Here is a 64,971-nt window from a genome sequence, read left to right as displayed (position 1 = left end):
GACCCAGAGCTCATAGGCTGCGTTTACACAAGCAGTCTAATTCTGATGATTTTTTCACAAATTGGTCTTTTGACCAATCAGATCTGCTCATTTGCCAATAATTGGTCAAAAGACCAGAATTGGGATAATAACAATATTATGGCAGTTACAAGACAGGTTAGTGTTTTTCATCATGAATCTTGTTCTGGAGGCAGCTCTGCAGGGTTATCACTAGATGTCACAGCCATAACCTTAACCTCAACCACACTGCTAACCCTAATGCACATTTTTACTTTTGCAGCTGAGCTGGCCTATCTAGTGGAAATCGCTCAGTTCTGCCTCCAGGACAAGACTCATCCCAACAAGAATCAACCTGCGGCTACAACTGTAATGTACCCTTTAGTATTGCTGTTGAGTGTCTTTTTCAAAATGAATTTTGAGTACAGGAAAATGTTTGACGTAAAAATTTCAATAGTATGTTTGAGAGTTCTTGATTAACAGTTAGACAAGTTAGTCTAGGAATGTCTTAGAGACCAGAGCAGAGACTCAAACGTGTCTCTAAAAAGCCCTCTGCTGTTTGCTGCTAGAGTAGTGATCTATAGCAATGGAGCACAATGGATGATAAGACCATAGACCTATCAACAACGCATGGCACAGCTAAAGAAATTACAGTGTGGTGTCTCTAGGACCCACCAATACATTTGCAGGACACTAATAATGATTCTTCACAGGGAATAAAGACCACTCTTCCTAAAGTATTGAACCTTGCTCAGTCCTCCATTGGCGGCAAAAGAAAGGTCCCCCTCCAAAGGGGTCTCTCTTTTTACAAATACTTCACATGTTCCCGCAGTCCAGTTAGACACAAAGCATGCTGTTTAATTTCCTTTTCAGCTGTTTTGAAGGTTTTCTTTTTAGTCCTGTCAGGAAAAATGTATGCTGCTCTTTCAAGCAAACAAATACCCATATATGTGTATGTTTGTATATATTGTAATATCTGTTAATTGTGTGTTTTTAAATGGTATTTTGTTATTTATGGGTAGATCAGCTTTAATACAGCAGATACATTGTGGGTTCTATCAATATTATTGATCGGTTGACTATGACTTTTCAAGTCACCCAGCAGTGCTATTTTTTAGAGATACAGTGGGGAGAACAAGTATTTGATACACTGCCGATTTTGCAGGTTTTCCCACTTACAAAGCATGTAGAGGTCTGTAATTTTTATCACAGGTACACTTCAACTGTGAGAGACGGAATCTAAAACAAAAATCCAGAAAATCACATTGTATGATTTTTAAGTAATTCATTTGCATTTTATTGCATGACATAAGTATTTGATACATCAGAAAAGCAGAACTCAATATTTGGTACAGAAACCTTTGTTTGCAATTACAGAGATCATACTTTTCCTGTAGTTCTTGACCAGGTTTGCACACACTGCAGCAGGGATTTTGGCCCACTCCTCAGGCCATTAGTGTACTACCACATATCTACAACACAAAGTCTGTGTGTGTATAGTGTGTATGTTATCATGCCTGCGCGTGTCTATTCACAGTCCCCGCTGTTCCATAAGGTGTATTTTAATCTGTTTTTTAAAGATATAATTTTACTGCTTGCATGAGTTACTTGATGTGGAATAAAGTTCCATGTAGTACTGTGCACCTCCCATAGTCTGTTCTGGATTTGGGGACTGAAGAGACCTTGTGTAGTATGTATGGGTGTCTCAGCTGTGTGCTAGTACTTTAAAACCTCTACAGGATCGGTGGGTCCCCCGCGGGACGGTTGAGCTAACGTAGGCTAATGTGATTAGCATGAGGTTGTAAGTAACAACAAAATTTCCCAGGACAAAGACATATCTGATATTGGCAAAAAGCTTCAACTATTGTTAATCTAGCTGCACTATCCAATTTACAGTAGCTATTGCAGTGAAAGAATACCATAATATTGTTTGAGGAGAGCGCACAGTTATGAACTTGAAAATGTATTAGCTCACAGATCACTGCACCTGTACATAGCCCATCTGTAAATAGCCCATCCAACTACCTTAGCTCCATATTGTTATTTATTATTGTTTTTTCTCCTTTGCACCCCAGTATCTCTACTTGCACATTCATCTTCTGCACATCTATTACTCCAGTGTTTAATTAATAACTTGTAATTATTTCGTCACTACTGCCTATTTATTGCTTTACCTCCCTAATCTTACCTCATTTGCACAGACTGTTTATAGATTTTTTTCTATTGTGTTATTGACTGTATGTTTGTTTATTCCATGTGTAACTCCGTGTTGTTGTTTGTGTCGCACTGCTTTGCTTTATCTTGACCAGGTCGCAGTTGTAAATGAGAACATGTTCTGAACTGGCCTACCTGGTTAAAGAAAGTTGAAAAAAAATTATGAACCAGTTAGGCACATTTGGGCAGTCTTGATACAACATTGATGCAATTGATGCAATGGTTCATTGGATCAGTCTAGAACTTTGCAAATACACTGCTGCCATCTAGTGGCCAAAATCAAAACTGCGCCTCGGCTGGATTAATACGGCATTCCATTTCAAAGATGATGGTACAAAAAAAATACAAAATAACATGTTTTTTCTTTGTATTATCTTTTACCAGATCTAATGTGTTATATTCTCCTACATGAATTTAACATTTCCACAAACTTGTTTCCTTTCAAATGGTATCAAGAATATGCATATACTTGCTTCATGTCCTGAGCTACAAGCAGTTAGATTTGGGTATGTCATTTTAGGCAAATATTGAAAAAAAGGGGTGGATCCTTATTAAACAGATAGCTCAGTGCATTCAACATGTCAATACTTCTCACACATACAAGTAGTGTTTAAGTCAATCTCTCTTCTACTTTGAGCCAGGAGAGATTGACATGCAAATTATTGTTAGCGCTCCATGTACATTTAATTAAGGGCCAGCAGTGCTGACCACATAACTGGACAGTGGTCCAGGTGTGACAAAACTATGGGCCGACCTCTCCCCATCTTATCCATTATTGCATCAATATGTTTTGACCATGAGTTTAAAATCCAGGGTTACTTCAAGCAGTTTTGTCTCTTCAACCTCAAAATGTCCACATTATTCATTACAAGATTTAATTGAGGTTTAGGGTGCAGCCCTTTCCTGCAGTAAAATGACTTGGTAGCCTCATGGATGGAACGTTATATTTTCTTCATTTCATAATTAATAAAGATGATTTTAAAAAACAGCAGAAAATCTGGTGTTTCTATGTCAAACAGTTTTGATATTTTTCAGTCTCTGTGATGTATATCAAGTCACGTCTACTACCGCTCCCCCTCTCCAGTGATCGACGTCACCGGTTTACTTATCACAGGCTCGGACTACGCACACCTGGTACTATCGTTACGAGCACCTGCGTCTCATCATGAGACACTCTTGGACTCCATCACTTCACTGATTACCTACCCTATGTTTGTCAAATCAAAATGTATTAGTCACATGCACCGATAGGTGTAGACCTTACAGTAAAATGCTTACTTACGAGCCCCTAACCAACTGCAGTTTTAAAAAATAAGTCAAAATAATAAGAGAAAGAACAAGAAATAAAAGTAACAAGTAATTAAAGAGCAACAGTAAAATAACAATGGCGAGGCTATACACAGGGGGGTACAGGTACAGAGTCAATGTGCGGGGGCACCGGTTAGTTGAGGTAATATGGACATGTAGGTGGAGTTATTAAAGTGACTATGCATAGATGATAACAACAGAGAGTAGCAGCGGTGTAAAGGAGGGGGGGTGCCAATACAAATGGTCTGGGTAGCCATTTGATTAGATGTTCAGGAGTCTTGTACTGGGCCGTATTGACTACCCTCTGTAGTGCCTTGCGGTTGGAGGCCGAGCATTTGCCATACCAGGCAGTGATGCTCTCGATGGTGCAGAAGTAGAACCTTTTGAGGATCTGAGGACCCATGCCAAATATGTTCAGTCTCATGAGGGGGAATAGGTTTTGTCGTGCCCTCTTCACGACTGTCTTGGTGTGCTTGGACCATGTTAGTTTGTTGGTGATGTGGACACCAAGGAACTTGAAGCTCTCAACCTGATCCACTACAGCCCCGTCAATGAGAATGGGGGCGTGCTCGGTCCTCTTTTTCCTGTAGTCCACAACCATCTCCTTTGTCTTGATCACGTTGAGGGAGAGGTTGTTGTCCTGGCACCACACGGCCAGGTCTCTTACCTCCTCCCTATAGGCTGTCTCGTCATTGTCGGTGATCAGGCCTACCACTTTTGTGTCATCTGCAAACTTAATGATGGTGTTGGAGTCGTGCCTGGCTGTGCAGTCATGAGTGAACAGGGAGTACAGGAGGGGACTGAGCACACCCCCTGAGGGGCCCCTGTGTTGAGGATCAGCATGGCGGATATGTTGTTATCTACTCTTACCACCTGGAGGCGGCCCGTCAGGAAGTCCAGGATCCAGTTGCAGAGGTGGGTGTTTAGTCCCAGGGTCCTTAGCTTATTGATGAGCTTTGAGGGCACTATGGTGTTGAACTCTGAGTTGTAGTCAATTAATAGCATTCTCACATAGGTGTTCCTTTTGTCCAGGTGGGAAAGGGAAGTGTGGAGTGCAATAGAGATTGCATAATCTGTGGATCTGTTGGCGCAGTATGCAAATTGGAGTGGGTCTAGGGTTTCTGGGATAATGGTGTTGATGTGAGCCATGACCAGCCTTTTAAAGCACTTCATGGCTACAGACATGAGTGCTACGGGTCAGTAGTAATTTAGGTAGGTTACCTTAGTGTTCTTAAGCACACGGACTATGGTGGTCTGCTTGAAACATGTTGGTATTACAGACTCGGACAGGGAGAGGTTGAAAATGTCAGTGAAGACACTTGCCAGTTGGTCCGTGCATGCTCGCAGTACACATCCTGGTAGTCCTTCTGGCCCTGGGCCTTGTGACTGTTGACCTGTTTAAAGGTCTTACTCTCATCGGATGGGGAGAGCATGATCACACAGTCTTCCAGAATTTGCATCGAAACGAGCATAGAAGTTATTAAGCTCGTCTTGTAGGCTTGTGTCACTCGGCAGCTCTCGGCTGTACTTCCTTTTATAGTCTGCAATAGTTTACGAGCCCTGCCACACCCAACAAGAGTCAGAGCCGGTGTAGGACGATTCGATCTTAGTCTTGTATTGACACTTTGCCTGTTTGATAGTTCGTCGGAGGGCATAGCGGGATTTCTTATGAGCTTCCGGGTTAGAGCCCCGCTACTTGAAAGCGGCAGCTCTAGCCTTAAGCTCAGTGCAGATGTTGCCTGTAATCTACGGCTTCTGGTTAGGGTATGTATGTCCAGTCACTGTGAGGACGACGTCATCGATGCACTTATTGATGAAGCCAATGACGGATGTGGTGTACTCCTCAATGCCATCGGAGGAATCCCAGAACATATTCCAGTCTGTTTTAGCAAAACAGTGCTGAAGCTTAGCATCTGCTTCACCTGACCACATTTTTTATTGATCGAGTCACTGGTGCTTCCTGCTTTAATTTTTGCTTGTAAGCAGGAATCAGGAAGATGTCGGAATACAGTTCATTCAGTGCGGTCTTAGTGCTAGCATCTGTCTGTGGTGGTATGAAAAATACATATTAAAACTCTCTAGATTGATAGTGTGTTCTACAGCTTATCATGAGATACTCAGGCGAGCAAAACCTTGAGACTTCCGTAGATAGTGTGCACCAGCTGTTATTTACAAAAATACATAGCCACCCCTTGTCTTACCAGACGCCACTGTTCTGTCCTGCCGATACAACATATAACCAGCCAGCTGTATGTTGATAATGTCTTTGTTCAGTTACGACTCCTTGAAGCATAAGATATTACAGTTTTGAATGTCCCGCTGGTAGTTTAATCTTCTGTGTTGGTCATTGATATTATTTTCCAAAAATTGCACGTTTGCTAGCAGAATGGAAGGAAATGGGGTTTTATTCGATCACCTACAAATTCTCAAAAGGCAGCCCGCCCTCTGGACCCTTTTTCTCTGCTTTCTCTTTACGCAAATGACGGTGATCTGGGCCTGTTCCTGGGAAGCAGTATATTATTCGTAATCGCAGTCCTAATGTCCAGAATTTATTTTCAGTCATAAGAGATGGTAGCAGCAACATTATGTACAAAATAAGTTTTAAAAAGTTGCAAACAACGCAAACAAACACTCCCTTATTTCCATTCCCCGGGCAGTTTCATATCGACGCTACTCTTGTTTTGTATTGTTCCAAGTTTATTGTATTATTTAAACTCAACCCCTGCACTTTCTTCTCGACTCACAGTGTCTCCGTTACAGTAATATTGGGATGTAAACTCAAAATTGAATACATTTCAACCCTATCTGAAATGTTACAGGTGTCTTTTTAAGCCCATAACCATGTGTGTGAGGTGTATACTTTAGAATTGGTTTAAGACTACCAAGAAACACTAGGTGACCCTGATTTTGCCACTGCAGTAAAAGGTTAGTGAATGATTTTTCCCAAGTACAATGCTTTTAGTTTTTGAAATATTTAGGATTGATATATTTCTTGCCACCCATTCTGAAACTGAATGCATTTTTTTGCTAAAGATTATCTATGTAGAAATCGCTTCACCATTTTCTGGTTGCTAAAATTCTAATAGTTTGCCTGTTTGTGACAAAACAAAGTTTAGTGTAGAGAATCATTGTACCATCTAAATTGCTGTGAAATATGCATTTTCTGCTGTTTGAAGCAAGTGTACAAAACCGAAAGTGAGACACAAACACAACTTAGGAACGAGAAGCATAGAAACAAACAGCGCACAGAAAAGATCTACCGCTTCTTAGACTTGCTTTCAATGAGAATGACAGATCTTTAACTCACATTGCTATATGAATTTGGTCGGGTCGCCCAAAAGGTTAACGCTGCAATATGTAAGTGTTTCCGTGATTTCACTTGCTGTGGTAGCTGACGTGTATAATGTTCAGTCATCAGCATACGTAGACACAAAGGCTTTACTCAGAGCCAGTGGCAGGTCATTAGTAAAGATTGAAGAAAGTAAGGGGCCTAGACAGCTGCCCTGGGAATGCCTGACTACCTGGAATATTTTGGAGAGGCTTCCATTAAATAACATTGTATGTCTTCTGTTAGACAGGTAACTCTTGATCCACAATATAGCAGGGGATGTAAAGCCACATGTTTTTCCAGCAGCAGATTATGATAGATATTGTCAAAATCTGCACTGAAGTTTAACAAAACAGATCCTAAAATAGTTTTATCAATTTCTCTCAGCCAATCATCAGTCATTTGTGTAAGCGCAGTACATGTTGAATGCCCTTCCCTATAAGTGTGCTAAAAATCTGTTGTTCATTTGTTTATTGTGAAATAGCATTGTATCTGGTCAAACACAATGTTTCCCAAAAGTTTGCTAAGGGTTGGTAACAGGCTGATTGGTCGACTGTTTGAGCCAGTAAAGGGTGCTTTGCCATTCTTGAGTAGCGAAATTACTTTTGCTTCCCTCCAGGCCTGAGTGCTCACACTTTCCTGTAGGCTTAGATGGAAGAGATGACAAATAGGAGTGGTAATATTGTCCACTATCATCCTCAGTAATTTTCCATCCAAGTTGTCAGACCCAGGTGGCTTGTCATTATTGAGAGACAACAATACATTTTTTCCACCTCTTCCACACTCACATTATGAAATTCAAAATTACAATGCATGTTTATTTTTTTAACCTTTATTTAACTAGGCAAGTCAGTTAAGAACAAATTCTTATTTTCGAGACGGCCTAGGAACAGTGGGTTAACTGCCTGTTCTGGGAAAGAACGACAGATTTTTAGTCCAACGCTCTCTAACCAATAGGCTACCCTGCCGCCCCATGTCACATAATTTGGTCAGTTATGCATGGATGTGTCGGTTCAGAATTTGTTGCTGGCATGTCATGCCTAAATTTGCTAATCTTGCCAATGAAAAAAGCATTAAAGTAGTTGGCAATATCAGTGAGTTTTGTGATGAAGGAGCCATCTGATACAATGTTCAGAGTTGTACTTTTTGCCAAATCATTTCATTTAAGGTGCTCCAAAGCTTTTTACTATCATTCATCTTTGTTTCATAGTACAGTTTCTTCTTCATTTTGTTCAGTTTAGTCACAAGATTTCTCAATTTATAGTACGTTTGCCAATCTGCTGTTCAGCCAGACTTATATCCCATTCCCTTTTCCTCATCCCTTTCAACCACACAACTTTGAAATTCCTCCTCAATCTCCAGGGATTTAACAGTTTTTACAGTTGTTTTCTTACTGGGTGAATGTTTATTAGTAACTGGAATAAACAATTTCATAAATGTGTTAAGTGCAGCATCTGGTTGCTCCTCATTACACACCACAGACCAGCAAATATTCTTTACATCTTCAACATAGGACGAACTACAAAACATATTCTATCAGCTCTTATACACTATAATAAGCACAGCCTTTGGAACTTTGGATTTCCTAGGTATGGCTACTATATTATGATCACTACATCCAATGGATTTGGATACGGTTTAAGAGGAGATTTCTGCAGCATTAGTAAACATGTGATCAATACGTGTGGATGATGTCATTCCTGTGCTGTTTGCAAATACCCTCGTAGGTTGACTGATAACCTGAACCAGGTTGCAGGCACAAGTTATAGATTGTCCCTTTTTTCAATTTTTGCCTAAAATGACAAACCCAAATATACCTGCCTGTAGCTCAGGCCCTGAAGCAAGGATATGCATATTCTTGATACCATTTAAAAGGAAACACTTTGAAGTTTGTGGAAATTTGAAAGGAATTTAGGACAATATAACACATTAGATCTGGTAGAAGATAGTACAAAGAAAAAAAACTAAATTTCTTTTGTATTTTTTTTGTACCATCATCTTTACAATGCAAGAGAAAGGCCATAATGGGTTATTCTAGCCCAGGCGCAATTTAGACATTGGCCACTAATGGCAGAACTGTATTTGAAATCTTGCACATCTATTCAAAATGTTGTATCAAGACTGCCCAAATGTGCCCAATTGGTTTATTCATACATTTTCAAGTTCATACTTGTGCACTCTCCTCAAACAATAGCATGGCATTCTTTCACTCTAATAGCTACTGTAAATTGGACAGTGCAGTTAGATTAACAAGAATTTAAGCGTTCTGCCCATATATGTCTATGTCCTGGGAATATTTTTTGTTTCTTACAACCTCATGCTGATCGCATTAGCCTATGTTAGCTCAACAGTCCTGCGGACAGGACACCGATCCTGAGGAAGTTTTTAATATTTTCTGGCTGACATAAATACTGACTGGATTTCAGTCAGTATTTATGTCAGCCAGAAAATATATGTCTCTGTTGATAGCACATATAGTGGCTTGCGAAAGTATTCACCCCCCTTGGCATTTTTCCTTTTTGTTGCCTTACAACCTGAAAATAAAATTCACTTTTTGGATGTTTGTCTCATTTAATTTACACCACATGCCTACCACTTTGAAGATGCAAAATATTGAGCGTGCATGACTATTCACCCCCGCAAAGTCAATACTTTGTAGAGCCACCTTTTGCAGCAATTACAGCTGCAAGTCTCTTGGGGTATGTCTCTATAAGCTTGGCACATCTAGCCACTGGGATTTTTGCCCATTCTTTAAGGCATAATTGCTCCAGCTCCTTCAAGTTGGATGGGTTCTGCTGGTGTACAGCAATCTTTAAGTCATACTACAGATTCTTAATTGGATTATGGTCTGGGCTTTGACTAGGCCATTCCAAGACATTTAAATGTTCCCCTTAAACCACTCGAGTGTTGCTTTAGCAGTAAGCTTAGGGACATTGTCCTGCTGGAAGGTGAACGTCCGTCCCAGTCTCAAATCTCTGGAAGACTGAAACAGGTTTCCCTCAAGAATTTCTGTATTTAGCACCATCCATCATTCCTTAAATTCTGACCAGTTTCCCAGTTCCTGCTGATGAGAAACATCCAAACAGCATGATGCTGCCACCACCATGCTTCACTGTGGGGATGGTGTTCTCGTGGTGATGGATGGTGTTGGGTTTGCGCCAGTGTTGTCCTTGACGACCAAAAAGCTACATTTTAGTCTCATCTGCCCAGAGTACCTTCTTCCATATGTTTGGTGTTACGCATGCCTCTGTGAAGAGGGAACGCAACACCCTGCTACAATTCAACTCCCCGTGAAGTGAAAGCGCTATGAACTGTAGGTGCGAGTAAGGATGACAAAAGGCAGAATGTGGTACCGTTTACAAGGAATGTATTCCTTCACACGGTAATATGGAGAAAAGGGGCTGGACGGAACCAAAGCAAAGAAAGTAAATATCAAAGCCCTCTCTCCTATCTTACCTGTCTAACCACTACTTACCTAATTTAGCACCACCTGGTGCCCTAACCAAAATACAAGGGGGTGGTCCGCCCAGGTCTTACCTAGTGTGCCTAGACAGTGAATATACTACGGGTATATGTATGCCCGCAGGCCTCTTGCCTAAGCACTCCCTAGGTGTCTTCCCCTTCCCCCTGGGAACAAATTAAACAGGAGAACAAACAATTTCTCAAACAAACTATGAAACAAAAGACATCCAATAAGCTCTATCTGAGCAACAAACTCACACAGAACATACCAACTGCTCCCAGCAACAACTAACACAGTACATACCAACGACCAACATGCTATAACCCTGAGCCATCAACCGCCTCTCTCAGCAATGATCTATATCACATTCAATCTCTCCCCTGAACAACAGAACACTGGCTTTTATAGCTTCAGAAGGCATTGGAAATTGGAGACAGCTGCGTCCTGACGAGGGATGGGGTCAGCTCTACAATTAATCGTGGAGTTGACCAATCAGCTGCTGGGGGATTTCAGGAAGCCATCTCCTGAAACACACAAACTACAACACAAGAGGTGGGGAACGTAACATTTGGAGAGTCTCCCACATGACTTTTGGCGAACACCAAACGTGTTTGCTTATTTTTTTTCTTCAAGCAATGGCTTTTTTCTGGCCACTCTTCCGTAAAGCCCAGCTCTGTGGAGTGTACGGCTTAAAGTGGTCCTATGGACAGATACTCCAATCTCAGCTGTGGAGCTTTGCAGCTCCTTCACTGTTATCTTTGTGTCTCTTTGTTGCCTCTCTGATTAATGCCCTCCATGTCTGGTCCGTGAGTTTTGGTGGGCGGATCTCACTTGGCAGGTTTGTTGTGGTGCCATATTCTTTCCATTTGTTTTATAATGGGTTTAATGGTGCTCCGTGGGATGTTTTAAAGATTCAGATATTTTTTTATAACCCAAACCTGATCTGTACTTCTCCACAACTTTGTCCCTGACCTGTTTGGAGAGCTCCTTGGTCTTCATGGTGCTGCTTGCATGGTGGTTCCCCTTTCTTAGTGGTGCTGCAGACTCTGGGGCCTTTCAGAACAGGTGTATATATATATACTGAGATCATGTGACACTTAGATGTCACATACAGTGGGGCAAAAAAGTATTTAGTCAGCCACCAATTGTGCAGTTCTTCCACTTAAAAAGATGAGAGGCCTGTCATTTTCATCATAGGTACACTTCAACTATGACAGACAAAATGAGGGAAAAAAAATCCAGAAAATCACATTGTAGGATTTTTTATTAATTTATTTGCAAATTATGGTGGAAAACAAGTATTTGGTCAATAACAAAAGTTTATCTAAATACTTTGTTATATACCCTTTGTTGGCAATGACAGAGGTCAAACATTTTCTGCAAGTCTTCACAAGGTTTTCACACACTGTTGCTGGTATTTTGGCCCATTCCTCCATGCAGATCTCCTCTAGAGCAGTGATGTTTTGGGGCTGTTGCAGGGCAACACAGACTTTCAACTCCCTCCAAAGATTTTCTATGGGGTTGAGATCTGGAGACTGGCTAGGCCACTCCAGGACCTTGAAATGCTTCTTACGAAGAAACTCCTTCGTTGCCCGGGCGGTGTGTTTGGGATCATTGTCATGCTGAAAGACCCAGCCACGTTTCATCCTCAATGCCCTTGCTGATGGAAGGAGGTTTTCACTCAAAATCTCACGATACATGGCCCCATTAATTCTTTCCTTTACACGGATCAGTCGTCCTGGTCCCTTTGCAGAAAAACAGCCCCAAAGCATGATGTTTCCACCCCCATGCTTCACAGTAGGTGCAGTGTTCTTTGGATGCAACTCAGCATTCTTTGTCCTCCAAACACGACGAGTTGAGTTTTTACCAAAAAGTTATATTTTGGTTTCATCTGACCATATGACATTCTCGAAATCTTCTTCTGGATCATCCAAATGCTCTCTAGCAAAATTCAGACGAGCCTGGACATGTACTGTCTTAAGCAGGGGGACACGTCTGGCACTGCAGGATTTGAGTCCCTGGCGGTGTAGTGTGTTACTGATGGTAGGCGTTTGTTACTTTGGTCCCAGCTCTCTGCAGGTCATTCACTAGGTCCCCCTGTGTGGTTCTGGGATTTTTGCTAACCGTTCTTGTGATCATTTTGACCCCACGGGTGAGATCTTGCGTGGAGCCCCAGATCGAGGGAGATTATCAGTGGTCTTGTATGTCTTCCATTTCCTAATAATTGCTCCCACAGTTGATTTCTTCAAACCAAGCTGCTTACCTATTGCAGATTCAGTCTTCCCAGCCTGGTGCAGGTCTACAATTTTGTTTCTGGTGTCCTTTGACAGCTCTTTGGTCTTGGCCATAGTGGAGTTTGGAGTGTGACTTTTTGAGGTTGTGGACAGGTGTCTTTTATACTGATAACAAGTTCAAGCAGGTGCCATTAATACAGGTAACAAGTGGAGGACAGAGGAGCCTCTTAAAGAAGAAATCTTGCTTGTTTGTAGGTGACCAAATACTTATTTTCCACCATAATTTGCATGTAAATTAATTAAAAATCCTTCAATGTGATTTTCTGGATTGTTTTTCCTTATTTTGTCTGTCATAGTTGAAGTGTACATATGATGAAAATTACAGGCCTCTCTCATCTTTTTAAGTGGGAGAACTTGCACAATTGGTGACTGACTAAATACTTTTTTGCCCCACTCTAGGTGGAATTTATTTAAATAATTATGTGAATTCTGAAGGTAATTGGTTTCACCGGATCTTATTTAGGGGCTTCATAGCAAAGGCGGTGAATACATATGCACGCACCACTTTTTCATTAAATATTTATTTTATTTCCCTTCACCAATTTGGACTATTTTGTGTATGTCCATTACATGAAATCCAAATAAAAATCCATTCAGATTACAGGTTGTAATGCAACAAAATAGGAAGAAAGCCCAGGGGGATGAATACTTTTGCAAGGCACTGTACCATATCATGCATTTCACACATATTATCCAGATACTCACTGTTAGCACTTGGTGGTCTATAGCAGCTTCGTCAAGAATGGCCTTTAGGTGTGGCAAGTGAACCTGTTGCTATATTACTTCAACAGCATTTGACAGAGGAAGACATGACAGTGATATTTATGTTTGAGCTGACAGTGCAGGGTGAGCTGCACTCAGTGGACTTCCTAGTAGGGCCAACTGCCCCAGTGCTATCAATGAAACTCAGGTTCATGGGCACATGATTACTGCACACTGTCACACCCTGATCTGTTTGACCTGTCTTTGTGCTTGTCTCTACCATTCAGAGGAGTTAGAGGGACATAAATTAGGTTACTTACATTGTGACTGCCAACGCCCCTAGGGCAATGTACATTTGCAGCAGCACTACGACAACTCAGCAACACAATGGTAGAGATTTACTGAGCAGGGCTTGGGTCACTGATAAGCCATTGTCTCATTGCAGCCTTGAAATGCAGGACAGGGTCCAGGAGTCAAGATGATTTTGATGTACTTTGCATTCCTGTAGAGCATCTTCTGTTTCTTAAAGGTGTCAAAGTTATCTATAAAAAAGTTAGGCCAACAAAGCTACTGTTAAAAGCAAGAAAATAATATACTGTATAATTGAATATTTTCCGCACCTGGTTGCAGGAAGAGAATAATAGAGAGTTGTTATAGCAGATCTGGGGAGAAGCAGAGGCACTTACTGAGATGGAACGTTGAGGCCCTGGGCCAGAAGGCAAAGCATCTGCTCTCCCAAGAGACTGTCATCAGCAGTTTGGGATAAAAGAATGGTGAGTTATGAACAAATGCATCTGTATGTCCTTTATATTCTGCCTAAGATTGCACTACTGTATTAATCCCTTTCAAAATTGCATGTGCATGCATTGATGTAACTACTTAGGTGTAAAAGGGTAAAGGTGTAAAAATGGGGGAAATTGACCCGCAATGATCTCAAAAAGACGACTTATACAGAGAGGCTTTGCATATTGCTCAGTCTTTTTATAGACCTGGGCCCTACTAGAAACCAAAAACCAGAGCGTATATTATGTAAACATCTTAAAGAGCGACTCCCCCTATAAAACAACTAATCCCTTAGAAAATGGCATCGATATGAGTCAGAAACATTTAAGATGAGGGAATACGTTATTTATAAGGATTGCCTGCTGCAGTTGTTTGAGAGATGTCCAGTTTGCAGCCAAACGTGCAACATAGAGAAGACCAGCAAGAAGACCCTCTGCATCACACAGACATGCCCTCGCTGTGAGCATTCCTATATATTGAGCAGGGAGGACACTTTAATCAGGTTGGCATTTAACCTAGTCAAAGGTCAAAAAAGTTTAGACTTTTGTCCCAATTCACCTTCATAAACTAGCCTGGAGGAACCAGCCTGATTTCTGCATTTACCATTATATTTCACTTCACATATCACGATATCTGAACTGAACTAGAAAGGTGAATACAGCGATCAGGTTGGTTCCACCATGCTAATCATAACCATCATTGATAATGTAATCAGTGCTCTGTGTGTGTGACCTACCAGTATCTTTGATGAGGGGCCAGGAGCTGATCTATGCTGTCCTGCCCATAAATGGGGCACTGACAAAGACCTTACCTTCAGCCTCACCTCTTGCCTGCTCACCAAGGTCGTCGATAGGGAGACCAGAATTAGGTAGGTTTAGTCTGACTTGTTCAAACTTAAACCTAGTATATGATTGTTTGTCAGATATCACCTATCCTAACTTCCATTGGTAATTGAACATTGACTGTGTATGTGTTCACAGATGCATCTATGGAGCCAGCATTTGGAGACTTGCAAGATGCTGTGATGAACTCCAGACTGACAGGCTTGATATTGATATCTCTAAATTTGTGAGCGACCTAGCACGTGGCATTCCAATTTTACCAGACAGAACTTTTACTTAAATTGTATTTTTTTATTATTGAATTCAATGGTGCCAGTCAATAAGGGGAGTGGGAAACCCTGTGTATTCTGCACCAGAATCAGGGAACTCCTGTTGTATACAGGACACTACACAGGAAGGTATGACCACTCTAACATGTTTGCCAGTGTAGCCCCATTACCACCAGACAAAATATTGATATGCACAGTATCTGTATCGGCTAGGAATGACAATGAAAGGTGAAAGGTGCACATTGTTACATTAGCAGAACACTGATGCTATGGTATTATGTAAAGGGTTGTTTATTCTATATGTGTCACGCCCTGACCTTAGAGAGCTTTTTATGTCTCTATTTTGGTTTGGTCAGGGTGTGATTTGGGTGGGCATTCTATGTTCATTTTTCTATATTTTGTATTTCTTTGTTTTGGCCGGGTGTGGTTCTCAATCAGGGACAGCTGTCTATCGTTGTCTCTGATTGGGAACCATACTTAGGTAGCCTTTTCCCACTGTTGTTTTCTGTTTTGTGTGGGCAACAGACAGAACTGTTTCGTTTTGTTCAACTTTGTTATTTTTGCTTTAGTGTTCAGATTTTAATAAACATCATGAACACATACCACGCTGCGCTTTGGTCCACTCTTTCTTCATTCAACAGCCGTTACAATAAGGATCTGTTACTACATTTGACATTTATCAAAACACTTAGTTTAGAATATCTAAATAAATTCAGCAATCTCATATTACTCTGTAGGCTACTGACCTATTCAAAGCTTCCTCCGGCATCTCACCATACATCTATCTGCCTGTAGCAATTGAACTCAATCTGCAGGAGGTTTATTTGTTGTGATTGAGTGCGGGAAAACAGCTGCGGGCAAAGTTCTGACAGATGGGTGTGTCTTGGTGGTGGCAAGGACACACCCAAGAAACACCCACATATCACCTCCAAGCCAACTCACGTTTGGTTTCTGTCATGGCCACGAGCATTTCTTGAGGAGCAAGCCAAAAACCAAGGCCAAATCAGCAGGTGCAGTTCCCCTTTAAACTTCTGTGTCTCAGTTTTCAACTGAAATCACGTCGGGGTAAGAATAGTGAAGTTTGTGCCTGGTAAGTTAATGAAGTGTTTGCTGGGGGAAAGATTACATCTGTGTCTCACTGTCATCCATAACAAAAATCTATTAAATGTTAAGATCATCAGGTGTAAAATGTGGCCACACTCAATTTCCATTAAACACGAGAAGGCATTACATTTAAAAATACCCAGCTTCCTCAGATCGAGACCAACATTATTCTAATAGTGGTTTGATGGGATCCTACCCAACATTAGCACACCACAATATAAGATACAAGGCCTTGGCTTTCAGACTAGGTCTCCCTTTAAAGATAATCATATTTCTTACTTGGCTGAACCCGCAAGAGGGCTCATGTAGATGGACCAGCCCCTAACTGTTTGCCATTGACCTAAGAAACAAGCCACGATTGCTGCTTAAAACAGAATCACTCAATGAAAATGCTAATGATTGGAAGTTGAAAAGAATCACTCATCGTCTCATGCTGTCTTGTGGTTTATTGGCACTGGTGATTGATATGCCTCTGAGAAAATGCATTTAGATCAAACAATAAAGGAAAGGCTTTTCCCCCTCTTTAAAAAGTATTGTGCTTTCTCAACATTAAAACGCCTTTTAAATTATACTCTTCGTTAATGTCAGTTGAGGAAATGATCATTAGATTATGAATAGCAGAGCCTGGTAAGGTGGCCGGCACATTCACAGCTCAAGACTGCAAACATGTCTGTGTCTGTCTCGGTGTCTGTCTCCATCTCTGTTTTCGTCTCCGAATCCGTATCTGTCTGTCTCCATGGGCAGATTCGATTATGCTAAGCCGCGGGGTACCGGCCTATGGCCCGTTACATCATCGGGCGAAAGCAGGGAGGGTGGAGCTCCCTTCTCAAATGGAACAGCAATCTGACATTTTGTCAACAAGGCAGTATGGTGCATTGTCCAGAAACATCTCTTTTCCATAAAATTAATGTTAAAATGTTCTAACTATATTTTACATTGGGAAGTCAGATAAAGCATTTTGCATGAGAAAACATTGAATCCTAATCGTACTTAATTGCATCACTTCTGTTTTGAGCGGACTTCACCTTGGGCACCTGTTTCACACACGGGAGGCAGCCCGGTTCCAAATCGAATGCAGTCAACTTTCAGCTGATGCAAACGTGCCTACACGGGTACCCGGGGCAGGGTTAATCGAACCCCCTCCATCTGTCTTGGGAAAGACAGAGAAATGAATGCCCATTCCTGTTGCAAAAACAAAACACACACCATGAGGTTGGGAAAAGTTGGGTGTGCCTGAATACACAGGTGACAATGAGTAAAGCACACAACCAAGACTAAAAAAAAACAAGTTCACAGAGCCCTCAGGCAAGTGGTGGTTGAAGATCCTACCCGTTTGGCTTCCCTTACTAAGGCAGCGTCTTGGCTTCTCCGGAAGTGTTAAAATAAGTTATCCTTCTGAGGAACCTACAAAGAGGGACCTAAAACACAATTAGTGGTTCTGCTGGCACGCTGTGGTTGTGTCCTTCCAACTGCACCACTGGTGTGGAACATTCATGCCACTGTGTTGATTAGAGAATGCCTTGCAGGTATGTTGATTATTAATGCTATACAGGTATGTTGAGTGACAAAGCGCTGTCCTTTGCCAGCATGGTGCTGTAGTGATTGGGGCTGTAGCTGTCCAGGTTGCTGAAATTGGGTTTCTTCACTGTGATGCAGTGAACAGAGCTGTCCATGGAACTAAACTAGAGCATCTTGATAATGCTGTAGTGAGTAGACCTGTCTATGGTGCTGAAACTGGAGCTGTTCAGTCACGGCTATACCCCTCACTGAGCTACACATGTGGAATAGCAATACATTTAATGGTGAGAAGATTTACAATCGTTAAAGTGTTTATTTCAGTGTAAAGATATCAAGCTTTCCTGCTATGAACTCTTTGTAGTAGGTTCGACATGTTGTATTGTTCTGAATGAACAACAATACTGGTATAATTAAGAATTTTGACACACTCCATGAAGTCTTTAAACAATGAGCCTTCAGGAGTAAATGTCAATGTCAGCATTAATATCATTTCCAAATGTCATGTGCGGTTTTTGGAACACCAAAACCTTTCAGAATTTTGGTCACTCACGACAGCAGTAGACATTCCTGCAGCTCACAATTGCATCACTGTATATGCACTGTTCACTTTAGACCCACGGGCATTACTGCCACCATCTCACGGAGAGGTTTTGAGATAGAGGTAACTGCCAAAATAATGGAAACACTTGAGTAAATGAGGGACACAAAGTATAATTAAAGCAGGTGCTTCCACACAGGTGTGGTTCCTGAGTTAATTAAGCAATTAACATCCCATAATGCTTAAGGGCATGTATAAAAATGTCCAGTTGCCCATTATTTTGGCTATCATGGCTAGAAGAAGAGATCTCAGTGACTTTGCAAGAGGGGTCTCATAGGCGCATAGGGGGTTTAAAATGTGTGTGTGTGTGTCTCAGTCACCAGATCTCAACCCAATTCAACACTTATGAGAAATTCTGCAGCGGCGCCTGAGACTGTTTACCACCCCCAAATTATGGAAGAGGGGTGTCACATCCCTCCAATAGAGTTCCAGACCCTTGTAAAATCTATGCCAAGATGCATTTAAGCTGTTCTGGCATTTTATGTTGGTGTTTCCTTTATTTTGGAAGTTACCTGTATGTCATAAAGATATAGTCATATAAGTCATATAGTCACAATAAAGAAAAATAATAGCCCCTCGGACACTAGAGAATTTACTAGCCTGGAGACTGAGCATTCAGATCTGCAGAAACTTAACGTGTGCTTGGTTGATGCCAGGACTTATTGTTTTTCAATGAGATCCTTGCATTTTTGCACTGCTTTGACAAAGTAGCTTAATCCAATGGAGCTTTGAAGCATATCGCTCGCTCCTAACGCTGTCAAAGACAAATCTCATTCATTCAATGTTAAAACAGCCCTGTTGTGGGCTGCATGCTGAAGATGTCTGAGGCTGGGAATGATTGTCTAACTCTGATTCTGCTCCAAGATATTTAAGTTGTCTCTGTTTGTTTCTCTGTTATCCTCTTCTTCACATCGTGTCTCCTCCATCCCCATCAGAGTGTTGATTATTACATAGCCTCGCAGCAGAGACGCTCATTCAAAGTGACATTATGCCCATAACCCCTGAGAGGAGTGTGTCACACTTTCTCCATGTTTTTATTCACTCCTTGGCCTCCATGGGAATGAACCTCACCTTTCCAATCAAGCCGAAAATGTTTTCACCACTTTTAGAGCAGTGTGATTTCAGGGCCGGGGGCGTGTTCTGTATACCAGTGATAAAGATTTGAAACAATGCAGTGGAGGAGTGGAGCTGGCTTTCAGTCATACCGTGGGTATAGAGGAGGGAGGACAGCCTCTCTCAGCCTTATTGTCTTCCACACATACTGATCAGGGCTGACTTACTCCTTGTAATGGCACTTACCTCTCCCTTATTTCCTATGGCAGCCATTAAACCATCACTTGACTGATGAACTTGACTATTTGAATATCCCTCTCCGCCGTCCAGTTTATGAACAGCCTAGGGTTAATGATCCTTCACCAGAAGGTTGATTTCAGCTCTCTTCTTTAAACTTCTTATTATTAATGAGTGGCGATTTGGTTATGAATATATATTATCTGCAGTCACCATGAAGAGGATCAAGCATATGAAATGTACAGGGCAATTAGATGGTAACAGAGTGATACTGAGACTTAGATTTTTCACAAAATAAATGCCAAACAAAAACCAATGATTACAAAGTTAAACAAAACAGCCAACTATGCAGATGCAAAGTTTGGTGACAAAATGACGGCACAACAACAGCACAAACCGGCACAGCACAACGTTGCATCTGCACCGTTCTTCAAGTAAATGTGTTTTGGTAAAATATTCAGTGGAAATTGTCAAAAGTAGCCCATGTGCATAGGGTTTTATGGTTTGTTTAACTTTTCAATCATTGTTTAACTTTTTTTAAACATACATTTTAAAGTGAAAATCTGAGTCTCAGCATCACTCTCTTTGCATGGACTTGCCCTACATGAAATGTAGCCTGGTTTGATTGCACCCACTTGCGTGTCATATTACCATGTTATGCTGTGGGGAGAAGTGCATCAAAAAATGTGTGTAAGATGTACTAGGTAAATATAATCTATGTAAGTGTCTATAGGTGTTCTTAAGTGGGTGTTCCTATGTGAGACCACCTGTGTTGATTTCCAATGGTAAGAGGCTGATAATCAGGACAGACCATAAGGTACCTTGCCGTTTCAGTGTGATACTGGGGCAATCTTGCTTTAAGACCTGATAGTCTTTACACTCAGGCAGGCTGTAGAGGAACAGTCATTACTTAGTGCTCGCTGAGGGGGACAGAGCTAGAACGTGTGCTCAGAGACTATCTGTCAATGGGAGGAGGACGCAGACGGACAGAGCGAGAGAGAAAGCGAAAGAGAGAAAGAGAGAGCGAGAGGGGAGATTCTACAGCAGTTAATTAAGGATCACTCTGTATGTGCCTGTAAACGCAAAGAGGCAAATCTATTCTGTGTCAGTGCCAGGGTCTCCTCGAGGGAATACAGTGATATTTCAAAGGAGGAAATGGCAAGGCTCTAAATCTGTTTCAGTCTCTGTGCTCATTGTTGGTTGTCCTCAGACAAGCCGTGAAGTGTCAGAGGAGTTTGGGAGTCTCGACACCTAAATCAAGGATAAAGTTGTGGGGGGATTCACATCAGCTTCGGGATGGATGGATTTAAAATAATGTGATAGAATAATTATTTACTCTACCAGGATTACCAGGATCTTTACTCAGGTAGGAGATTTACTGTATAAAGGAGGAGAGATGTTTAGTGTTTCGATGGAAGTATAAATAAAACTGTACCCAAGGGACTTTACATGAACAAATATGGAGACCGTTTCATAAAATCTGCATCACTTAGATTTAAGTGAGTTTGTACGTAGTTATGCATTAAGTAAATTCCTTAAAAGTACTGTGCTCTGTTTTTATGACATACATTTGCTTGCAATTTGTAGTAACATTACTTTTACAATATTTACTGTTTGCATAATCTTGTGGATTTCATGTTCCTCTTTTATTCCAAGGCCGATTTATTCCAAAGGTTACATCCAGTCTGTTGAAATACATCATGTTTGAACTATCAAATGTACTGACAGTTTTTGAAAATGTTCTGGGCCAATTATGTTATGTACAGTACTTTACTGTACATGAACACACATGAGAACATCGATAGTGCATTAGAAAGAAAATACATGTCATGTGTTTTGCAGACTATGCCACCTTTTTACAGACGTAAGGTCCTTTAAACAGGGAAAACAGAGCCTTTAATATCTAGGCTGAACTACGATAGGATCTTAATGTGATCACCCTGTTGTTTCTCCTGCAATGTAGGAAATGTAACACTTGTAATGTATTTAAGGTTTAAAAAGGCTTATGAAGTTTTTAATTTGGATTTAGACTTTTCAGTCAGTTGATTTTCACTTACGAAAAATGTATCAACCCCTACAAAAATGTTCATTAATTATAATCCACATAATAATTCAATTTCCTGTTACTGCAGGAAGGTTTTATTGCTGTAGCAAACTGGCTCAAATGAAGATCCTATATCTATACTGTAGGATATGTGGAATGAATAACAAAAGGCCAGCTACATTTTTTCTCTGAAGCACTATCATTGAAAGCCAATCCAAGGCGGAAGCACACTCTACTCAAATTTCACACAGACACAGTAGGCTACATTCAAAAAAATATCTAAAACCTAATCCAATACAAAATCTCATTACCTATTAAAGACACCTGCATAAAAGCAGATTTTACTTTGACATGCTCCCTGAAAGAAATTCACATTTTGTAATGTGTTGAACCAAAACACTGCTTGCAGGCAACACCTCTAGTTTGTTGATGTAAGGATATGTTGACAGTGGTAATTATTTAGATTATAACTGAGAAAAAAACAACACTGAAACTGAATCTAATAAAAAATCGTACTACATGACAAAGGCACCTGCCCAAAAGCTATTTTCTCTTTCACAAGCTTCACTAAAAATGAATAATTTTGTAATCTGTTGAATACAATCACAATGTAATGCTATCACCATGTTTGTTGATGTTAATATATTTTTACAGAGGCAATTATTTACAATATTGAACCATTCTCAACCCAACCCTAACCTTAACCTGGGATCTGTATGTGTCTTGAAGCCCCTTATCTAAACAGCTTTGTGAGAGACATTACATGATTGTTGATTCCCATTATGGTTCTATCACTTTCACAACCTTGTGACATCCAAAAGACACCCATAGAAAAGAGATGGCAGCTAACTGCCTGCGAACCAGGAGAGAAATCTTCTTTTTTATTTCTAATTTTGGTTTAAAGGCAGGCAAGAAGAGATAGTCAGGTTGAAGAGGGGGATTCAGCCTGTCAGGGGAAATCTCAGCTGCATGGAATAAGTCTCCAGGGACCATTCCACATTTTCTGCTGCGCTGTGGCTCAGGGACGAAATAGGGCAGGAATAAAAAGATCACAAACGAGCAGTTGATTATCACGCTGAATGATACACTGTTTATTATGAGGTTTATGTGGAAGTTCATTGGGTCAATGTGCCAGGACATGGTTTTGTGTGTTTCTGTGTGTGTGCGTGCGCGCGTGTGTGCTTTCATTTGGTCATGAGGGCATCTGTGCTTGCGTGTGTGTTTCTGTGTGTGACATGATGACCTTTGACTGTGCCCCCCCACCCCGCTATAGCAGATGTGTGCTGTCATGTCCTGGCTGCTTTGCCTGGTCCTCTGGGTCAGTGGGACAGCCATCCAGCTCTGCCAGGCCACCTTCTATGAGACCATACAGCTACAGCCGCACCATGTGACACGGCCTGGAAGGACTTCCATTCACATGATTGGTGAGTCATCAACAACACCCTCCTCCACTTCTACCTCTGCTTTGTTCCACTTTTGAGCTGTGTAAATGTAGGTCTAATGGAACATTGCAAAAGGTTTTGTCCCTTTTTATAGCCTTTGTATGGATAATTGCAGTACAGAGTAATGGTTATTTACTGGAACAAAACAAGATAGGGAGGAGGGCTTGGGCAATATACGTATATTCTATTTAGAACTTTGTGTGTTCTTTGTAAATAGTCACTGGAAAAAATGACCAACTTTCCCTAAACTCTTGCAGGTTAATGTATTTCGTCATGAATCTTGTTCTGGAGGCAGCTCTTGTAATGCCCGGAGTGTAGTGGAGGAAGAAGTCAGGCGCAGGAAACAGAGAATTCAGGGTAGCAATACTTTTAATTCACCACACAGGTGAAACCGACGCCAACCCAAACAAATGCCCCAAAACACGGGGAACTAAACAGTCCAGAAAATACACACATCCACGGACAACCGTGACCTACAGTCGTGCACAAAATGTACACAGAGAATAATCCCACACACCCAGTAGGCGGGCCGGCTGGATAATAAAGCCCCACCAATAAACCTAATTAAACACAGGTGTAACTAATAAACAGACAAGGAGGAAAAAAGGATCAGTGGCAGCTAGTAGGCCGGTGACGACGAGCGCCGAGCGCCACCCGAACAGGAAGGGGAGCCACCTTCGGTAGGAGTCGTGACAGCTCTGCAGAGTGGTCACTAGCTGGCATAGCCACTAAGTCATACAATCTGATTTTAACCCTAACCTTAACCCTAACCTTAACCACATTGGTAACCCTAATACCTAACCCTGACCTTAAATTAAGGCCAAAAAGTGAACTTCTGTTGTCATACATTCTTACAATTTAGCCAATTTTCACTGTGCAGCTGGCCCATCTTGCTGAAGTCGCTGCGTTCTGCCTCCAGGACAAGACATCCCAATAAACTTCAACCTGTTAACCACTTTAGAAAAGGTTATGGTGTGTGTGGTGTCACTGGGGGCTTCTTTTGACAAAGCCATTATTTTCTAATGGATGACAGGCTAATTAGCTAGGACTAATCACCCATTAGCTATCTAGCATGCACATTGCACTGTGTTACATTTGTCTTTTGTGTACAGAGGGTTTGCTTCAAAAGTCCAAACCAACGTGGCAAGACTGTGTGTTTATTCATTTTGAGCTACAGTTTGCAGGATCTGGCGGAAATATTTACTCTTGGGTCCACCTCAGCCCCAATAACTCTCATGCTGATATATGAGTTAATTTACCAACAAACGATTCTCCTCCTTTTGGTTCGGGTGATTACAATCTCTATGAAATTGTGCTGAATTGAAATTGGACCAGCGGTACTTTTGTTTTCAGGAAGCCTAAGTTATGGATATTGTGAATGGAAGTATACATAGGAGAGAATCATTCAAAAGCTGCATAGTGCATCTTGTCAAGGCTTTGCAAAGAGAGCTGTGCCAGTGCTTTTAACTGAGCGTGCAGCACTCCTCAGTGGCTGTTCTATTTCCAATGCCTTAGTAGTGGTAAAGCAGGTCAACTGCTTCTTGTATTCAACATTTGATGTCAGTGTCAGGACAGTAATTCTCGCTACACCACCTTTGTTTCATCGCTCAGTCACACGTGAGTATAATATAGTATGTGCTATCAAATGTGGACAAATACAGCCCAACCAAAACCCAGGGTATAATAACATGTGGACAAATGCAGCCCAACCAAATCCCAGGGTATAATAACATATGGACAAATGCAGCCCAACCAAATCCCAGGGTATAATAACATGTGGACAAATGCAGCCCAACCAAATCCCAGGGTATAATAACATGTGGACAAATGCAGCCCAACCAAATCCCAGGGTATAATAACATGTGGACAAATGCAGCCCAACCAAATCCCAGGGTATAATAACATGTGGACAAATGCAGCCCAACCAAATCCCAGGGTATAATAACATGTGGACAAATGCAGCCCAACCAAATCCCAGGGTATTATAACATGTGGACAAATGCAGCCCAACCAAATGCCAGGGCATTATAACATGTGGACAAATGCAGCCCAACCAAAACTCAGGGTATAATAACATGTGGACAAATGCAGCCCAACCAAATCCCAGGGTATAACAACATGTGGACAAATGCAGCCCAACCAAATCCCAGGGTATAATAACATGTGGACAAATGCAGCCCAACCAAATCCCAGGGCCTTATAACATGTGGACAAATGCAGCCAACCAAATCCCAGGGCCTTATAACATGTGGACAAATACAGCTCAAACATATTCCAGGGTATAATAACATGTGGATAAATACAGCCCAAACATATTCCAGGGTATAATAACTTCTGGACAAATGCAGCCCAATCAAAACCCAGGGTATAATAACATGTGGACAAATGCAGCCCAACCAAATCCCAGGGCATTATAACATGTGGACAAATGCAGCCAACCAAATCCCAGGGCCTTATAACATGTGGACAAATACAGCCCAAACATATTCCAGGGTATAATAACATGTGGACAAATACAGCCCAAACATATTCCAGGGTATAATAACTTCTGGACAAATCCAGCCCAACCAAAACCCAGGGTCTAATAACATCTGGACAAATGCAGCCCAACCAAAACCCAGGGTATAATAACATCTGGACAAATGCAGCCCAACCAAAACCCAGGGTATAATAACATGTGGACAAATGCAGCCCAACCAAAACCCAGGGTATAATAACATGTGGACAAATGCAGCCCAACCAAAACCCAGGGTATAATAACATCTGGACAAATGCAGCCCAACCAAACCCAGGGTATAATAACATGTGGACAAATGCAGCCCAACCAAATCCCAGGGTATAATAACATGTGGACAAATGCAGCCCAACCAAATCCCAGGGTAAAATAACATGTGGACAAATGCAGCCCAACCAAATCCCAGGGTGGACAAATGCAGCCCAACCAAATAACATGTGGACAAATGCAGCCCAACCAAATCCCAGGGTATAATAACATGTGGACAAATGCAGCCCAACCAAATCCCAGGGTATAATAACATGTGGACAAATGCAGCCCAACCAAATCCCAGGGCCTTATAACATGTGGACAAATGCAGCCCAACCAAAAATGCAGCCCAACCAAATCCCAGGGTATAATAACATGTGGACAAATGCAGCCCAACCAAATCCCAGGGTATAATAACATGTGGACAAATGCAGCCCAACCAAATCCCAGGGTATAATAACATGTGGACAAATGCAGCCCAACCAAAACCAGGGACATTATAACATGTGGACAAATGCAGCCCAACCAAATAATAACATGTGGACCAGGCATTATAACATGTGGACAAATGCAGCCCAACCAAATGCCAGGGCATTATAACATGTGGACAAATGCAGCCCAACCAAAACCCAGGGCATTATAACATGTGGACCAAATGCAGCCCAACCAAAACCCAGGGCATTATAACATGTGGACAAATGCAGCCCAACCAAAACCCAGGGCATTATAACATGTGGACAAATGCAGCCCAACCAAATGCCAGGGTATTATAACATGTGGACAAATGCAGCCCAACCAAAACCCAGGGTATAATAATAACATGTGGACAAATGCAGCCCAACCAAAACCCAGGGTATTATAACATGTGGACAAATGCAGCCCAAACAGCCCAACCAAAACCCAGGGTATAATAACATGTGGACAAATGCAGCCCAACCAAAACCCAGGGTATAATAACATGTGGACAAATGCAGCCCAACCAAATCCCAGGGTATAATAACATGTGGACAAATGCAGCCCAACCAAATCCCAGGGTATAATAACATCTGGACAAATGCAGCCCAACCAAATCCCAGGGTATAATAACATCTGGACAAATGTAGCCCAACCAAAACCCAGGGTATAATAACATGTGGACAAAAACAGCCCAACCAAATCCCAGGGCATTATAACATGTGGACAAATGCAGCCCAACCAAATCCCAGGGCCTTATAACATGTGGACAAATGCAGCCCAACCAAATGCCAGGGCATTATAAGATGTGGACAAATGCAGCCCAACCAAATGCCAGGGCATTATAACATGTGGACAAATACAGCCCAACCAAATGCCAGGGCATTATAACATGTGGACAAATGCAGCCCAACCAAATGCCAGGGCATTATAACATGTGGACAAATGCAGCCCAACTAAATACCAGGACATTGTAACATGTGGACAAATGCAGCCCAACCAATCCCAGGGTATTAGAAGATTCCATGTTTGTGTCCTGATGTCTACAGAGGCTATTGAGGCAGCAATAATGACAGGTTCAAAAAACACTGTCACAATATCGCCTCGAATGCACAATTTCAAAGGTTTTATACAGTACATCCTCCTACTGTATTTTCAGACTACTAAAAGTACCTTTTGTGTGTTAATTATTTGTTTTTCTTTGTTGAATGTAATGTCAGCACAACATACAGTAGACTAAATGCTTATTGGGTTCTGTTCTTTTCCATGTCAAATCTCCACTTTAGTGAGATTTATTTGGAGAAAGCTGTGAGCCTGATTGGAGTTACTGCTCTCTCGTGAGTCTTTGTTGTTTAGACGTCCCTGATCATAGGCTTTTCTGAAAAGATTGATTGCGCCGGTACTGAAAACAGCTAACTGGCCTAGCTGGTCCAATCATAAAGCAATGACGGAGGAGTGACCCAACATGGATGTCATGTTAGTACAGTGGCTTGCGAAGGTATTCATCCCCCCTGTTATTTTTCCTAATTTGTTGCCTTACAACCTGGAATTAAAATGCATTTTTTGGAGGTTTGTATCATTTGATTTACACAACATGCCTACCACTTTGAAGATGCAAAATATTTTTTCGTGTGAAACTAGCAAGAAATAAGACAAAAAAAACTGAAAACTTGAATGTGCATAACTATTCACCACCCCAAAGTCAATACTTTGTCGAGCTGTCTTTGGCAGCAATTACAGCTGCAAGTCTCTTGGGGTATGTCTCTATAAGCTTGGCACATCTAGCCACTGGGATTGTTGCCCATTCTTCAAGGCAAAACTGCTCCAGCTCCTTCAAGTTGGATGGGTTCCGCTGGTGTACAGCAATCTTTAAGTCATACCACAGATTCTTAATTGGATTACGGTCTGGGCTTTGATCAGGACATTCCAAGACATTTAAATGTTTCCCCTTAAACCACTCGAGTGTTGCTTTAGCAGTATGCTTAGGGTCATTGTCCTGCTGGAAGGTGAACCTCTGTCCCAGTCTCAAATCTCTGGAAGACTGAAACTGGTTTCACTCAAGAATTTTCCTGTATTTAGCACCATCCATCATTCCTTAAATTCTGACCAGTTTCCCAGTCCCTGCTGATGAAAAACATCCCCACAGCATGATGCTGCCACCACCATGCTTCACTGTGGGGATGGTGTTCTCGTGGTGATGTGTGGTGTTGGGTTTGCGCCAGTGTTTTTCTTGACGGCCAAAAAGCGAAATTGTAGTCTCATCTGACCAGAGTACCTTCTTCCATATGTTTGGGGATTCTCTCACATGCCTTTTGGCTAACACCAAACGTGTTTGCTTATTTTTTCTCTAATCAATGTTTTTTTCTGGCCACTCTTCTGTAAAGTCCAGCTCTGTGGAGTGTACTGCTTAAAACGGTCCTATGGACAGATACTCAAATCTCCGCTACAGAGCTTTGCAGCGCCTTCAGGATTATCTTTGGTCTCTTTGTTGCCTCTCTGATTAATGCCCTCCTTGCCTGGTCCATGAGTTTTGGTGGGTGGCCCTCTCTTGGCAGGTTTGTTGTGGTGCCATATTCTTTCGATTATTTTATGATGGATTTAATGGTGCTCCGTAGGATGTTCAAAGTTCCTGATATTTTTTTATAACCCAACCCTGATCTGTACTTCTCTACAACTTTGTCCCTGACCTGTTTGGAGAGCTCCTTGGTCTTCATGGTGCCGCTTGCTTGATGGTGCCCCTTGCTTAGTGGTGTTGCAGATTCTGGGGCCTTTCAGAACAGGGGGTGAATACATATGCACGCACCACTTTCAGCTTTTTATTTTTTTATGTATATTTTTAAACAAGTTTTTTTTTTTCATTTCACTTCACCAATTTTGACTATTTTGTGTATGTCCATTACATGCAATCCAAATAAAAATAAATGTAAATTACAGGTTGTAATGCAACAAAATAGGAAGAATGCCAAGGGGGATGAATACTTTTGCAAGGCACTGTAGCTCTAGTCCTTGAGAGTAAAAACTAAACAGAACGCCATTAAAAAAACTACACAGGGTGCCATTTAAAACTAATCACTGCACCATTTAAAACTATACAGAGCGCCATTTAAACCTACACAGAGCGCCATTTAAACCTACACAGAGTGTCATTTAAACCTACACAGAGCGCCATTTAAAACTAAACACGGCACCATTTAAACCTACACAGAGCGCCATTTAAACCTACACAGAGCGCCATTTAAAACTAAACACGGCACCATTTAAAACTACACAGAGCACCATTTAAAACTACACAGAGCGCCATTTAAACCTACACAGAACGCCATTTAAACCTACACAGAGCGCCATTTAAACCTACACAGAGCGCCATTTAAACCTACACAGAGTGCCATTTAAACCTACACAGAGCGCCATTTAAAACTAAACACGGCACCATTTAAAACTACACAGAGCACCATTTAAAACTTAACAGAGCGCCATTTAAAACTAAACAGAGCACCATTTAAACCTACACAGAGCGCCATTTAAAACTAAACAGGGCACCATTAAAAACTATACAGAAGCCATTTAAAACTACAGAGAGTGTTATTTAAAACTACACAAAACCCAATTTAATGCGATGGCCTTGTGCACAGATACACAATGCATAGACTTATTTTTCTACTGTATTATTGACTGTATGTTTGTTTTACTCCATGTGTAACTCTGTGTTGTTGTATGTGTCGAACTGCTTTGCTTTATCTTGGCCAGGTCGCAATTGTAAATGAGAACTTGTTCTCAACTTGCCTACCTGGTTAAATAAAGGTGAAATAAAAAAATAGTTTAAAAATAGATACACACATTAGATGGGACTAATATAGGACTGTAATGCTGAATGTTTCAGTTGTGTGTCTGTCCCATAAACATTTCTAAACAACAATGAAGGGGAACATGTTTTCTGAGCTCGAGATTCCCAGCTATCGAGTAATGGCCTTATGAAATCTCCTCTGAGACATCAGTGCTGCTGTTCTAGGAGCTTTGTGATGGTACAGCCCATAATTACATTCTCCCACTGAAGAATCAATCACTTGGGATGTTGGCATACAGCTGTAAAGACAATACACTCGACAAACACACATTTCCGACAAGGATTTGAGAGAGATTTCAAATTCAACCAAAAATATGAATAGTGGTTAGTTAATCTTGTAGAAAGCATACAATCGTTAATTTTCTGGATCAGGGGAAAGAGTAAAAACCTTGTTATTCCTGAATACCATAATTTGTCTTGTCCTCATGCCAGGATAAATGGGATGCCAGTATTATGAGAGCAGAATGGGATGCCTGGATTGACTGTGACATCAGGGCATTTCTTCTGCGTTGTGTGTTGTGTGGCTGTTGGATTGGTAGCAGTATTGGGGTTGACGGGTCATGAATTGGTGGCAGGAAGGACATTGGCTGTGGACCGTTGGGCCAATCATTGAAGCTGGTGACATGCCTTAAATTCTCAGTGACTGGTACTACCACAGGAAATTGAGATCACAAGGGGCTGGAGATCAGTTTTTTCCTTGCCAATGAAAAGTGTTGGGCTGTAGAGGCAAACAGGTTCTCTAAGCAGGATAAATGGTAGGCGTAGTGCAATGAAAGGTTTTAATATGCTGATTACGGCTAAATGCAACTCACATGGTCCAATATGAACATGAACAACGCTTTATTCCAAACAACAGACATTGATTTTGAAAGCCTTGAACAAAGGTAGGTCTATGTGTATAATTGCCTTGAGCCAATTTTAAATGTATTGCAAAAACAACACAAAGCATCCCAAGGGTTCCAGTGTCCCAGGCCCAGCACGCACTAACTCTAGCTGGAGGTAGGATTCCTGAATAGCTGATTATGTATGTCCAGTGAATCAGGAGGAGGTAGTGTACTCCTCTCCACCCTTCAGCTGTACTTATAGGATGCAGCAGCAGCCGGAGCTTCACTCGCAGATGTGCTGTGGGCTGTTTTACGCTCCTCTGGTGAAGACGGACAGTGCAGTTTGCCGAGCTACGGGTTGCATGATTCACAAGGTGCCTTATTTATTCCGTGCAATGAGCGTGAACAGCAGCAGGAACAGATTGTGGTTGTCGTGCATGCAAAAGGGGCGTCGGCTTTGTTTTTAGGGTCCTGAGTTGACATGCCACCATCCACCCCCAACAGGGATCACAGGAAACACACTAGAGCACTCAAACGTAAAGCACTCTTGCCACTGTTACAACGTTTTATTGTGTTTTTCTGATCACACATTATCTCTAGAACTCATACACTTTAACTCATACATAAGGCTTTGTCCCATGGTTTGAACTTACTTTACAAACTGAACCATATTGCTCAAAACAAACAAGCAATGCCACCTACAATTAATCTGTAGTGATATGGTTATATACAGTGCCTTGCGAAAGTATTCGGCCCCCTTGAACTTTGCGACCTTTTGCCACATTTCAGGCTTCAAACATAAAGATATAAAACTGTATTTTTTTGTGAAGAATCAACAACAAGTGGGACACAATCATGAAGTGGAATGACATTTATTGGATATTTCAAACTTTTTTAACAAATCAAAAACTGAAAAATTGGGCGTGCAAAATTATTCAGCCCCCTTAAGTTAATACTTTGTAGCGCCACCTTTTGCTGCGATTACAGCTGTAAGTCGCTTGGGGTATGTCTCTATCAGTTTTGCACATCGAGAGACTGACATTTTTTCCCATTCCTCCTTGCAAAACAGCTCGAGCTCAGTGAGGTTGGATGGAGAGCATTTGTGAACAGCAGTTTTCAGTTCTTTCCACAGATTCTCGATTGGATTCAGGTCTGGACTTTGACTTGGCCATTCTAACACCTGGATATGTTTATTTTTGCACCATTCCATTGTAGATTATGCTTTATGTTTTGGATCATTGTCTTGTTGGAAGACAAATCTCCGTCCCAGTCTCAGGTCTTTTGCAGACTCCATCAGGTTTTCTTCCAGAATGGTCCTGTATTTGGCTCCATCCATCTTCCCATCAATTTTAACCATCTTCCCTGTCCCTACTGAAGAAAAGCAGGCCCAAACCATGATGCTGCCACCACCATGTTTGACAGTGAGGATGATGTGTTCAGGGTGATGAGCTGTGTTGCTTTTACGCCAAACATAACGTTTTGCATTGTTGCCAAAAAGTTCAATTTTGGTTTCATCTGACCAGAGCACCTTCTTCCACATGTTTGGTGTGTCTCACAGGTGGCTTGTGGCAAACTTTAAACAACACTTTTTATGGATATCTTTAAGAAATGGCTTTCTTCTTGCCACTCTTCCATAAAGGCCAGATTTGTGCAATATACGACTGATTGTTGTCCGATGGACAGAGTCTCCCACCTCAGCTGTAGATCTCTGCAGTTCATCCAGAGTGATCATGGGCCTCTTGGCTGCATCTCTGATCAGTCTTCTCCTTGTATGAGCTGAAAGTTTAGAGGGACGGCCAGGTCTTGGTAGATTTGCAGTCGTCTGATACTCCTTCCATTTCAATATTATCACTTGCACAGTGCTCCTTGGGATGTTTAAAGCTTGGGAAATCTTTTTGTATCCAAATCCGGCTTTAAACTTCTTCACAACAGTATCTCGGACCTGCCTGGTGTGTTCCTTGTTCTTCATGATGCTCTCTGCGCTTTTAACGGACCTCTGAGACTATCACAGTGCAGGTGCATTTATACGGAGACTTGATTACACACAGGTGGATTGTATTTATCATCATTAGTCATTTAGGTCAACATTGGATCATTCAGAGATCCTCACTGAACTTCTGGAGAGAGTTTGCTGCACTGAAAGTAAAGGGGCTGAATAATTTTGCACGCCCAATTTTTCAGTTTTTGATTTGTTAAAAAAGTTTGAAATATCCAATAAATGTCATTCCACTTCATGATTGTGTCCCACTTGTTGTTGATTCTTCACAAAAAAATACAGTTTTATATCTTTATGTTTGAAGCCTGAAATGTGGCAAAAGGTCGCAAAGTTCAAGGGGGCCGAATACTTTCGCAAGGCACTGTAAAAGGTTATATAGTATTTAAGTGTATGAAAGGGGTGTGTTGACAGGGACTTTTAAATGCTTAATGCTATCTGTCAGACAGTCCATTTTCCCATGTGGTGTGTGTGCACTTAAGAGTAATGTATATAGAGAAGAGGGAAACATAATGCTATCTTAAAATAATCTGGAGTGATTGTATTGTAATTTTGTACTATCTTCAAATAGGAGGAAAGATTTGTTTTTAAATGGTAAGAATTCTATTGAGTGGTTGGCCTGAATCTCAGTTCCATCTGAAGGTGTCAACAGAGTCGCCTCTTCCTATAAGCAGACTAGGCGCTGCGTGTAGGGCCCCACACACTCTAGGGGGGCCCAACCCCCCACACACAAAAAAAGGAACTCAGTCAAGGTCTCAACTTACTGTTGAGAGTTAGAAAAGTAGAATACACGAGGTGCAATTTCGAAATTTGGTAGTGCATCAGCAGTTTTCCACTTGTTATGTCAGTCCCTCAATTAGCCCATGGCAGGTACATTTTGTGGGGATTGCTAGGTAATTGCTAGCCCCGGCCAAATCTCGCTTGGGGCCCCCAAAAGGCTAGAAGCGGCACTGGGTGTCCACAGAGAGACAACAAATAGGAATTAGGAGGACACAGAAGCCTGAGGTGGTCTCACTCATCAATTCCCTCTCACCTACACTATGACTGGCAGGGTTTGAACTCAGACAATACTGGATTGAACATTCGGCTGAATGTTTTTTTCCTAATTGCCCTGAAAAAACATCAACATCAGGTTTGTGTTCTCGACTCCCAGTATGTTCATTTGAATTCTCAGTGCAAATAAGTACTTAAATTGACAGACACCCAAACATTACACGCCAAATGATATAGAAATCAGACACACACGTCAATATATAATATATAGGTACACACAGTGGTTATACGTAGGCTATTCCATTTTAATGTTGCTTGCAAGCTACATGTTTTTCATTGTGTATCTTTCTGTAAAAGAGAGCGAGAGAAAAAAAAGGAGCAAAAACATTTCCCCATGCTCTCTAACAAAGGAGAGACATAGTACAGTGCTACTTCCTCGCCAGAAACAAACATGAAAAATTGATTTTCAGCGGTCGCAAACAAAGGTTGCATCCTTCTAGACAGTGACAGTTTAATAGCCTTATATAATGCCTCTTGCAGGCACATTCTTTTGACTTACATGTCACTCATCCTCTCCTCAGACCTCCTCTAAGGAGGCTTGGGTTCAAATACTATTTGAAATCTGTCATATACTTTGAGCGTTTGATTCAGTCTGCATGGAGCGCCAGGTGTTATAGGTTCGCTCTTTTGAGACTTTGCATTCCAACGGGAAAGGTTAATCAAGCACAGGTACAATATTTGAAAAAAGAAATCCAATATTATTTGAACCCAGGTCTGCCTCTGAGCCAGGAAGCCATGCCTTCACTAGGTCTCATCCCAGCCTACCTGCAGTGTCTATGGGAAGTGGCATGCAGCCTGAGCCTACTACATCTGGTGCCTGCCAAGCCCACTTTGTCCCAATATTCTCCATACATGCCAGTGTGACCCCAGGGGACCAACTCTCCATACAATTCCATTATGCAGTGGTGGAAAAAGTACTAAATTGTCATACTGGAGTAAAATTAAAGATATCTTCATAGAAAATGACTAAAGTCAATGAATCAATAAATCAATCAAATGTATTTATAAAGCCCTTTTTACATCAGCCGATGTCACAAAGTGCTATACAGAAACCCAGCCTAAAGAAGAAGAGAAAGAGAGAAAGAGAGAAGAGAGAAAAAGAGAGAATTAGAGGGAGCATACAGACACCAGATAAGACAGGAGAAATACTCCAGATATAACAGCCCCCCGACACATAAACTATTGCAGCATAAATACTGGAGGCTGAGAAAAGTGAAAGTCACCCAGTAAAATACTACTTGAGTAAAAGTATTTGGTTATAAATATACTTAAGTATCAAACATAAATCAAATTACTAAAATATACTTAAGTATCTAAAGTTAAAGTATGTGTTTAGTGATTAGTGAGTCTGTCAGATCAGAGGGAGTAGGGATGTGATAAGTGTGTGATTTGGACCATTTCCCTGTGCTGCTAAGCATTCAGAATGTAACAAGTACTTTTGGGTGTCAGGGACAATTTATGGAGTAAAAGTATATTAATTTCTGTAGTAATGTAGTGAAGTAAAAGTAAAGGTTGTCAAAAATATAAATAGTGAAGTAAAGCACAAAACTAAAAAAAACTACTTAAATAGTACTTCAAAGTATTTATACTTAAGGACTTTACACCACTGCCATTATGCTAAGGTGCCTTCTTAGACTAATTACTATAAAGTAGTATTTCCATGTCATCTGACACATTTTAATTAATTTGTATTACTTATGTAACCTTTATTGAACTAGGCAAGTCAGTTAAGAACAAATCATTTTTTCCAATGACAGCAGTATTTGCGGTAATTATTATTATTTTTAAACATTTTTTATTTCACCTTTATTTAACCAGGTAGACCAGTTGAAAACAACTTCTCCTTTACAATTGCGACTTGGCCAAGATAAAGCAAGCAGTGCAACACAAACAACAACACAGAGTTACACATGTAATAAACAAACATACAGTCAATAATACAATAGAAAAAGTCTATATACAGTGTGTGCAAATGAGGTAGGATAATGGAGGTAAAGCAATAAATAGGCCATAGTGGCGAAATAATTACAATATAGCAATTAAACACTGGAGTGATAGATGTGCAGAAGATGAGTGTGCAAGTACAGATACTGGGGTGCAAAGGAGCAAAATAAATAAAATAACAGTATGGGGATGAGGTAGTTGGATGGTCTTTTTACAGATGGGCTATGTACAGGTGCAGTGATCTGTGAGCTGCTCTGACAGATGGTGCTTAAAGCTAGTGAGGGAGATATGAGTCTCCAGCTTCAGTGATTTTTGCAGTTCGTTCCAGTCATTGGCAGTAGAGAACTGGAAGGAAAGGCGGCCGAAGGAGGGATTGGCTTTTGGGATGACCAGTGAAATATACCTGCTGGAGCGCGTGCTACGGGTGGGTGCTGTTATGGTGACCAGTGAGCTGAGATAAGGCGGGGCTTTACCTAGCAAAGACTTATAGATGACATGGAGCCAGTGGGTATGGTGACGAATATGAAGCGAGGGCCAGCCAACGAGAGCATACAGGTCGCAGTGGTGGGCATTGTGATAGACTGCATCCAATTTGCTGAGTAGAGTGTTGGAGGCTATTTTGTAAAAGACATCGCTGAAGTCAAGGATCTTTAGGATAGTCAGTTTTATGAGGGTATGTTTGGCAGCATGAGTGAAGGATGCTTTGATGCGAAATAGGAAGCCGATTCTAGATTTAATTTTGGATTGTAGATGCTTAATGTGAATCTGGAAGGAGAGTTTACAGTCCAACCAGACACCTAGGTATTTGTAGTTGTCCACATATTCTAAGTCAGAACCGTCCAGAGTAGTGATGCTGGACGGGCGGGCAGGTGTGGGCAGCAATTGGTTGAAGAGCATGCATTTAGTTTTACTTGCATTTAAGAGCAGTTGGAGGCCACGGAAGGAGAGTTGTATGACATTGAAGCTCTTCTAGAGGTTAGTTAACACAGTGTCCAAAGAAGGGCTAGAAGTGTACAGAATGGTGTCGTCTGTGTAGAGGTGGATCAGAGAATCACCAGCAGCAAGAGCGATATCATTGATGTATACAGAGAAAAGAGTCGGCCCGAGGATTGAACCCTGTGGCACCTCAATAGAGACTGCCAGAGCTCCGGACAACAGGCCATCCGATTTGACACACTGAACTCTGTCTGAGAAGTAGTTGGTAAACCAGGCGAGGCAGTCATTTGAGAAACCAAGGCTGTTGAGTCTGCCGATAAGAATGTGGCGATTGACAAAGTTGAAAGCCTTGGCCAGGTCGATGAATACAACTGCACAGTATTGTCTCTTATCGATGGCGGTTATGATATCGTTTAGGACCTCAGTGTGGCTGAGGTGCACCCATGACCAGCTCAGAAACCAGAGCGGAGAAGGTACAGTGGTATTCAAAATGGTCGGTGATCTGTTTGTTAACTTGGCTTTCGAAGACCTTAGAATGGCAGGGTAGGATAGATATAGGTCTGTAGTAGTTTGGGTCTAGAGTGTCTTCCCCTTTGAAGAGGGGGATGACCGCGGCAGCTTTCCAATCTTTGGGGATCTCAGACGATACAAAAGAGAGGTTGAACAGGCTAGTAATAGGGGTTGCAACAATTTTGGCGGATAATTTTAGAAAGAGAGGACCCAGATTATCTATGCTGGCTGATTTGTAAGGGTCCAGATTTTGCAGCTCTTTCAGAACATCAGCTGTCTGGATTTAGGTGAAGGAGAAATGGGGAGGCTTGGGCAAGTTGCTGTGGGGGGTACAGGGCTGTTGACCGGGGTAGGGGTATCCAGGTGGAAAGCATGGCCAGCCATAGAAAATGCTTATTGAAATTCTCAATTATCACGGATTTATCGGTGGTGACAGTGTTTCCTAGCCTCAGTGCAGTGGGCGGCTGGGAGGAGGTGCTAATATTCTCCATGGACTTTACAGTGTCCCATAACTTTTTGGAGTTTGTGCTACAGGATGCAAATTTCTTTTTGAAAAAGCTAGCCTTTGCTTTCCTAACTGCCTGTGTATATTGGTTCCTAACTTCCCTGAAAAGTTGCATATCGCGGGGGCTATTCGATGCTAATGCAGTACGTCACAGGATGTTTTTGTGCTGGTCAAGGGCAGTCAGGTCTGGAGTGAACCAAGGGCTATATCTGTTCCTGGTTCTAAATGTTTTTAATGGGGCATGCTCATTTAACATGGTGAGGAAAGCACTTTTAAAGAATAATGGGTTTCTGACAAGACATCGAGGTCTCTTTCAGGGGAGAACTAATGTGCCAGTTTTGGATTTTGGATCTGGGCCACATTTCGTCAGTTATTGTATGTGAGCAGTAATCATATTTGGATACAACACCTTGCACATGCCTGATTATGTTCAGCATTGGTGTGATATTGGATTTTACAACACTAAATACTACATGTTCTCTCTTGGACTCCATTGTTAATTCCATTCACGAGACCCACATGTACTTAGTGCTTGTAGATATTGGTTTATACAGCATGTTTATAGAAAACGTACATGCAGCAGCATTGTGCAATGGGCTATGGTTTTGTGTGTGCAAAATGAAGGAGGCCTAAAGCTTAATTAATTACACAGCACTGACTCTCCTCTGACTCTGCCAGCTGTTATCAGCCTTAGATACTCTGTATGAGGATCCTCATGCATTAATAACCATGCTACATCACTCCCACCAGGCTCAGTGGCTGCTGGCACAGGGGGTTCTCCAAGAACATACACACACACTTGCACACACACACATACACAATCACACACATACATTCACAAACACACACATAAATAGTGTAGAGTGGAGGGGAATTGTTTTGTTTTGCATGTTAGAGTCAAGGCCACCAGCCGCAGAGAATAGCAATCCATCAACACTGTGTCAAACAGCCCCCACATTCAATTTGATCATTTTCTGTTTCACTTTTCACAATTTCTTCTCCACAACATACTGTGTGAGGATGTCGGGCAGAAGAATACTGTTCATCTTAACCTTGGATAAGATCTGATTCTGAAACAGAGTAAAGTGATAATCCTTCCATTGAATTGATCATGCCTCAATGACTGATCCATTAGCCACAACATCCACATGACATGTCAACAACAACAATATGTTTTCAGCTATAGCAAATTCAGTACACAGTGGTTGATGTGATTGGATAAAAAGGAATGCAGCCCTTGCACCAACAAAAAAATCACAAAAAAACTTTACACGTGTGACCTTATATCAAACATATTTACATTTTCACAAGTCAGACGTGGTTTGCAGACACGTGTGAAGTTTCACATGTTATATAATTTTTTACGTTTTTCCCTTCACATGTGTTTCCCTCACTTCCAGCTACATCTAGTCTCCCATCCAGGGATTGACCAGGGCCAACCATGCACTCAGGCTCCTGAGTGGTGCAGCGGTCTAAGGCACTGCATCTCAGTGCTAGACGTGTCACTACAGACACCCTGGTTCGAATACAGGCTGTATCACAACCGTCCGTGATTGGAAGTCCCATAGGGTGGCGCACAATTGGCCCAGTGTGATCTGGGTTTGGCCGGTGTAGGCCATCATTGTAAATAACATTTTGTTCTTAACTGACATCCCTAGTTAAATAAAGGTTAAATTAAAAATAAATAAAATGGAGGCAATCCAGCAGAAGAACTGTAAACTCCTATGTTTCTCAGAGGCTGAACAAGAACATGGATAACATACATCTAGTTGTTTTTTCTATGCATTGGCAGGACAGAACGTCTGCGTTGGGTAAACTCAAAGGGGAGGTGTGTGTCTCTTGTTAACAACAGCTGTTGTGCGATCTCTGATATTAAGGAAGTCTCTGGTTTTTGCTCGCCTGAGTTAGAATACCTAATTTAAAATATATATATATATATATATATATATATATATATATAAATATATATACCCATGACTGTGTGGCCATGCACGTCTCCAACTTAATCATCAAGTATGCAGATGACACAACAGTGGTAGGCCTGATCACCAATGACAATGAGACAGTCTATAGGGAGGAGGTCAAAGATGTGGCAGTGTGGTGCCAGGAGAACAACCTCTCCCACAACATCAGCAAGAGAAATAAAATGATTGTGGGGAACAGGAAATGAAGGGCCGAGCATGCCCCCATTCACATCAACAGGGTTGTAGGGGAGCGGGTTAAGAGCTTCAAGTTCCTTGGTGTCCACACCACTAGCTATCTATCATGGTCGAAACACACCAAGACAATCGTGAAAAGGGCACAGCAACCCCTCTTCCCCCTCAGGAGGCTGAAAAGATCCTCAAAACATTATACAGCTGCACCATTGAGAGCATCTTGACTGGCTGCATCACCACTTGGTATGGCAGCCGCTTGACATTTGACCACAAAGCACAACAGAAGGTAGTGCATGCGGCCCAGTACATCACTGGGGCTAAGCTCCCTGCCATCCATGACCTCTATACCAGGCGGTGTCCCTAAAACTGTCAAAGACTCCAGCTACCCAAGTCATAGACTGTTCTCTCTGCTACTGAACGGAAAGCGGTATCCATGCACAAAGTCTGGAACCAACAGGACCCTTTTAACAGCTTCTATCCCCAAAACTACTAAATAATTCATCTGTGTAGCTATTGGTGAACTATTTAGCTATCTGCATTGACCTTTTTTGCACTAACTTTTATGACTCATCATACACTTCTTCTACTGTTTATAATCTCACTTTATTCCTAGTGATATGTACATACACTATATATACAAAAGTATGTGGACACGCCTTCAAATTAGTGGATTTGGCTATTTACACAACAGGATGACATGGAGAAGGGTACGAGTAATGGAGGATTGGAAACCCTGTATGGCTCACCAGCGTACTCTTAGCTACTGATGAGCCTGGTCTTTTAATGGACAGGTAGATATGTAATGGACCTGTAGTTCCACAATACAGACAGCTCTTGGCGCTCGGTCTGCGTAAACGTTCAGCAGGAGACAATCTAGCCCTGCCCAGTTGCATCGGCTCCGGAGAAGGCAAGTTGACAGCCCTCGTTGACTCCCAAGGGAACTCGGGTGACATCGGATTCTCTTTAAACACCTCTGATAATCCATGAAGGAAAATGTCGAACAGAGACTCCGGATTCCAGCCACTCTCGGCGGTCAAAGTGCGAAAATCCACTGCGTATTCTGCCACACTACTTGACTCTTGACACAGTCGAAGTAGCTTCCGAGCAGCCTCTCTCCTGGAAAACAGAGAATTGGATACCCTTCTAACCTCCGCAATGAACTCCACCAGACTGAGGCAAATGGTGGATTGTTGCTCCCACACCTCCGTAGCCTAGGCGAGTGCCCTCCCGGACATCAGCGTTATCAGTTACGCTATCTTTGAGCGATCCGGGGGTGAAGGAAGAGGGCTGCAGCTTGAAGATGAGGGAGCATTGGGAGAGAAACGCCAGGCAGGTTCCTGGATCTCCAACGTAGCGTTCCGGAGGAGTTAAGCAGGGTTCTCTGGAAGCCGGGGTAGGCTAGGGAGAAGCACCGCAGGTAGCAAGGTTACTGAGAGTCTGGGGGGTTACCGTAGTGACTTGCTGCCTATTAGATAATCTGCGGAATTGCTCCAGCAATGTATTGAAAGTGTAATCCTGGCGTTCCAGCCAAGGTCGGGAGTCCTATCATAAGGTTTTGAAGTAGCCCCTCATGTCTTCCAATGCTGGCTCCTTGGGAGTTGCGAAGCTGGTCTAAGTCTGCTGGGTCAGTCATGGCCAGTTTGTACAATCACACCTCAGGATAATACTCAGATGCAGACACAAGAGGCGGATAGTTTGATTCTCAGAATATTTAAAATAACAAAAGTGGCAGGCAGAACGGTTATAACCAGGAAGACTAGAAAACAAAAATTTGAGAACAGGAGAAACAGGAAACGTGCTGGTAAGACCTGACAAAACAAGACAAACTGGCAACAGACAAACAGAAAACACAGGTATAAATGCACAGGGGACAATGGGGGAAAATGGGAAATACTTGGTGGGGGTGGAGACAAGCACAAGACAGGTGAAAAAGATCAGGGTATGACACTAGGGCTGTTTTTCATGGTCTCGCAGCCAGCCGCGACTGGGAGACCCATGAGGCGGCGCACAATTGTCCCAGCGTCGTCCAGGATGTCCTTGTCCAATCGCACTCTAGTGACTCCTGTGGCTGGCCAGGCGCATGCACGCTGACTTCGGTTGCCAGCTGGACGATGTTTCCTCCGAGACATTGGTGCGACTGGCCTCTGGGATAGGTGAGCAGTGTGTCAAGAAGAAGTGCAGCTTGGCGATGTCGTGGCTCTCGACCTTCGCCTCTCCCAAGTCCGTATGGGAGCTGCAGCAATGAGACAAGACTGTACTAACAATTCAATATAACAAAATTGTGGAGAAAAAAGGGTAAAAAGTACAAATAAATAAATAAAGAATTGAATAATGGTTTGCCGAAATTGGTGTGGAGGAACTTGTCTGGCCTGCACAGAGCCCTGACCTCAACCCCATCAAACACCTTTGGGATGAATTGGAACGTCGACTTTGAGCCAGGCCTAATCTTCTGTGGCGCAATGGATGTCCCCGCAGCAATGTTTCAACATCTAGTGGAAAGCCTTCCCAGAAGAGTGGAGGCTGTTATAGCAGCAAAGGGGGGACCAACTCCATATTTAATGACCATGATTCTGGAATTAGATGTTTGACAAGCAGGAATCCACATACTTTTGGTCTACCTCAATTATCTCGTACCCCTGCACATCGACTCGATACTGGTACCCATGTATATATTCAAGTTATTGTTAGTCATTGTGTATTTATTATAACTTTTATTATTATGTTTTACTTTTCTACTATTTCTGTAAATTGTTGGGAAGTGCCCGTAAGTAAGCATTTCACTGTCTACACACCAATTTTTTTATTTATTTAGATTTGGGATGCAGAGTACTATGTTGCTGGAATGAATGTGCAAGCGAAGTCCAGGGTAACATAACCAACGATGTGGAAAATTGCAGGAAGTGGGAGGTGTTTCATTTATTTGCGTTATTGTAACATATACCCTAAGAATCGGGAAACAAGTACAGGGAGTGAATTTAGTAAATAACGGAACATGGAACAAAACAAGAAACACAAGTAGCATACAGACATGAAACACAGGAACAGAGTCAATAACGCCTGGGGAAAGACAGATATTGGGGAGGTAATCAGGAAGGTGATGGAGTCCAGGTGAGTCTCATGAGGCGCAGGTGCGCGTAACGATGGTGGCAGGTGTGCTTAACAATGAGTAAACTTTCGACGTTGAGCGCCGGAGAGCGGCAGTGGGAGTAGACGTGACGGTTATCGTTAAATAAAATCACTGAAAAGTCCATTTACAATTAATTTGCTCTCACATAAAAAAATATTTGTTTTTCTATCAATACTTTTGAGTCTGTTTTGCTTTCAATTTCATTCAAATGTAATTTTCACATGTGAAAGTGAGATTTTCACGTGTAGTTTTCTAACATGTGAATCTGCAAATTTCACGCGATTGATTTTCACGTGATTGATTTTCTGGTCACACTTTATTTGGATAGTCCGGATAATCCATACTATCAACAAACTATCTGTTGTTAAGCAACTACTTACTACGGTTATGGTTAGGGTTAGGTTTTGAATAAGGGTTAGGATAACGGTTAAAGTTAGGGCTAGGACTAGGGTTAGGAAGTAGATATGAAGTTGAAGTGTTACTGATAGTCAGTAGAGCATCTACAGATGGACAATCTAAATAAATTGTTACCGAGTTTCCTTACATGTGATTGATTTTCACGTGAACTTGCATATCCACATGTGAAAGTGATATTTTCACATGTGGAGTTGTTTTACATGTGAAAATGCAAATGTAATTTTCACATGTGAAAACACAATTCCACATATGAAAGTGGGATTTTCACATTTGGAATATTCTTACACGTGAAATGTGATTTTCACATGTGAATGTTTTTCTGATTTGAAAATGCAATTCCACGTGTGAGTTAGATTTTCACGTGAACATTTTTACATGTGAAACTGCACATCCGAATTTCACGGGAAAGTTTTTAACATATGAAGCCAAAAATGTCACATGTGAAACTGCAATTCAAATATGAGGTGAAAACATGTTATTCTCCTCACATGTGAAAAGGTGGTGTTAATGTTAACATGTGAACTATAGTTTCATATGTGAAAATGCAATTTTTATATGTAAAACTGCAAACTTTTTTTTGTAAGGGAGGATATGCTGTATGAATGATTTGCACGTACACCATGTTCATTTGAATATCTGATAAACTGCTACTAAAGTGGCATATTAACAGTGATACCTTTCACACCACCTGACCAGTTGATGCGAGTTTCTGAGTAACATTAATTTATCATTATACCAGCATCAGCTCTAAATCAAATCAAATTATGTTTGTTACATGCTTCATAAACAACAGGTGTAGACTTACTTATGGGCCCTTCCCCCCCCCCAAAAAACGAAAGAACAATTAGAAATAGTAGAACATTTAAAAATAATAACACAAATAATAAATATAAACATTATAGCACAAGGAATAAATACACAATGAGTAACGATAAATTGTCTATACACACTGGGTATCAGCACAGACTCGATGTGCAGGTGTACGAGGTAATTGAGGTGGATATGTACATATAGGTAGTAATAAAGTGACTAGGCAATGGGACAGATAATAAACAGTAACAGCAGCGTATGTGAGTCAAAAAAGGGGCAAAACAGATATTCCGAGTAGCTATTGGTTAACTATTTAACTAACTATTTAATAGCCTTTCAGCTTGGGGTAAAAGCTGTTCAGGGTCCTATTGGTTCCAGACTTGGGGCATAGGTACCACTTGCCATGCGGTAGCAGAGAGAACAGTCTCTGACTTGGATGGCTGGAGTCTTTGACAATTTTTAGGGCCTTCCTCTGACCACCTGGCATAGAGCTCGGCCCCAGTGATGTATTGGGCCGTATACACTACCCTCTGTAGCGCCTTGCAGTTGCCAAGCAGTTGCCATACAGTTGCCATACCAAGTGGTGGTGCAGCCAGTCAACATGCTCTCAATGGTGCAGCTGTAGAATGTTTTGAGGATCTGAGGGCCCATGCCAAATATTTTCAGCCTCCTGAGGGGGAAGAGGCGTTGTTGTGCCCTCTTCATGACTGTGTTTATGTGTGTGAACCATGATAGTTCCAGAGTGATGTGGACACAGGAATTTTGAAGCTGTCGACCTGCTCCACTACAGCCCCGTCGTTGTGGATGGGGGCGTGTTTGGCCCTCCATTTCCTGTTGTCCACGATCAGCTCCTTGGTCTTACTGATGTTGAGGGAGAGGTTGTTGTCTTGGCACCACACTGCCAGGTCTCTGACCTCCTCCCTGTAGGCTGTCTCATCATCATCAGTGATCAGGCCTACCACCGCTGTGTCATCTGCAAACTTAATGACGGTGTTGAAGTCCTGCGCGGCGACGCAGTCTTGGGTGAATAGAGAGTATAGGAGGAGACTAAGCACGCACCCCTGAGGAGCCCCTGTGTTGAGGTTGAGTGTGGCAGATGTGTTGTTGCCTACCCTCACCACCTGGGGGTAGTGCTAATCAGTATTCCAATTTTAGTGTTGTTTGTCTGGTGTTTATCTCAGTGAGAAGTCAGGACCCTTAGGCCTTCCTCAAAAAAGACCCCCCCCAATCAGATTCTGTTTGGGATATAAAACAAATACAGAATTTGGGATTTTCTTATGTATTTTTACATAATCTGCTGTGTATTTTCTTGCCCTTGTCCTTATCCTGCCTAGCCCTTGCAAAAAAAGATGTTAAGCTATTTAACCCTAATCCCCAACCCTAACCTAGCTTCATGTCCAGACCCCGGCTCAACCCCAACCATTGCCATAACCCTAACCCTCGCTTCATGTCCACATGACGGTTCAACCCTAACCCTAACCCTAACCCTTACCTTAATCCTAACCCTAGCTTCATGTCCAGACCACGGTTAAACACTAACCCTAGACATAACTCTAACCCTTACCCTTTTTCTATTTTTACTTTTATTTAACTAGGCAAGTCAATTAAGAACAAATTCTTATTTACAATGGCACCCTACAAAAAAGGCCTCCTGCGGGGACGGGGACTGGGATTAAAAATGAAAAAAATATAGGACAAAACACATCACGACAAGAGAGACACCACAACACTACATAAAGAGTGACCTAAAACAACAACATAGCATGGCAGCAACACGTGACAACACAGCATGGTAGCAATACAACATGACAACAACATGTTAGCAACACAACATGGCAGCAGCACAACATGGTAGCAGCACAAAACATGGTACAAACATTATTGGGCACAGAAAACAGCACAAAGGGCAAGAAGGTAGAGACAACAATACATCACACAAAGCAGCCACAACTGTAAGTAAGAGCGTCCATGATTGAGTCTTTGAATGAAGAGATGGAGATAAAACTGTCCAGTGTGGGTGTTTTTTGCAGCTCCCTCCAGTCGCTAGCTGCAGCATACTGAAAAAAGGAGCAACCCATGAATGTGTGTGCTTTGGGTACCTTTAACAGAATGTGACTGGCAGAACGGGTGTTGTATGTGGAGTATGAGGGCTGCAATAGGTATTTCAGATCAGGGGGAGTGAGGCCTAAGAGGGTTTTATAAATAAGCGTCAACCAGTGGGTCTTGCGACGGGTATACAGAGATGACCAGTTTTTCAGAGGATTATAGAGTGCAGTGATGTGTCCTATAAGGAACATTGGTGGCAAATCTGATGGCTGAATGGTAAAGAACATCTAGCCGCTCGAGAGCACCCTTACATGCCGATCTATAAATTACATCTCCGTAATCTAGCAAGGGTTGGATGGTCATCTGAATCAGGGTTAGTTTGGCAGCTGAGGTGAAAGAGGAGCGAGAACAAACCAAGTCTAGATTTAACCTTTAGATTTAACCCAAAGCCTGCAGCTTTGATATGTGCTGAGAGAAGGATAGTGTACCATCTAGCCATACTCCCAAGTACTTGTATGAGGTGACTACCTCAAGCTCTAAACCCTCAGAGGTAGTAATAACACCGGTTGGGAGGGGGTCATTCTTCTTTCCAAACCACATGACCTTTGTTTTGGAGGTGTTCCGAACAAGGTTACGGGCAGAGAAGGCTTGTTGGACTCGAAGAAAGCTTTGTTGTAGAGTGTTTAAAAAACCCTTTTAATCTTGTAACAAGGGGGCAGTATTTTCATTTTTGGAAAAATAACGTTCCCAAAGTAAACAGGATATTTGGTCAGGACAAGATGCTAGAATATGCATACAATTGACAGCTTAGGATAGAAAACACTCTAAAATTTCCAAAACTGTAAAAAATATTGTCTGTGAGTATAACAGAACTGATATTGCAGGCGAAAGCCTGAGAAAAATCCAATCTGGAAGTGACTCATGTTTTGAATGCTCTGCGTTTCGATGCGTCCCTATTGAGGAGTGAATGGGCTATCAACCAGATTACTTTTTCCACGTATTCCCCAAGGTGTCTAAAGCATTGTGACGTAGTTTTACGCCTTTATGTTAAAGAATACCCGTAAGCGGCTACATTGTGTAAGTGGTCACCTGATGGCTCTCAGAGTGATTCTCGCGTAAAATACAGAGGTAGCCATTTTTCCTTTCGCTCCTACTGAAAAACCAATTGTCCCGTTGGATACATTATCGAATAGATATTTGAAAAACACATTGAGGATTGATTATAAACAACGTTTGCCATGTTTCTGTCCATATTATGGAGCTAATTTTGAAAAATATTCGGCGTTTTCGTGACCGCAATTTCCGGTCGATTTCTCTGCCAAACGTGAAGAACAAACGCGAAGAACAAACAGAGCTATTTCACCTACAAAAATAATATTTTTTGGAAAAAAGGAACATTTGCTATCTAACTGGGAGTCTCGTGAGTGAAAACATCCGAAGCTCATCAAAGGTAAACGATTTAATTTGATTGCTTTTCTGATTTTCGTGACCAAGTTACCTGCTGCTAGCTGGACATAATGCTATGCTAGGCTATCGATAAACTTACACAAATGCTTGTCTTGCTTTGGCTGTATAGCATATTTTGAAAATCTGAGATGACAGGGTGATTAACAAAAGGCTAAGCTGTGTTTCAATATATTTCACTTGTGATTTTCATGAATAGGAATTTTTTCTAGTAATATTTATGTCCGTTGCGTTATGCTAATTAGTGTCAGTCGACGATTACGCTCCCGGATCCGGGATGGGTAGTATTGGATCCGTCCCTTTTTTTTCAATTTTCACCTAAATGTCATATGTCATACCCAAATCTAACTGCCTGTAGCTCAGGACCTGAAGTAAGGATATGCATATTCTTGATACTATTTGAAAGGAAACACTTTGAAGTTTGTGGAAATGTTAAATTAATGTAGGATAATAAAACACATGCGTTTAAAAAAAATTGTACCATCATCTTTGAAATGCAAGAGAAAGGCCCTAATGTATTATGCCAAGTTCATAACTGTGCACTCTCCTCAAACAATAGCATGGTATTATTTTACTGTAATAGCTACTGGAAAGTGGACAGTGCAGTTTGAATAACAAGAATTTCAGCTTTCTGCCAATATCAGATATGTCTATGTCTTGAAAAATGTTTTTGTTACTTACAACCTCATGCTAATCACATTAGCCTACGTTAGCTCAACCGTCCCATGGGGGATCCACCGATCATGTAGAAGTTTAAACAACTTGGGGCTAGCCATTGTAAGTTCAGAGTCACTCACCCCAAAAGAGCGGAGAGGGGTGGGGGTACCTGTAACAGACAGGGGGAGACAGGCCAGGGTAGACGGTGAACAGATCGCCAGGTGGAATCCAAGCAGCAGTGCAGCAGGCAACGGGAGTAGGTGCCACTTGGGAGAAGCTTTTTTATCCCAGCTAGCTAGCTAACGTAGCTATCAAGTCTCTGTCCACCATTTTTTCCCACATGGAAAAGGAGGTCATTAGTTGGCTATATCTCTTCAGTTTTGACAAATGGTCCTTTACGACATCCAAACAAAGTTGTCCTGTGGCTGTTGTATTTTGGAGATTGTGAGGAGTATATCTTCTGATGTGATCAAAGCCACAATATTGTTTCTTATTGGGGTAATTTACAATTGAAGTGTCATTGCTGCATATCAGTTCAAAATAGAGATGAATCCAGGGGGTACTGTATTGTAACGACCTCTGCACCAATGGGGGGGGGGCTTCAAAGACCTCTCCATTTGGGTGGGAGAGGCTGTGAAACTCTCCTGCCATTGTTGGGCTCAAGGGCTTTGACATCTCTCACTTCACACCTCAGTGCTAATCGAAGTTGCAGCCAGATCTGTGCTGTCCTTAACTTAGCATTCTGTCCTTATAAAGTAATATATATCATTGTAATGTATTTTTCTTCTTGGCTTTAAAACTAGCTTCAGACTAACATTACTCACTCAGTTCCAGGTTGGATGGTATTTTCAGGGTTCTTGTGCTTCTTTTAGTGGTTGTTCGTTTGCCGGAGCATTTGCTGTATAGACCTTGGAAATAAGAATCTTTGGTAGTAGGAATCCTTCAAAGTCATTTTGTCCAAAATCAGGTTGTAGGTTTAGAGGTTTGATTTGGAGTGAAGGATATGTTGTACCCTAACCATAGCTTCATGTCCACATCCTGGTTCAACCCTAACCCTAGCTTCATGTCCACATCCTGGTTCAACCCTAACCCTAGCTTCATGTCCACATCCTGGTTCAACCCTAACCCGAGCATCATGTCCACATCCCACTTCAACCCTAACCCTAGAAATATATATTTTTATTTATTTAACCAGGCAAGTCAGTTAAGGACAGATTATAATTTACAATGAAGGCCTACCCCGGCCAAACCCGGATGGCGCTGGGCCACTTGGGCACCCAATAACACTAATGCTTACATAAAAATGAATGACTTGTCAATAAGGGAAACTATATGTCCAGTACACCTACAGTATTTCTGCAGGATGATCCCTTACTGAGTTGTTACCCTTCATTCTTACTTATTTCAAATGCCCGACAGGGATTTTCAATTCATTATCATGACTTAAACCTCATTAGCTAGTAAAATAGCATCTTGAATTCCTAATTGGGTCCAAGGGGGAGAGTTGGTATTATAAATAAGCAAGGTATTTAATATTGTGAGTATCAGGCTCTATTGCAGATTTCTTGCTTCTTATGCCTCTAATACCTCCTTGGTTTGCCACAAATCACTTTGCATATTTAAACCACAGATCCAATTACAGCAGGTTCAGTGTTGGTGATAAGCATGCAGCATGCCGATGTCATGACGTTGGCCTCTTTGGGTATAGCAACCCCATCCCCCTCTCCCTGCCTCCTTCCACCTCACAGAACATGAGGTACGAACAAATTTCATGTTCCAGAGAAAGTGTAAAAGATCGGTGAAGAATCCAGCTACGAACTGGCCCGTTTGTCACAACTTGGGAAGGTCATGGGAGACGGTGTGGCCACATTACCATAACGCTGTTTATATAATAGCCCCAGATATAAGGTTTACATCTAATTGTTGTATAAGATGAATGAGTGAGTATGATACTGTTTACACAATTTTACAATGTGATTTTGGACTGTTTAATGAAGGAAAAGTCAAAAGGAGAATTGGATTTGAACTAAATCAGAGGACCGCCTTGAGCCCAGTTAGGGTCAGACATCCTGGGACAGCCCTTTTCTGCCATTCTGAATAAAACCCAATTTGGAGAAATTATCACCAGACCATGTTTCTCTCAATCACGGGAGTACAAAGGTTGTAGACCATTGCTGAATCTTTTAACCATACCACGTGGTTAAACTCTTAGACTATCGATACCGACAGAATGAGAACAAGTCTTTGATATGAATTACTAGTCTGCAGCTAGGAATTCGGTATCATTGAACGCGAAGAACGACAACCTCCGAAACATTCATCCTATAACGAATGTCACTCTGAACAATCCCCTCTAACCACAGCCGAGAGAGAGAGAGAGAGGGAGAGAGACGGACAATTCTACAAAAGACACTAACTTTTCACCAGCGATCAAGACGACACACTGAGCGTAAATATATATATATTGATTGCAATTGTTCCCGAATGAGTGAGCGTTCATGTGTAGGATTAGCATTTCAATTGTTATAATTATTAACTCTGTAGTGACTTCTTAGTTGACCCCCACTTCCCTTTTGTCTAACAAGCCGCCATGCCGGTTTAGCCCACTAGAGCACATCCGCCTATCACCACATTTACCTTGTTTGTTTGTTTGTTTATGCATTTCTGTAAATTACTTAGTTAGTAATAAATAAATGAAGACAATTGATGTATGGATGACTCATAGTGAAGACTGGGTTTGTGCAGATAACCGTTTGGAATGAGACTAACGTGAGGTAAAGTAAATAATTCATTAATTCGAAGACTAATTGATCAGATATTAATATCTGAAAAGTTATTTTAGGAAATGATAACTTTGTAATCTGAATATTTTTCCTTGGTGCCCCGACTTCCTAGTTAATTAGCTACGTGATTAATCAGTTGATCGCATAGTAACTAATTACAGAGAATCTTTGATAAAAACTACCAGCCTTCAGTTAATGATAGTAAAGACACGACACCGAGGTAGAGTGGTGTGGTATGATAGAAATGACTGCTCTGTTGCAATAATGAGAACCCTATCATTGGATGAGTGATGGAGTTAGGCTGGAGAACATCAATTGGGGCAGAGAATGAGTAGTGTGTGTTGTTCTCACATGGGACATGTGATAAGAAAACACCTACACAATGTTTATAGAGATGATGACTGGTGTACTGTCCCCTCACAGTAACCAAGTGGTATACTAATAGCAAGCATAAAGAGTGCAATTATTGTACTTTCATACAATAGGCTGCATACGCCACCAACACCCACACATCTAGTCTATTCACAATGCACAATAAAGATAATTGAAAGTGATTATTACCTAAAACATCTCTGCCGAACATCCGCATATTGGATTAGTAATTAACCATTTCCTTCAACTCCCACTACCAGCCCTGTCACGCTGCAAAACTTAGGTAAATCATTACTACCCAACCCAGGAGAGTACATGTCTTATTGTATGACAGGTCATTTAAGCATTCTATTGTGCTGTACATTATTTACACAGAGCAAATGTTGCAGAAGAGCGCATTTACAGGGCAGCCAGACACACTCGTACCCTGTACCAGACTACTGCAGCGTCCGTCCGTTCAACCCTGAGAGGAGAGGACCTACACTCAAGAACCTAAAATGGTTCTTCGACTGTGCCTATAGGAGAACCCTTTGAAGAACTTGTTTGTGTTCAATGTAGAATCCTTTCCATAGGGGGTTCTACATGGAACTCAAAAGGATTTCCCTGCAACCAAAAAGGGGAACAGACGAAGAACCCTTTTGGGACCTTTTTTTCTAAGATTGTAGCCACAGATACAAGCTCAGCAGCTTTCCACTGACAACTCTTTGAATAGTGCCCACCTTTCATCTTCCCTCTTTTTTTAAATGTCTTTTTTTAATGCAGACTGGAAGTGTTTCATCTGGGAAGGCTATATACTGATATTAAATACCTGGAAATGTAGAAGGCAGCGAGAGCTAGGGAAAGATGGATAGATAGGCAGACAAAGCATTGACATTACATTTTTGGAAAAAGAATAAAGAAGAATAGAGACTCATGTTTTTTGTCCTATTTTTACCAAATGGAACGTTTTTGTTTCATTGCATGATTTCTGCTGTAGTTTGTTGTCACACCCAACAACACATATTGTCCATAGCAAAACGAAATCACCATGGGCATTTTGTCACATAAGGATCCTCCTCAAGACTGAGAATATGATTTTATGCCCTTGATCAATACCAGTTTTACAGCAGCCTTTGCGTCCCTGTGTGACAGCTGTGGAGACAGGTTTTGAGGCTCAGATGCAAATAGAAAAACCCATTCCCTTTCTCTCTCTGGTTCCTCTCCTCCCTTTATCTCTCTGGTTCCTCTCCTCGCTTTCTCTCTCTGATTCCTCCCTTTCTCTCTCCGGTTCCTCTCCTACCATTCCCTCTCGGAATCCTCTCTCTGGTTCCTCTCCTCCCCTCCCTTCCTCTCTGGTTCCTCTCCTCCCTTTCTCTCTCTGGTTCCTCTCCTCCCTTCCTCTCTGGTTCCTCCCCTCCCTTCCCTCTTCCTCTCTCTGGTTCCTCTCCTCCCTTTCTCTCTCTGGTTCCCTCTCCTCCCTTTCTCTCTCTGGTTCCTCTCCTCCCTTTCTCTCTCTGGTTCCTCTCCTCCCTTTCTCTCTCTGGTTCCTCTCCTCGCTTTCTCTCTCTGATTCCTCCCTTTCTCTCTCCGGTTCCTCTCCTACCGTTCCCTTTCGGATTCCTCTCTCTGGTTCCTCTCCTCCCTTTCTCTCTCTGGTTCCTCTCCTCCCTTCCTCTCTGGTTCCTTCCCTCCCTTCCTCTCTGGTTCCTCTCCTCCCTTTCTCTCTCTGGTTCCTCTCCTCCCTTCCTCTTTAGTTCCCCTCCTTCCTTCCTCTCTGGTGCCTCTCCTCCCTTTCTCTCTGGTGCCTCTCCTCCCTTCCTCTCTGGTTCCTCTTCTCCCTTCCTATCTGGTTCCTCTCATCCCTTCCTCTCTGGTTCCCCCTCCCTTCCTCTCTTGTTCCTCTCCTCCCTTCCTCTCTGGTTCTCCTCCTCCCTTCCTCTTTGGTTCCTCTCCTCCATTCCTCTCTCTGGTTCCTCTCCTCCATTCCTCTCTCTGGTTCCTCTCCTCCCTTCCTCTCTGGTTCCCCTCCTCCCTTCCTCTCTCTGGTTCCTCTCCTCCCTTTCTCTCTGGTTCCTCTCCTCCCTTCCACTCTGGTTTCTCTCCTCCCTTCCACTCTGGTTCCTCTCCTCCCTTCCACTCTGGTTCCTCTCCTCCCTTCCACTCTGGTTCCTCTCCTCCCTTCCTCTCTGGTTCCTCTCCTCCCTTCCTCTCTGGTTCCCCTCCTCCCTTCCTCTCTCTGGTTCCTCTCCTCCCTTTCTCTATGTAGTTCCTCTCCTCCCTTTCTCTCTGGTTCCTCTCCTCCCTTCCACTCTGGTTTCTCTCCTCCCTTCCACTCTGGTTCCTCTCCTCCCTTCCACTCTGGTTCCTCTCCTCCCTTCCACTCTGGTTCCTCTCCTCCCTTCCACTCTGGTTCCTCTCCTCCCTTCCACTCTGGTTCCTCTCCTCCCTTCCACTCCGGTTCCTCTCCTCCTTTTCTATCTGGTTCCTCTCCTCCTTTCCTATCTGGTTCCTCTCCTCCCCACCTCTCTGGTTCCTCTGTTCCATGCTGTTTTCATGCATCTTTAACACATGGGGGTTAAAGGTATGCTCAGGTGCAACGGGCCTCTGAGAATGGACAATACTTTATTGAAATGCAAAATAACTACTAAGAGGAGGGAGATGCTACTGCTGTTAAGTGACAGGGCTGCCAGTCATATATTTCATAAATGTCCTGGCTTATATTAATTTTCTCATGGGCCATACTTTTTCTGAGTAGCAATTTATATTTTTCTTCAGCCATGTGTAAATTGTGCATGCTATGAAAAAGTACTTTGCTAAATCCAATTCAGAGGGGGAGAGTAATTATTTATTGTCTGGGAGGGTAAATGTAAACACACACACACACACACACACACACACACACACACACACTCAAGAAGGGACTGTCAAATCCCGATTTAGCTTTCTTGATCAGTGAATTATTAGGACATCTTAGTGCTTTTCAAAGCCATGTTATTTGCTCTAAGAGAGAAAAGAAAACATTGATCTTACATTGTTCATAACATTCAGCTATTCCGTTTTTGTTTTCTCTCCCATGACTCACACAATTCATCTAGATGTAATTTTGTCTTTTGAATTGCAAAATACAAACCTATAATTGGCATCATATCATGTTATCATCCGTTTTTCTTTTTTGCAGAAACAAATTTGTCATGATTGGCACACAATTTATCATGCAACAGTTCTCTCCATCTTTTTCCCAAGCATTTGAGACCAGAATAATAACGGCCCTGCAAGGACATTACTGTGTGGAAAAACCTAGTCTTTCAATTTGACACCATGCCGGCTTGTGTTTTGTGACTCTCACTGTCTTCCATCTGCATTAATTTGACATTCTCTAATCTGGTTGTCTCATTTCCTGCCAGTGACAGGGCTGTGGTAGCCTGCTGGCATGGACACAGAGAATGAACTGTGAGCGCGGCCTATTTACAGGTCACCTTGAGCGAATCTTCTATTTAATGGTGAGAGGCTGGCTACTTCCATTCCAAACATGGGCTATGGTTTGCCAGAACTCGTGGAGATGGGTGTTTATATGGGAAAGAACCATTCACAACGTAGTATGTGTGCATCCACAGAACCTCGGAAAAGAGCCATGTTACCTGCTAAATTGAGCGTCTAAGGCTTTCCAAGTGGATGGCAGTGTGAAACACAGCAAAGAGAGCACAGTACATTCAATCGCAGTTTCATATTTCGTTTTAGACTAGCACAGCGCACGCACACACACACACACACACACACACACACACACACACACACACACACACACACACACACACACACACACACACACACACACACACACACACACACACACACACACACACACACACACACACACACACACACACACACACACACACACACACACACACACACACACACACACACACACACACAGCACAGATTACTTGAGAGGGAAAGAGTGTACCCACTACCCATTGAGATAGAATACATGTGGTCAGATCCTCTGGAGACTACTTCACACGTGTTTATTACAGTAGACAGCAAGTCTTGGCATGCTTACGGCACATTTCTAGTGAGATGTAGAGAACATTTGCGTCTGAGCAATAGCAGCTTCATCACTGGTGAATAGCCATTTATTGGTCCCATATGGCCCCTGTTCACATCCATTAGGCACAGAGAATCTTAGATCCACGCAATTGTAGAATGTCAATGTTGTGTGTAATTGTCATACATGGGTTGACACTACAGTATCAGGGGTAATAAGTCTAATTCCTCATTTCTACTGGCTTTCATCACTTTCCAGACTCCAAAGAAACTGATTTACTCCTCTGTTACTCCTCAGAAACTGATTTAGTCCTCTGTTACTCCTCAAACTGATTTACTCCTGTTACTCCACAGAAACTGATTTACTCCCCTGTTACCCCTCAGAAACTGATTTACTCCTCTGTTACTCCTCAGAAACTGATTTAGTCCTCTGTTACTCCTCAAACTGATTTACTCCTGTTACTCCTCAGAAACTGATTTACTCCCCTGTTACCCCTCAGAAACTGATTTACTCCTCTTTTACTACTTAGAAACTGATTTACTCCTCTGTTACTCCTCAGAAACTGATTTACTCCTCTGTTAACCCTCAGAAACTGATTTACTCCTCTTTTACTCCTTAGAAACTGATTTATTGTGGACACCAGGTGTTGTGACCTGTCCAAATCATGGGTTCCTAAAATATTAAGAGCTCACACAAATGTCTTTCTCTGCAGCCCCCACGAACCAGGCCTCCCAAGCCCCTTTTACTCTGGTTTGAAGTGTTACAACCATCTCCCCTGAATGCCACAGAAAGCACATTGTCAAATATCAGGACAGTACCTTATCTTTCCTCAAAATGCAATGAAAAATAGTTTATAACCTCAGCAAACTTTCAAAAGGTCAATGTCTCTAGCTAAATAGATGTGACCCAGACCTATCGGGTTGCAGGTTGTGTGGCACCTGTGTTCTGACAAACCCAATGTTTAGATTACTGTACAAGACAGGAAGAGGGCACTGGCAGAAACATGGCATGGTATGGCAACTAAAATAGTGCGTTACTAACAGAGCCCCTCCTGTTCCTGCCTGCATTACCCCTCCACCCCCTGGAACGACTGTCTCAGCAGGATTCCTGTTCTCTGCCAGTCAACACAATAGTGGGAGAAACAATAAGGAAAGAGATCAGGAACTGGCTCATGACCTGCTTAACATAATGTGCTTTTCAGGGAGAGATGGGATATTTTGTGCTTTTCAGAAAGCACACCATCCCACCCAACCTTTATACAATATCACAGCTTCCATGAGACACATAACTACACAAACACGCACACACAAGTTCTGAAGCCATTTGTCATTAGGGCAGCTGACTTTGTTCTCAGTGATTGATAATGGAAGAGGGAATGGAAATACAGAAAACAATTATATCCTGGCATGGCTCCAGCAGCCGTCACCTGATGAGACACTATTCATCTCCAGCCATGTTATTCTCCATCTCCCCCTGAGATATTCATGACGCAGAGATGTGGTCTCTGAGCATGCAGCATGTGTGCGTAGAGATGGAGTCTCAGAGCATTAAGAGTGTGGCAGTCACAAACTGAGCCACACCGACTGAGCTTAAAGAACGCTCATCAGTTTCACATTACTTTTGTTTAAAGCCACCGAAAACACCTACCAGCTGGAAATAACCAAGCCTATTTGCATTTTTATTTGATTTTAATATATTCTTCAGAGGTGACGATTTCCAAATATAGAGTACATCCAGACTCAAACTTCTCCTGTTCTCGTTGCTGCTCTCCTCTCAACAAGCAACGTAAGCAACGAACAAAGTGGATTCTGTTGAGTAGTGTGGTTTTTAATGGATCAAAGGATTAATCTGGGTCTTGTCTTATGCAATTAAGAAGATGCATTAAAGAGAACAAACCCCTGTGGGCTGTTGTTGTTTTAGCTGATGGCCTACTGCTTCCACTGCTAAATAAAATCAGGATTATGATTGTGCAAACATGCCCCGTTGTCATACAGGTTCAGAGATAAAGTTTATGTCTCTCCTCAACTCCTGCCAAAGACTGTTCTCAACCACCAGCCTTGAGTCACGAAAATCCCACTGAAACCACACGGTATTATTGAGAAATCTGGTCAGACAGAGAGATTTGGAAAACGAAGGTCTTTAATTTGTTTCCTCCCATTCAATTAAACTTAGTCAATTACCATTGTTTAATTATTCTATTACAATTATTTCTGCCAATTAAACCTCTAGGCTGTCTCCAACGGAGCTTCCAATCTCTATTGCTGTTATTTGCAGTCACTTCTCAGTCAAACTAGGCTGAAACAACACTTCAGATAGCTGACAGGGTGATGTACAATGCACACTCTGAAAAACACAATGTTATGCAAAAAGGCCGTGTGTGGGTGAAGTATATGAAAAATCCTAATTAAACCCTAACACATAATGGTAACATTTGGCAGTCTCCACAATTCTTTCCATGTTGTATTGAAAATGTTTAAACTAAATCCTCTTACTATTGAGATGTGGTGGTGGAATGATTGAGTCAGTCATTGGTAGAGGAGAATGGGCTGTGTGGTCTCCTTTCAATCAGGGGTCAGGAGGTCATCCAGAGTTCAGGAGAGGTCGTGTTAGATCATCTCTCCAGGCTTTAACATGATCGCTGAATTATAGCATGAAGCTGACACCGCCTCCTCTCCAACCTGAATTTAAACTCTTTTAAATGTCTATCTGGGTTTTGACTCTGAATATGGGTCTCACTTGAAATCTTATATGTTAGAAGACAAATCTACATTTCTATCTAGTTGGGAAAAAGTCCATTGGCTGTATTTGACTAATCTTTGGATATTGCACAGGGTAAGGTGATAGCATTATTATTCAACCCAGTCTCATGGGTTATCTGTTCCATGGTATTACTTTCATCAGCTGGTGATATCCATTGCTGCTCTGCAATTACATTCTCTAGTCGTAACACATTTTGAAAACGTAATGGCATATACGTTTCTCTCTAAAAACTCCACCAAATGGGGAACATTTCATATTTGCCTCCTGATTCACATATAAACTTTCCTTGTCTTTGGTCGACAGACAGGCCTAATTATTGGATTGGTCATACTTGTTGTGTTGTTAGTGTTAGTTGTAGGGGGGGGGCATCCTGATAGGGAGAAGTTCTGTAGGCAGAATAAGACAGCCAGCCTGCAGCCTGATGAGGGGGATGGCGGGGGACGGTGTCCTGTAGGCAAAGTGAACCAACCTCCTGATAATTACATGAAGGGACATTATTCAGACTAAGACGAAGGGAGGGCCCCTGGAGGCCTTCTCATCCTGATGATGTCTTTATCTAGTCTCTCACACAAGCTAGGGACCTCTGGGGCCTCACTCAATCAATGCGCAAAACGTACGACAGACATTACTCACATGTAATACACTTGTGATATCTTGCATAAAGAGATACCATCTACAGTATGTTGATATTGAGATAAAGCCTAGAACATACACAGGAATTTAACAGGCCAACAACGGACCTACCAACATACAGTAGCTACATAAATCATTGTTGATTGTGCTAACTTTGCCATTGACTAACCTAAGAAGTTATTTTGAACAGTTTTTACTTGTTTGCTTTTGTTTATCTTTTCCTAGAAGGAGGAACGTGTGAAGTGATTGCGGCTCACAGATGTTGTAATAAGAACAAGATTGAGGAGCGGTCCCAGACGGTCAAGTGTTCCTGCCTACCAGGGAAGGTGGCAGGGACCACCAGGAACAGACCCTCCTGTGTTGATGGTGAGTAGAGTAAGACTAGCATCCCAAACCCCATTGGTATTGCAGGTGCAAGGGAAGTGTGTGCCCTATCACTGATTGGACTCGCACACACAGATGCTTCTTATAGAACCAGTTCTTGAATAATTTTTTATCAGGGTTGCATTAAAGTAGTACAATATAAAACTTGGATTGTATATAATGCTTCAGCCTTTCCCAATAGATCTGGGATGGCATTTCTCACAGCAGGTGGCCAGTAGAGACGGAGATGCACCATCCCTTTCTTTTGATTAGCTCACTGCAGAAGTATTAACCTGAGAGAATGTATAGAATGTATATAGAACACACACATTCATCAATGGCATACAGTACATTCCCTAGAGAAGTTGCAATGGTTCTTTGTGTATTATGCATCCTGTATTGATTCGTGCCAGGTCTAAGACAGAGCAGCCTAAGGAGTTGTTGTTTAATAGATGCACTATAAACTTTGTTCGATCAGACTCCTGGCAAAAAACCACGGTGAACCTCTTCACCGTAAGGAACAGGTCCAAGTGGAAAACCACTTAGACTAGGACAGCCAAGAACACTCAGACAAAACTTTTACTGAAGTTGTGGTCATACTCAACTACCTAATTTTGTACTGTGGAAATGTACTGTTGCTTTATGAATTGTATGTATTGTTTTTTTGACAGATGAGACACAATTTTAGCATCTCTAGTAAAGATCCAATAGAAGACAGTAGTAGCCTATATTACTGCCTATATACTGTATTGTATATTACTGCCTATACTGTCTCTATGCTGTGGGGCAGAGAGAAAATGCTAAAATTGTATACTCATTTTGCCATGTAGTGAAGCTACATTTTTGCAGTTTTAAAGCTAATCTCCTGCAATTCTGCACATTTTGCAATGACTTATACCATGTTAATGATCTCTGAGTGAAAGTGACTAACAAAATAGTACCCAGTCGGTATTCGGCTGTAATTACTATAGAAGCCGGTTTTGGAGGATATATTGGCAGGGGTGTTGTTTCATGTCAGGCTGGCAAACAATGCCAATATATCCTCCAAACACCAGCTTCAAGGGAATTATCACTTTTATACAGGTTACCAACATATTCAAATAATGATTGACATATTTTCATTAAAAACGTTATTTGGATACTATTTCAGATATAGTCCCGACACAAATCTAAGGTTTCTTCCCAGGTTCTTCACACTCAACAGTTTCCCATGTGTATCAAGAATGGTCCACCACCTAAGGGACATCTAGCCAATTTGACACAACTGTGGGAAGCATTTGGAGTCAACATGGGCCAGCATTCCTGCGGAAGGCTTTGCCCCAACATATTGAGTCTGTTCCGAGTGCAAGGGGGGCAAGTCAATATTAGGAAGGTGTCCTTAATGTTTTGACCACTGTTTTACATTTTTTGGGGGTCACTTATGTCGCTTATGCCTGGGGCCGGCCCTGACAGCAAGCATCACTTCTCACCTGCTTGTATGCTTCTTTAGATTCTAACCATTAGGAAATGTTTCCACAATTACTGAGCAGAGTACACAGACAGAGTGAGGGAATTTGAGGTCTCTTTTGTCTGTCAGGACTGACAGGGTATTTTTCTCTGTCAGACGTCCAAGATGTGTTGGACATTTACCCTGTATTTAAGGCAATTTTCTCTTTCCAGAGCAAGAATATGTCCTGCATTAGTTACAGCTATGCCCCCTCTTTCAATTAACATGTCTAGACGTCTGGCTTTCTCTTTGATTTGAAATGCATGTAAGAAATGCTTTACAGTGCCTTGCAAAAGTATTCATCCCCCTTGGCGTTTTTCCTATTTTGTTGCATTACAACCTGTAATTTAAATGGATTTTTATTTGGATTTCATGTGATGGACATACACAAAATAGTCCAAATTGGTGAAGTGAAATGAAAAGAAAAAAGTGAAATGGAAAAGTGGTTTGTGTATATGTATTCACCCCCTTTGCTATGAAGCCCCTAAATAAGATCTGGTGCAGCCAATTACCTTCTAAAGTCACATAATTAGTTAGATTGCACACAGGTGGACTTTATTTAAGTGTCACATGATCTGACACATAATCTCAGTAATATACACCTGTTCTGAAAGGCCCCAGAGTCTGCAACATAACTAAGCAAGGGGCACCACCAAACAAGAGGCACCATGAAGACCGAGGAGCTCGCCAAACAGGTCCGGGACAAAGTGTGGAGAAATACAGATCAGGTTTGGGTTATAAGAAAATAAATCCATTATTAAAAAATTGAAAGAATATGGCACCACAACAAACCGGCCACGAGAGGGCCACCCACCAAAACTCACAGACCAGGCAAGAAGAGCATTAATCAGAGAGGCAACAGAGACCAAAGATAACCCTGAAGGAGCTAAAAAGCTCCACAGCGGAGATTGTAGTATCTGTCCATAGGACCACTTTAAGCCGTACACTCCACAGAGCTGCGCTTTACAGAAGAGTGGACAGAAAAAAAGCCCATGCTTAAAGAAAAGAATAAGCAAAAACATTTGTTGTTTGCCAAAAGGCATGTGGGAGACTCCCCGAACATATGGAAAAAGGTACTCTGGGCAGATGAGACTAAAATTGAGCTTTTTGGCCATCAAGAAAAACGTAATGTCTGGCGCAAACCCAACACCTCTCATCAACCTGAGAACACCAACCAGCATGGTGGTGGCAGCATCATGCTGTGGGGATGTTTTTCATCGGCAGGGACTGGGAAACTGGTCAGAATTGAAGGAATGATGGATGGCGCTAAATACAGGGAACTTCTTGAGGGAAACCTGTTTCAGTCTTCCAGAGATTTGAGACTGGGACGGAGGTTCACCTTCCAGCAGGACAATGACCCTAAGCATACTGCTAAAGCAACACTTGAGTGGTTTAAGGGGAAACATTTAAATGTCTTGGAATGGCCCAGTCAAAGCCCAGATCTCAATCCAATTGAGAATCTGTGGTATGACTTAAAGATTGCTGTACACCAGCGGGACACATCCAACTTGAAGGAGCTGGAAAAGTTTTGCCTTGAAGAATGGGCAAAAATCCCAGTGGCTAGATGTGCCAAGCTTATAGATACATACCACAAGAGACTTGCAGCTGTAATTGCTTGTCATGATCGTCGTTGGAAGCATACTCGGACCAAAGCGCAGCGTGATCTGGGTTCCACATGTTTATTGATGTGAAACTTTGAACAAGACCAAATAAAGAAACAACGAAACGTCATGTCAAATGAAGTGCTCAAAGGCAACAACACAAAAACAAGATCCCACAAAACACAGTGGGGAAAAGGCTGCCTAAATATGATCCCCAATCTGAGACAATGATAAACAGCTGCCTCTGATTGGGAACCATACCAGGCCAACATAGAAATAAAACAACCTAGATTACCCACCCTAGTCACACCTCGACCTAACCAAAATAGAGAATAAAAAAGTCTCTCTGTGGTCAGGGCGTGACATTGCTGCAAAAGGTGGCTCTACAAAGTATTGACTTTGCAGGGGTGAATAGTTATGCATGCTCAAGTTGTCCTTTTTTTTGTCTTTTTTGTGTGTTTACAATCAAAAATATTTTGCATCTTCAAAGTGGTAGGCATGTTGTGTAAATCAATTGATACAACCCCCCCAAAAAATATTTTTTAGGCAATAAAATAGGAAAAATGCCAAAGGGGGTGAATACTTTCGCAAGCCACTGTAAATACACCTAAGGTTGCTTCAGTGCTAGCCATCAATCCATCTTCAAGTCATATACTGCTCTCTCATATTGCCTCCGTTTCCACTGGGTAAGACATACTCAGGTCACCTTATGGTTTTGTTGCCTGCAGCATCCATAGTGATTGGTAAGTGGTGGTGCGAGATGGAGCCCTGCCTGGAGGATGAAGAGTGCAAGACGCTGCCTGACAACTCAGGCTGGATGTGTTACGCTGGGAACAAGATCAAAACCACCCGGGTAAGATAACCTCTCATTACAATTTGAATCAGAGTTATATTGGAGGAGGGATAGGTACAGTCATGGGAGATTTGCACCAACAGACCAATATAGAGTTTTATATTGACAGACAAAGGCACAAGGTATTGACTCAAGAATATGAGAAAACTGTCTCTTTTCTTTTTTAGAACACCCAACAACCTGCAAGCAAAGAATATCTCTAACTTTAGAGGGGCCAACTGCAAAGGTCAGCTTTGACATGTTCCATCTTCCATAGAGCTGTTAATGTATACCATCTTACCATAAACCATCTAATATTCAATACAATTATATCTGCACTGTAATACACTGTATCACAATATCTGAGTGCACTCTCTTTTGTTTGTTTCAGATCAATCCAAGGACCCAGACATTCAGCTTACCTTACAGTTATACGTGTGAACATCCCTGTATAGAAAGGTGTGAATTCTCAAAGAAACTGCTGCTCAAGGGCACTGAGGAATGATGCAGCTGAAGCATAGCAATGGGGAACCCAGTGATTTCACAATGTTGTTTGATGGAACACTGCATTTGGATGTACAGCACATCTGAACTGTGTCTGATATTCGTCTGAGAATCTACTGCCGCCACTGTCCCAGCTCTTCGTTCTCTGGTATCAGCAAACTCAGACAGACTCGGCGAAAGAGAGACATTTCTGGGTTACTTTGAGGAAAACTTGCCGTGGGGCCTCAGGATTCTGTATATACCATGTTTCAGTATCTTCATGTGAACAAGAACATTGTCTACAGTATGATGGTGGTGAGATGTAAATGATTCCAAACTCTGATCTGTTCTGTTCTTGTCCATGTGTTCCAGATTCCAGACCACAGCCAAAGGTCTAGTGTTTCTTAAACATACAATAACCTATAGGTGTAGATCATGTGAGGATGCAACTGTACATTGGAATCATTTGGCCAATAACAAGACATGTTTATTTTATCAAAACCGTTTTTGTACTTGAATTCCTTAGGTCATCTCTGTTGCTTCCTTTTATAGTTCAGTTATCCATCAAACAGTTGAATGTTTACCAAAAAACACAGTAGGCCTATTTTGTTGTTTTTTACTTCTTTAGATGCCTTATGTGTGTCAGATTCTTCAACAACATAAAAGTCTACCATTGCTTTGTGCATAAATATTAAATTAAACTATGGTGTGTTATGTAATTAAATATCTATTTAGCATTGGCTGCTTGAAGTATCAACAAAATCAGCTTATCATAAGTGATGAAATCTGGATAATAATTGCCTCCACAGTGCACAGATGTCAGAAATCACAACGATCACAATCAACTAGCCTTCTAATTGGGTTAAGTAAGTAGAGGAAATCACATGACCAGAATGCCAATGTTTAATTTGTACATTCAGAGGTGAAAGTAG

General features: G+C 41.9%; 1 protein-coding gene across 1 annotated transcript; it reads left to right on the top strand.

The window, feature by feature from the left end:
* The first annotated feature begins 20,625 nt into the window (after positions 1-20,625).
* LOC112216609 (chemokine-like protein TAFA-1) lies at positions 20,626-64,743 on the top strand. Its single transcript, XM_024376593.2, has 6 exons — positions 20,626-21,076; positions 23,031-23,178; positions 59,500-59,640; positions 63,453-63,577; positions 63,745-63,803; positions 63,948-64,743. Exons 2-5 carry the CDS (start codon positions 23,031-23,033, stop codon positions 63,778-63,780), a joined length of 450 nt encoding a protein of 149 aa, XP_024232361.1. The 5' UTR covers positions 20,626-21,076; the 3' UTR covers positions 63,781-63,803; positions 63,948-64,743.
* Positions 64,744-64,971: the final 228 nt, after the last annotated feature.

This window comes from Oncorhynchus tshawytscha, linkage group LG16, assembly GCF_018296145.1.
Source record: "Oncorhynchus tshawytscha isolate Ot180627B linkage group LG16, Otsh_v2.0, whole genome shotgun sequence".
NCBI classification, from domain to species: Eukaryota; Metazoa; Chordata; class Actinopteri; order Salmoniformes; family Salmonidae; genus Oncorhynchus; species Oncorhynchus tshawytscha.
This window is presented reverse-complemented; position numbering and strand designations above follow the sequence as displayed.

Bases quoted from the DNA above. Each gene is read 5' to 3' on its own strand.
- LOC112216609 (XM_024376593.2), top strand. From the start codon at position 23,031: ATGTGTGCTGTCATGTCCTGGCTGCTTTGCCTGGTCCTCTGGGTCAGT. The intron at 23,179-59,499 runs GTGAGTCATCAA...ATCTTTTCCTAG, and splicing joins GACTTCCATTCACATGATTG to AAGGAGGAACGTGTGAAGTG. The intron at 63,578-63,744 runs GTAAGATAACCT...TTTCTTTTTTAG, and splicing joins ACAAGATCAAAACCACCCGG to AACACCCAACAACCTGCAAG.